The sequence below is a fragment of the Somniosus microcephalus genome, unplaced genomic scaffold, assembly GCF_052327205.1.
Source record: "Somniosus microcephalus isolate GS21.2 unplaced genomic scaffold, FLI_Smic_1.0 scaffold38, whole genome shotgun sequence".
Taxonomy (NCBI): Eukaryota; Metazoa; Chordata; class Chondrichthyes; order Squaliformes; family Somniosidae; genus Somniosus; species Somniosus microcephalus.
This window is the reverse complement of record NW_028225225.1, coordinates 1035847-1107935: the sequence shown is the minus strand read 5'-3', so window position 1 is coordinate 1107935 and position 72089 is coordinate 1035847. Positions and strand designations below refer to the sequence as shown.

Here is a 72089-nt window from a genome sequence, read left to right as displayed (position 1 = left end):
ATTCAAGAAAGAGTTGGATATATTTCTTAAGGCTAAAGGGATCAAGGGATATGGGGAGAAGGCAGGGACAGGGTACTGAATTTGGATGATCAGCCATGATCTCATTGAATGGCGGAGCAGGCTCGAAGGGTCAAATGGCCTACTCCTGCTCCTATCTTCTATGTTTCTGTGTTTCTATGATTTGGACAGGTTGGGTGATTGGGCAGATGCATGGCAGCTGCAGTATAATGTGGATAAATGCGAGGTTATCCACTTTGGTGGCAAAAACAGGAAGACAGGTTATTATCTGAACGGCAATAGATTGGGAGATGGGGAAGTGCAACGAGACCTGGGTGTCCTTGTGCACCAGTCACTGAAGGTAAGCATGCAGGTGCAGCAGACGGTTAAGGCGGCAAATAGTATGGCACCTCTGACAGAGCAGCTCTCCCTCAGTACTGCCCTGGAGTGTCAGCCTAGATTACGTGCTCAAGTCTCCAGAGTGGGACTCAAACCCACGACCTTCTGACTCCAGAGGTGAGAGTGTCACCCACTGAGCCGAGGCTGACCCCTCTTAAACTCCAGCCTAGTTACTGGGGTTATTATCAGCATCTTCAAACGGCCCCCCCCCCGCCCCCCAACCCCGTAATTGCCATTATTAACACAGAATAGTCCTTCATGTGATTAACAGCTGAATGGGACCAGTGCGCTCAGGTGTGAACTCGCTGGTGTCTCAGCAGGTGAGATGAACTGGTGAATCCCTTTTCACACACTGAGCAGGAGAACGGCCTCTCCCCAGTGTGAGTGAACTGGTGATTCCGAAGATTGGATGAGTGCGTGTGGTAAACCACTTTTATCGTTCACTATCGTTACACTATGGTTATCACTGTTTACACCGTTGTGTCACTACACAAGGTCACCTCTTATCACGCTGTTATACCTGGGCTGACCACAGCTGACTCCTCCCATGGCTCCGCCTGCTTGCCCAGGTATAAAGGTGGTCGACTGGCTGGTATTCCTCCTTGTTGGACCCGATCGCCCACGAGGGTGGGCTCTGTTATTTAGCCAATAAAAACCTATAGTTACTATCTTAACTCGTCGCTTTTCATTGGATGAATTGATAGGTATATCAGTGCGTAAACCTCTTCCCACAGTGAGAGCAGCTGAATGGCCTCTCCCCGGTGTGGATGCATCGATGCTTCTTCAGGTCCTTGGAGCATTTGAAACTCTTGTCGCAGTCGGAACATTTAAACGGCCTCTCGTCAGTGTGAACCAGCTGGTGTTCCTGCAGATAGGCGAGATGAGTGTATCCTTTCCCACACTCGGAGCAGGTGAACGGCCTCTCGTCAGTGTGAACCAGCTGGTATTCCTGCAGATAGGTGAGACGAGTGAATCTTTTCCCGCACTCGGAGCAGGAGAATGGCTTCTCATCAGTGTGACCCAGCTGGTGTTCCCGCAGAGTGGAGGGACAAGCAAATCCTTTCCCGCACTCGGAGCAGGTGAACGGCATCTCGTCAGTGTGAACCAGCTGGTGTATCAGCAGGGCGGAGGAGAGAGTGAATCCCTTCCCACACACGGAGCAGGTGAATGGCCTCTCCCTGGTGTGAACTCGCTGGTGCAGTATCAGGTCGCTGGATCTTCTGAAGCCCTTCTCGCAGTCGGAGCACTGAAAAGGTCTCTCATCGGTGTGAATACTCTCATGTATCAACAGGTTGCAAGACTGGTTAAACCTCTTCTCACAGTGAGAGCAGGCGAACAGCTTATCCCCAGTGTCAACTCGCCGGTGTCTCAGCAGGGCGGATTGTTGAGTGAATCCCTTCCCGCACTCGGAGAAGGTGAACGGCCTCTCCCCGGTGTGAACTCGCTGGTGTGTCTGCAGATGGAATGAATGACTGAATCCCTTCCCACACACGGAGCAGGTGAACGGCCTCTCCCCGGTGTGTACTCGCTGGTGTGCCCGCAGGGAGCCTGAAATAGTGAATCCCTGCTGTAATGTATATACCTTTAAGGGGGGAACTACTTTTTACAGCTCATGTATACTGTAGTACCGGCAGTGACCACACCTGTATATAGCACTGAGTAGTAATCTGTACAGTCAGTTGCAGTGTGAGCCACATTGAGTAAACACCTGTTGTACCGTTCTCCGCAGTCTGTGTCTTATTATACACGGACGCAACATTGGCGACGAGGCAGGTTCGAACCTACCTGCAACTCTGCATCACCTCCCGGGGATTCGTTCCTGGAGATCAGTGGATTGGAGGTCAAGGCCAGAGGCTCGGGCGTCGACCACGGGCAACCGCCCAGTCATCCAGCAGAGACTCGAGAATTGCGGGGGAGGCTGTCGAGAGCCAGGCTTGGCTTTCCAGTCGAGGTGGTCCAGCGAAATGGGCTGGCAACAGGTAGTGCGCAGACCCTTCCCAGGCAGCGGCAGGCTAGAGCCCGACCGAGTGGCACAGCAAAGGGCCGAGCAGCGTTGACGGGGGAGAGAGAGAGAGGGCAGAGCGCACAGGGCACAGCCGGTGTTCAGGGGCCGAGCAGCATCGGAGAGAGGGAGAGAGATGCGCAGAAACCCGCGAGGCACCGCCATTGCCACGAGGACCGCCGAGAGCGGCGTTGGTTGCAGCGGGGGAGGAAGGAAAGCGCGGGAGATGCCATTTTAAGCCATTGGGAAACGCCATTTTAAACCACACCCAAAATGCCGAAGAGTGGCAGTATCACCGCATTTGACAATGAAGTCGAAGACTGGACTACATATGTCGAACGAATAGAGGTGTACTGCAAGACAAATGAGGTGTCAGATGACAAGAGAACGTCAGTATTGCTAAATTTAATGGGTGCAAAGACGTATGGTTTATTACAAAATCTAATAACCACAACGAAGCCAATGGAAAAGAGTTTTGAAGACATAGTAACGATACTAAAGGAACATTTAAACCCCACACCGCTGCTGATAGCAGAAAGATTCAAGTTTCACAAACGGAACCAGCATAAGGATGAAAGCAATGCTGATTATTTAACAGAACTGCGCAAACTATCGAAACACTGCCAGTTTGGAGTGGGCCTGGCAGATACCTTAAGGGACAAGTTTGTGTGTGGGCTTCAAAGTGAAGGAACCCAGAAACGGCTTTTATCTGAAAAGGACCTTACGCTGGAAAAGGCTTTCAGCATTGCGGTATCATATGAAGCAGCAGCACGGGGCGCTGCAGAGATACAACAGAGACTGCAAAAATATGGCACAAATGAAATGTCATATGGAACAGAGAAGTGCTATCGCTGCGGCAGAACAACACACGACCAGAATGATTGCTGGTTCAAAGACAAAGTGTGCAGACAGTGTGGAAAAGTAGGACACATAGCACGAGTCTGCAGGTCGGGAAAGAAAACCAGCAATAAGAAACCTACCAAAGGAAAGTACAAGAAGGTACATAAGATGACGGAGAATAGTTCAGATGAACAAAAGAGTGATAATGACTCCGAAAGCAGGGAACTGAGTTGTCTGAAACTACATAATGTGATCACAATGGAGGATCACCGAACTATTTGGGTCGCTCTCAAGTTAGCAGGAGTCCAGGTAAAGATGGAATTGGACACAGCATCAGCCCTAACAGTCATAAACTGATGGGACTATGAGTGGCTATTCTCACACATACCCTTGAGAGACACAAAAATTATTTTGAAGACGTACACGGGGCAAAAAGTCTACCCCAAAGGAAAAATAAGGGTGACCGTTATATATAACGGTAAGGAAGCACCAAAACTAGACATGTATGTATTGCAAGATGGAGGACCACCATTACTGGGACGTGAATGGATCCGGAAAATACAACTGGATTGGCATTCCATACAGGCACTGACTGTGGCTGACAAAAAGGATGATGACGTCACACCTGGGCGACTGTCAAAGATCCTAACTGACGCGAAAGAAGTGTTCCAGCAAGGACTCGGAACACTAAAAGGCATGACAGCGATGATTAAAATTGAAGAAAACGCAAGCCCAAAATTTTTTAAGGCCAGACCGGTACCCTATGCAATCCGCCCAGCCGTCGAAGCAGAGCTGGAGAGTCTGGAATGTTCAGGTGTACTGTCCAAGGTAGACTGGAGCGAGTGGGCTACACCCATCGTCCCAGTGATGAAAAAGTCATTCAGCAGCACGCCTGGGGAACCAAGGAAGGTTCGCATCTGTGGGGACTTTAAGGTAACAGTGAACCCGGTCCTTCACACCGTACAATATCCACTTCCACAGATTGAAGATATTTTCGCCTCGCTATCTGGAGGGAAACGCTTCACTAAGATTGATCTGGCCCAGGCGTATCTGCAAATGGAGGTAGAAGAAACATCAAAAAAATACCTCACAATCAACACCCATAAAGGTCTCTACCAATACCAGCGGCTGGTATTCGGGGTAGCATCAGCTCCGGCTATTTGGCAAAGGGCAATGGAACAAGTCCTGCAAGGGATCCCAGGGACCCAGTGTTATTTGGACGACATCCTGGTCACGGGCGAAAATGACAGTGATCACCTTGCCAACCTGGAGCAGGTGCTCACTAGACTGCAGGAATATGGGCTCCGTGTTAACCACCCCAAATGCGAGTTTTTTAGAAAACAGATCTCGTATTGTGGCCATGTTATCGATAAAGAGGGGTTACATAAGTCCCCAGAGAAGATTGAGGCAGTAGTCAAGGCTCCAGCACCGGAAAATGTGTCACAACTGAGGCCGTTCCTTGGGCTGGTAAACTACTACCATAAGTTCTTGCCAAATTTGTCTACAGTACTACACCCACTGAACACCCTACTGCAAACTGGGGTGCCACGGAAGTGGAGTGACGAATGTAGACGAGCTTTCCAGAAGAGCAAAACACTAATAACATCGAAAGAGGTTACAACCCAGCATTACCAATTCGGTTGGCATGTGATGCGTCACCCTACGGCATTGGAGCGGTGCTGTCGCACAAATTCTTGGACGGCTCAGAGAGGCCAATAGCCTTTGCATCACGATCACTAACCTCAGCCGAGCGTAACTACGCCCAGATTAACAGGGAGGCCCTCAGCCTAGTGTGGGGAGTGAAAAAGTTCAATCACTATCTGCACAGGCAGAAATTCACCTTGCTGACTGATCACCAGCCTCTTGTCTCCATTTTTAATCCGAAGAAGGGCGTTCCGGTGATGACTGCGCAACGACTACAGAGATGGTCACTTTTTCTGGGGGCGCACCACTATGAGATTGAATATAAGGGCACGAAACAGCATGGAAATGCTGATGGGCTATCACACCTGCCACTGCCTACTGCGGAGGAAGCACCAGCAGTGGATCCTGTCGAAATATTCCATTCGACTATAGTTGAATACCTACCGGTAACTAACGCTTGTATCGAAAAGGAAACCCGAAATGACCCGACACTGTCTCGGGTATATGATTTGACGGTGAAGGGATGGCCAGCACATGGCAACTCACTGTTGCCAGCATTCTCGACAAGGAGAGAACAGTCAGTGTGCCGGGGGGACCTTGATGTGTGGATCCCGAGTGGTAATTCCACCCAAGTTAAGGGATAGAGTGCTCAATGAGCTTCATGAGGGTCATCTGGGAGGGGTAAAAATGAAAAGCCTAGCCAGGGCTTATGTGAGTTGGCCGGGAATCGATAAACAAATCGAGGACCTGACCAAGAGCTGCTCAGGATGCCAGAAAGTCCAAAATGCACCACCACAGGCCCCTCTACACCCATGGGAGTGGCCCTCATCTCCATGGCAACGGGTGCATATTGATTTTGCTGGTCCATTCATGGACTCAATGTTTTTAATAGCCGTGGATGCGCACTCGAAATGGCCTGAGGTCATCAAAATGTCCTCCACCACCACGGAGAAAACTATTGCAGTCCTACGGACCATTTTTGCCAGGAATGGCTTGCCAGAACAGATTTGCTCCGACAACGGACCACAGTTTGTGTCCGAAGAGTTCCGGAGGTTCTTGAAAAAGAATGGGGTAAGGCATTACACATCCGCCCCGTATCATCCAGCCACAAATGAATTGGCTGAGAGGTTCGTACAAACCATTAAGAAGGCAATAAAGGCTATGTGCAATGACAACATTCCGCTGCAGCACAAGGTGGACAATTTCCTGTTCGCCTACCGGAATGCAACACATGCAGTCACCAACCAGGCCCCAGCCATGATGTTCTTTAACCGAAGGTTAAGGTCGCGCCTGGATTTGCTCAGACCAAACGTACGAAGAGATGTTGAGAGTAAGCAATTCCAGCACATCCATGAGAAGCCAACAAGGAGCTTCAATGTAGGGCAACCAGTCTTGGCCCGCGACTACCGAACAGAAAAATGGCAGGCAGGAACGATATGCACACGGCAGGGCCCACTAATGTACACAGTGGACGTTGGGGAGAGCATCGTGAGACGCCATGCTGACCAGATCCTAGAGTCACAGGAATAAGTCAACCCCATGCCTCGCCCATACGTACCTGGTGATGAACCCGACGTACAGGCCGCATCTACCCCAGAAACAGTAGCATCGGGAGCTGATGAACCAACCGATGACAGGGTGCCAGAATCGCCTCCGCACCAAGAGCAAGACACTCGGGAAAGGCGCTATCCAGAAAGGATCAGGAAGCCTCCCCAAAGACTGAATATATAAATAGACTATTTTCAGCTAATGTTGCATGTTAAAAGTGTTAATTGTAATTAGTTTGTAATGTATATACCTTTAAGGGGTGAACTACTTTTTACAGCTCATGTATACTGTAGTACCGGCAGTGACCACACCTGTATATAGCACTGAGTAGTAATCTGTACAGTCAGTTGCAGTGTGAGCCACATTGAGTAAACACCTGTTGTACCGTTCTCCACAGTCTGTGTCTTATTATACACAGACGCAACACCTGCCCACACACGGAGCAGGTGAACGGCCATTTCACAGAGTGACTGCGTTGATGAGTCTCCAGCTCGGAGAGGCAACTGAATCCCTTCCCGCATTCCCGACATTTGCACGGATTCTCCTTGCTTTGGTTACACTTGTGCCTCCCTAGGCTGCACCTTTGGTTGAATCCACATCCACACACAAGACACGTGTGTAGTTTGTCCGCACTCTGATTGCTGCTTTCCGCTTCCATATGTCGATGATATTCAGGTCCTGATGAATCGAGTGACTCTGTCAGATCTTCGTGCGAAGTTTGCGTTAAGCTGCCCATCTGCAATTCCTCCCCTTGCAAGAGACAGTAAAAGAGGTTTATATAGGTAATTAATGTAAATACAGGAGAGAAAATAAAGAAAGACTGGCCTTTATACAGCGCCTTTCATGACCAATGGTTTTACAGCCAATGAAGTACTTTTTGAAGTGTAGTCGCTGTTGCAATGTGGGAAACACTTCAGCCAATTGGCATCATAAATAATGGCCAGGACACCAGGGATAACTCTCCTGCCCTTCTTCGAAACAATGGGATCTTTTATGTCCACCTGAACGTCTCTTCCGAAAGACGGCCCTCCGACAGTGCGGCACTCCCTCAGTACTGCCCCTCCAACAGTGCAGCGCTCCATCAGTACTGCCCCTCCGACAGTGCGGCACTCCCTCAGTACTGCCCCTCCGACAGTGCGGCGCTCCCCGAGTACTGTCCCTCCGACAGTGCGGCGCTCCCTCATTACTGCCCCTCAGACAGTGCGGTGCTCCCTCAGTACTGCCCCTCCGACAGTGCGGAGCTCCCCGAGTACTGTCCCTCCGACACTGCGGAGCTCCCTCAGTACTGTCCCTCTGACAGTGCGGCGCTCCCTCAGTACTGTCCCTCCGACAGTGCAGCACTCACTCAGTACCGTCCCTCCGACAGTGCAGCGCTCCCTCAGTACTGCCCCTCCGACAGTGCGGCACACCCTCAGTACTGCCCCTCCGACAGTGCGGCACACCCTCAGTACCGCCCCTCCGACAGTGCGGCGCTCCCTCAGTACCGCCCCTCCGACAGTGCTGCGCTCCCTCAGAACTGCTCCTCCGACAGTGCAGGGCTCCCTCAGTCCTGCCCCTCCGACAGTGCGGTGCTTCCTCAGTACTGCCCCTCCGACAGTGCGGCGCTCCCTCAGTAATGCCCCTCCAACAGTGGGGTGCTCCCTCAGTACCGCCCCTCCGACAACGCGGCGCTCCCTCAGTAATGCCCCTCCGACAGTGGGGTGCTCCCTCAGTACCGCCCCTCCGACAACGCGGCGCTCCCTCAGTACCGCCCCTCCGACAACGCGGCGCTCCCTCAGTACCGCCCCTCCGACAGTGCGGCGCTCCCTCAGTACTGCCCCTCCACCAGGGTACCGCCCCTCTGACAGGGCACCGCCCCTCCGACAGTGCCCCGGAGCGTCAGCCTAGGTTTATGTGCTCGAGTCCCTGGAGTGGGGACATTGAACCCACAACTTTCTGACTGAGAGACGAGGGTGCTCCCAACTGAGCCACTGGCTGGCTCTCAAGGACTTTCACATCCTTGCTAAAGTGCGGTGGCTGGGGGAATTGTCACTGTCCCTTTAATCAGAAGAACACATGGGAGGGGGAGGGAGTCCCTTTAAATATGGAGGGGGTGAGTGTCCCTTTAATTGTGGAGGGGTGGGTGGCCCTTTAAATGTAGAGAGGCGGGGCCGCGCATGCTCATTCGGCCCCTCACTACAACACCAGGCTGCCAGTGCGCCTGCGCGGGGCCTCCGGGGAGCAGCCGGAAGGCCGGGCCCGGGGAAGAGGCGGAATCAGCGGCCGGGGTAAAGTCAGGTGTTGGGGAATCGATTTAAATCGAGGTGAGGGGGGAGCGGAGAGCGAGATTATAAAGTAAAATACGAGAAAAACCAAACCTGAGAGTCGGGCGGGCGGGATCTCCGCAGACGCCGAACGGAGCGGATTGAGCCGCAGCAATGTGATTCTGACTGACGGGAGCGCTGACCAATAGGAAGAGGGCTGAGGTGGGAGGACTGAACTGGGCGGCCTGGTCCGCCAACCAATGGTGGCGCGGCTAGGGGGCGGGACCTTCCTCCCCGGCGCTGAGGCTTGGCCCGATTGTGACGTCATCAGAGGAAGAAGCCCAATCAGGTGGGTGGAGGCCCGACCCGGGCCTGTGACTGACGGGAGCTCTGACCAATAGGACGAGGGCTGAGGTGGGAGGACTGAACTGGGCGGCCTGGTCCTCCAACCAATGGCGGCGCGGCAAGGGGGCGGGGCCTCCTCTCCAGCTCAGGTGCGCTGGGGCCGATTGTGACGCGCTGTCCCCAGGTGAGAGCAGCTCAGTCAGCACAGAGCTGGGGCTGGAATCTGGGAGAGGGGCTGCAGGCAGCGGGCCTGGCAAAGGGGCACAAGCTTCACAATACAAGCTTCTTTCAAATGCACAATTGTTTCCTACACACAGCCTTGGTCACTCTGCAAAAAAAACTGTTTAACAATTCATCATAACTCCCCTGCTTTAGGAGAGGGGTAGAGTGCAAAAGCAAGGAAGTTATGATGAAACTGTGTAAAAGACTGGAGTCAGCTGTGGCTCAGTGGATAGCAGAGTCATAAGGTTGTGGGTTCAAGATAGACTTGCATTTATAAGAACATAAGAAATAGGAGCAGGAGTCGGCTATTCGAGCCTGCTCATCTCATCTCCATACATACATACATGTATAAATGACCTGGATATTGCAATGCAGTGTAGAATTTCTAAATTTGCCGATGACACCAAACTTGGGAGTGTGGCAAACAGTGATGCACTTCCTCACAGCTTGTAGAAAATATCAGGGCATAAGGGAGAATTTCTACCCAAAATTCTACCCAAAATTCACAAAAATATGCCTGGAATTCAGAAACTTGAATGACGACCAAAAACTCCCATACCTACTAGGGGAAGAGAGAAATTGTGTAACCTTAGCGGCACACGATGTTACAGCTTGCCATAAACAGAGGGACAACCACTAAATATAACAAAAGAGTATATACAAATTATATGAATGTATATTTATACACTCAGGGATATATCTGTTTATACACTGTATGGATAGATCTGTGTTTATGTGTTCAACCATGAATGTTTTTCGATGCTTTGGCAACATAAGATGTACCTTGTCATGCCAATAAAGCGATTTGAATTGAATTGAATTGAATTGATACCAATCGGCTGCAACAGGACATGGAAAGGCTAGCAGAATGGGCAGACAGTGAGGGTGATACCAATCGACTGTAACAGGACATGGAAAGGCGAGCAGAATGGGCAGACAGTGAGGGTGATACCAATCGACTACAACAGGACATGGAAAGGCTAGCAGAATGGGCAGACAGTGAGGGTGATACCAATCGACTGTAACAGGACATGGAAAGGCGAGCAGAATGGGCAGACAGGTGGCAGAGGGAGTTTAATACAGAGAAACATAGAAGATAGGAGCAGGAGTCGGCCATTCGGCCCCTCGAGCCTGCTCCACCATTCAATGAGATCATGGCTGATCATCCAAATTCAGTACCCTGTCCCTACTTTCTCCCCATATCCCTTGATCCCTTTAGCCTTAAGAAATATATCCAACTCTTCCTTGAATATATTTAATGAATTGGCCTCCACCGCCCTCTGTGGCAGAGAATTCCACAGGTTCACCACTCTCTGGGTGAAGAAATTCCTCCTCATCTCTGTCCTAAATGGCTTACCCCTTATCCTTAGACTGTGACCCCTGGTTCTGGACTCCCCGACCATCGGGAACATCCTTCCTGCATCTAGTCTGTCTAGTCCTGTTAGAATTTTGTAAGTTTCAATGAGATCCCCTCTCATTCTTCTAAACTCCAGCGAGTATAAGCCCAATCGATCCAATCGAAGTGTGTGGTGATGCATTTTGGCAGAAGGAACAGGGACAGGCAATATACACTTAATGGCACAGTTTTAAACAGTGTGCAGGGACAGAGGGATCTGGGAGTTGATGTGCATCGGTCACATACGAATTAGGAGCAGGAGTCGGCCACTCGGCCCCTCGAGCCTGCTCCACCATTCAATAAGATCATGGCTGATCTGATTCCTCCACATTCCCACCTACCCCCGATAACCTTTCACCCCCTTGCTTATCAAGAATCTATCTACCTCTGCCTTAAAAATATTCAAAGACTCTGCTTCCACCGCCCTCTGAGGAAGAGAGTTCGAAATACTCACAACCTTCTGTGAGAAAAAAATTCTCCTCATCTCGGTCTTAAATGGGCGACCCCTTATTTTTAAACAGTGACCCCTAGTTCTAGATTCTCCCACAAGAGGAAACATCCTCTCCACATCCACCCTGTCCAGACCCCGCAGGATCTTATATGTTTCAATCAAGTCACCTCTTCCTCTTCTAAACTCCAGCGGATACAAGCCTAGCCTGTCCAACCTTTCCTCATAAGACAACCCACCCATTCCAGGTATTAGTCTAGTAAACCTTCTCTGAACTGCTTCCAACGCATTTACATCCTTCCTTAAATAAGGAGACCAATACTGTACATAGTGCTCCAGATGTGGTCTCACCAATGCCCTGTATAACTGAAGCATAACCTCCCTACTTTTGTATTCAATTCTCCTCGCAATAAACAATAACATTCTATTAGCTTATATCAGATTAAATGTTGCCTGAGTGTTTCCATCATTTTCTGTTATTACAAGTTTATCATTGCCTCTTTGCTCTGTGCACTGGGCCCTATTTATAAATCCAAGCTTTATAATACAAGCTTCTTTGAAATGCAAAATTGTTTCCTACAGACAGCCTTGGTCACTCTGCAAAAAAACTGTTTAACAATTCATCATAACTCCCTTGCTTTTGGAGAGGCGTAGAGTGCAAAAGCAAGGAAGTTATATTGAAACTGTGCAAAAGACTGCAGTCAGCTGTGGCTCAGTGGATAGCAGAGTCAGAAGGTTGTGGGTTCAAGTCCCCTCCAGGGAATTGAGCACATAAAGCAAGGTTGACACTCCAGTGCAGTACTGAGGGAGCGCCGCACTGTCGGAGGGGCAGTACTGAGGGAGCGCCGCACTGTCGGAAGGGCAGTGCTGAGGGAGCGCCACACTGTCGGCGGGGCAGTACTGAGGGATTGCCGCACTGTCGGAGGGGCAGTGCTGAGGGAGCGCCGAATTGTCGGAGGGGCAGTGCTCAGTGAGTGCTGCATGGTCAGAGGGGCAGTACTGAGGGAGCGCTGCCCTGTTGGATGGGCAGTACTGAGGGAACGCCGCACTGTCGGAGGGGCAGTACTGAAGGAGTGCTGCACTGTCCGAGGAGCGGTGCTTAGGGGGCACGGCCCTCTCGGAGGGGCAGTACTGCGGGAGTGCACTGTCGGGGGGGCAGTAATGAAGGAGCGCTGCAGTGTCGGAGGTACCGTCCTACGGATGAGACGTTAAACCGAGGCCCCCGTCTGCCCCCTCAGGTGGACGTAAAAGATCCCGTGGTGCTATTTTGAAGAAGTTATCCCCGGTGTTTTGAGCCCAATATTTATCCCTCAATCAACATGACGAAAAAACATTACCTGGCAATTATCACATTGCTGTTTGTGGGAGCTTGCTGTGCGCAAATTGGCTGCTGCGTTTCCCCCATTACAACAGTGACTACGCTTCAAAAGTTCTTCATTGGCTGTAAAGCACTTTGTGACATCCGGTGGTCATGAAAGGCGGTTAAGAAGGGAAATGGTATGCTGGCCTTCATTACAAGAGGATTTGAGTACAGGAGTAAAGAAGTCTTACTCCAGTTATGTCTTCTTCTTAGGCAGTCCCTCGGAACCGAGGATGACTTGCTTACACATTAAAAATTAGTTCTCAGGTGACTGATGAGCCCACACAGGTGGGGCAGACGGTGGTTGAAGGGGCGGGTGGGTGGGGTGCTTGGGTTGACGTACGCTCTTTGCGCTTGGCTTCCGCTTACTCCTGGCGAAGAGACTCAAGGCGTTCGGCATCTTCCCGGATGCTTCTCCGCCACTTTCTGCGGTCTTGGGCCAGGGATTCCCAGGTGTCAGTGGGGATGTTACACTTTTTCAAGGAGGCTTTGAGGGTGTCCTTGAAGCGTTTCCTCTGCCCACCTGGGGCTCTCTTGCCGTGCCGGAGCTTCGAGTAGAGCGCTTGTTTTGGGAGTCTCATATCGGGCATGCGGACAATGTGACCCATCCATTGGAGCTGATTGAGCGTGGTCAAAGCTTCGATGCTGGGGATGTTGGCCTGAGCGAGAACACTGACATTGGTGCGTCTATCCTGCCAATGAATTTGCAGGATCTTGCGGAGGCAGCGTTGGTGGTACCTCTCCAGTGCACCTCAAATCACTGGAGACGTACCACAAATGCTGCCTCCAATTATATAGGGCCTTGGTGAGACCACACCTGGAGTACTGTGTACAATTTTGGTCTCCTTACCTAAGGAAGGATATACTTGCCATAGAGGGAGTGCAACAAAGGTTCACGAGATTGATTCCTGGGATGGCGGGACTGTCGTATGAGAAGAGATTGAGTAAACTAGACCTGTATTCTCTTGAATTCAGAAGAATGAGAGGGGATCTCATTGAAGCATACAAAATTATTACAGGGCTTGATAGGGTGGATGCTGGGAGAATGTTTCCCTTGGCTGGAGAGTCTAGAACCAGGGGCCACAGCCTCAGGATAAAGGGTCGGCCATTCAGGACTGAGATGAGAAGAAATTTCTTCACACAGAGGGTGGTGAATCTTTGGAATTCTCTACCCCAGAGGGCTGTGGAGGCTCAGTCATTGGGTATATTCAAAACAGAAGTCGATAGATTTCTGACTAGTAAGGGCATCAAGGGATATGGCGATAGGGCCGGTGAATGGAGTTGAGGCAGAAGATCAGCCATGATCTCATTGAATGGCAGAGCAGGCTCGAGGGGCCGAATGGCCGACTCCTGCTCCTATTTCTTATGTTCCTTTAAATATAAGTCTTTCTTTCTTATTGTGTCCAATTCTGGCCACCGCACTTTAGGAAGGATGTGAAGGTCTTAGAGAGGCTGCAGAAAAGATTTACCAGAATGGTTCCAGGAACAAGGAACTTCAGTTATGTGGAGAGACTGGAGAAGCTGTGATTGGCAGGTATATGGAGTGAGGCTGCAGACCAGCCATGATCTCATTGAATGGCGGAGCAGGCTTGAGGGACTGAATGGCCTCCTCCTGCACTGTATAGAACCATAGAAACATCGAAGATAGGAGCAGGAGTCGGCCATTCGGCCCCTCGAGCCTGCTCCGCCATTCAATGAGATCATGGCTGATCATCCAAATTCAGTACCCTGTCCCTGCTTTCACCCCATATCCCTTGATCCCTTTAGCCTTAAGAAATATATCCAAATCCTTCTTGAATATATTTAATGAATTGGCCTCTACTGCCTTCTGTGGTAGAGAATTCCACAGGTTCACCACTCTCTGGGTGAAGAAATTCCTCCTCATCTCTGTCTTAAAAGGCTTACCCCTTATCCTTAGACTGTGACCCCTGGTTCTGGACTCCCCAACCATTGGGAGCATCCTTTCTGCATCTAGTCTGTCCAGTCCTGTCAGAATTTTATAAATTTCAATGAGATCCCCTCTCATTCTTCTAAACTCCAGTGAGTATAAGCCCAATCGTCCCAATCACTCTTCATACGTCATTCCTGCCATCCCAGGTATCAGCCTGGTGAATCTTTGCTGAACTCCTTCCATGGCAAGAACATCATTCCTCAGATAAGGCGACCAAAACTGCACACAATACTCAAGATGTGGTCTCACCAAGGCCCTGTACAATTGCAGCAAGACATCCTTGTTCCTGTACTCAAACCCTCTCACTACGAAGGCCAACATACCATTTGCCTTCTTAACCGCCTGCTGCACCTGCATGCTTACCTTCAGCGACTGGTGCACAAGAACACCCAGGTCTCTTTGCACTTCCCCTTCTCCCAATCCATTGCCATTCAAAAATTAATCTGCCTTCCTGTTTTTGACACCAAAGTGGATAACCTCGCATTTATCCACGTTATATTGCATCTGCTATGCTTTTGCCCAATCACCCAACCTGTCCAAATCATCCTGGAGTTTCTCGGCATCCTCCTCACAGCACACACGCCCACCCAGCTTTGTGTCATCTGCAAATTTGGAGATATTACATCTAGTTCCCTTGTCCAGATCATTAATATATATTGTGAATAGCTGGGGTCCAAGGACTGATCCCTGCGGTACCCACTAGTCACGGCCTGCCACTCGGAAAAAGACCCGTTTATTCCAACTCTTTCCTTTCTGTCTGCCAACCAGTTCTCTATCCAAGTCAATACCTTGCCCCCAATCCCATGTGCCTTAACATTACACGCTAATCTCTTATGCGGGACCTTATCAAAAGCCTTCTGAAAGTTCAAATACACCACATCCACTGGTTCTCCCTTAGCTATTTTACCAGTTCCATCCTTAAAAAATCCAGTAGATTAGTCAAGCACGATTTACCTTTTGTAAATCAATTCAATTGAATTTTCAATTCAATTCAATTTTATATTTGTCATATATGCAGCAGACGTGTGGACTGCACAATGAAATGTGGATTTTTACGAGTCCTCCCAACATTGGAATAAATCCAGGTTGACTTTGTCCGATCCAGTCACTGTTTTCCAAGTGCTCTGCTATTACATCTTTTATAATGGACTCTAGCATTTTCCCCACTACCGATGTCAGGCTTACCGGTCTGTAATTCCCCGTTTTCTCTCTACCACCTTTTTTGAATAGTGGGGTAACATTAGCTACCCTCCAATCCATGGGAACTGTTCCACATTCCATCGAATGTTGGAAGATGATCAGGAATGCATCTACTATTTCTATCTTTCTTATTGTGTCCAATTCTGGGCACCGCACTTTAGGAAGGATGTGAAGGCCTTAGAGAGGTTGCAGAAAAGATTTACCAGAATGGTACCAGGAATGTGGGACTTCAGTTATGTGGAGAGACTGGAGAAGCTGGGGTTGTTCTCCATAGAGCAGAGAAGGTTAAGGGGAGATTTGATGGAGGGGTTCAAAATCGTGAGCGGGGTCTGGACAGAGTAGAATGAGGGAAACTGTTCCCATTGGCGAAAGGCTCGAGAACCAGAGGGCACAGATTTAAGGTGATTGTCAGAAGGTCCAAAGGCTCCTCACAGCTTACTGTCCCACCTAGCTTTGTATCATCAGCAAACTTGGATACATTACACTCGGTCCCTTCATCTAGGTCATTAATATAGATTGTAAATAGCTGAGGCCCCAACACTGATCCACGCGGCACCACACTAGATACAGCCTGCCAACCTGAAAAAGATCTGTTTATCCCTGCTCTCTGTTTTCAGTCCCTTAACCAATCCTCTATCCATGCTACTATATTACCCCCAACCCCATGAGCCCTAATCTTGTGTAATAACCTTTTATGTGGCACCTTATCGAATGCCTTTTGGAAATCCAAATATACTACATCCACTGGTTCCGCTCTATCTACCCTGCTAGTTACATCCTCAAAAAACTCTAATAAATTTGTCAAACACGATTTCCTTTTCATAAAACCATGTTGACTCTGCCTAATCATGTTATGATTTTCTAAGTGACTTGATACCACTTCCTTAACAATGGATTCCAGCAATTTCCCGATGACTGATGTAGCTTTCAAAAGCTCTTATAATAATGTGTCCGTGACTACACAAACCACTCTGGGTACAGGTATATTGTGTATCAGTAAAACAGTCCGTGACTACACAAACCACTCTGGGTACAGGTATATTGTGTATCAGTAAAACAGTCCGTGACTACACAAACCACTCTGGGTCCAGGTATATTGTGTATCAGTAAAACAGTCTGTGACTACACAAACCTCTCTGGGTCCAGGTATATTGTGTATCAGTAAAACAGTCCGTGACTACACAAACCACTCTGGGTCCAGGTATATTGTGTATCAGTAAAACAGTCCGTGACTACACAAACCACTCTGGGTCCAGGTATATTGTGTATCAGTAAAACAGTCCGTGACTACACAAACCACTCTGGGTACAGGTATATTGTGTATCAGTAAAACAGTCCGTGACTACACAAACCACTCTGGGTCCAGGTATATTGTGTATCAGTAAAACAGTCCGTGACTACACAAACCACTCTGGGTCCAGGTATATTGTGTATCAGTAAAACAGTCCGTGACTACACAAACCACTCTGGGTACAGGTATATTGTGTATCAGTAAAACAGGTTTATTAAGCATTAAACATCCGGTACAAAGTAGTACTTAACAAGAAGATAGTCACGGTCTGTTCGTTCAAACCCCGGCATTCCTTCCGAGTGAGCGCGGCGCAAGTCTCCTGATGTATCTTGCTGTGTTCCGTTGATCTATGTGCGCTTCCTTAGGATCTTGCTGTGTTCTGTTGACCGAAGCTCCTATCAATCTCTGGTTACACGGTGCGCTGCTTTCGATGTTCAAAACCTGTATCTTTATTCCCTTTTCCCTCTCGTTTTGCCTACGTGGCAGTAATAAACCCTCTAACACCTGGTAAAAAGTCTTGCTTCCCTCGTTACCCATCTTATGACCTTGTTTGATCCTTCTGACTTTTTCTCTCTGCATAACAAAGTACCCTTATCTCAGATCTTCACTTTTCACAGAACACTTCCTAGAATGTTGATGGCACAGTCGGTCCATCCGATAGCTGGACCAATGAAGGACGTCTCCAACTCTTATCTATCTCTCTAGTTTTTATCTCTTTAAGCATAATATTGCTGAATTCCTCGTCTCCATAAACTTAGCACAACATTCCATTACTTCAGTAATTTTAAACAGGTTTTTAGTCAGGTTGGCATAATCCCATCCTGCTTTGCTCTCAGCCATTCTCCATTTTATACAGGCTTTTAGCATCTTAACATACAATTTCACATATTATAGTTATATTAGAATGGTTATCGAATCTTAATAATGTTTACTAAATCCTACAGGTACTCCCTATCCCACATATCCCTACCTTGAGGGCGAGGCATTTGCCGACCCCTCAAAACTAAAATCTTACATATGGATTATTTTTCTTCTGTTTGTGTAACTCTAACATGTTCTGGGCTGTGATCATATTTAAATGTGATTGGGCATTGGACTTTAGGTGTTTCAGGTAGCAGGTGTAGAATAGTAAGTACATCATTACTACAAGTTGGGATATGACCAGTACATGGGAAATTATCCTAATCCAATGAGGAATTTCCATGTTTGTCCCTATGTTGTCTTATTAGTCCTAACAGTTTTTGACTCCCTACCTTGTGACATTTGTGTTTAACTGGGTAGATCTTAAACAAACTTCTGATCTTACATAGTTCAAAGTTTTACTACATGGGTTACATATCTCAAATACAAAATCATTTCAAGTTGGAGAACAACCAGAGCGTGTGAAATAATACGAGCCTAAGGGCATGCTGATGTATTAAGCCCAATATCCCACCAGTGTGTGTTGTCCCTTATGCTTTCAATTTCAATATCTATTCTCCAGTTGTCTTGCTCCAAAACATAAAAACTGCTTTAGGGAGGAGTTCAGTCGTATCATGAGCTCACTGAAACCCTCAAACAATAGGGGAATGTCGGGTCTGAATTGTGCCACATAACTGTGCAGCTCGTACTTAAAAACGTGTTGGTTGATGGGACAGGTCCTGTTAGACCCGTAAAGCATGGTAGTTGTGGTGGTAGTGACACAGGAGGCACCACCAAAATCACCTCATACTGGATTCGGACTGGTTTTTCCCCACGCTCTGTTACCGACAAAACACAATTATTACAGTCACAGTTAAATTCAGTCTTACAATCATTTCAAGCGACATTACAGTTTCACATCTACTTCCTGATCTTCCAAGTGGAGATCCTTTCTCCCTTCCATTTTTCAAAATAGCGGCCACAGGATCTTTTACACCCACCTGAGAGGGCAGACGGGGCAGCGGTTTAACGTCGCATCCAAAAGATGGGACCTCTGACAGAGCAGCTCTCCCTCAGTACTGCCATGGAGTGTCAGCCTAGATTACGTGCTCAAGTCTCCAGAGTGGGACTCAAACCCACGACCTTCTGACTCTAGAGGTGAGAGTGTCACCCACTGAGCCGAGGCTGACCCCTCTTAAACTCCAGCCTAGTTACTGGGGTTATCAGCATCTTCAAACCACCCCCCGCCCCCGTAATTGCCATTATTAACACAGAACAGTCCTTCATGTGATTAACAGCAGAATGGGACCAGTGCGCTCAGGTGTGAACTCGCTGGTGTCTCAGCAGGTGAGATGGACTGGTGAATCCCTTTTCACACACTGAGCAGGGGAACGGCCTCTTCCCAGTGTGGGTGAACTGGTGTCTCAGCAGGTCAGATGAACTGGTGAATCGCTTTTCACACACTGAGCGGAACGGCCTCTCTCCAGTGTGAGTGAACTGGTGTTTCCGAAGACCAGATGAGCGCATAAACCTCTTCCCGCAGTGAGAGCAGCTGAATGGCCTCTCCCCGGTGTGGTTGCCTCGATGCATCTTCAGGTCCTTTGAGCATTTGAAACTCTTGTCGCAGTCGGAACATTTAAATGGCCTCTCATCAGTATGAACCAACTGGTGTACCCGCAGATAGGTGAGACGAGTGAATCCTTTCCCGCACTCGGAGCAGGAGAACGGCCTCTCATCAGTGTGAACTCGCTGGTGTTCCCGCAGAGTGGAGGGACAATTGAATCCTTTCCCGCACTCGGAGCAGGTGAACGGCCTCTCGTCAGTGTGAACCAGCTGGTGCATCAGCAGGGCGAAAGAGAAACTGAATCCCTTCCCACACACGGAGCAGGTGAATGGCCTCTCCCCGGTGTGAACTTGCTGGTGCCGTATCAGGTCGCTGGATCTCCTGAAGCCCTTCTCGCAGTCAGAGCACTGAAAAGGGCTCTCATCGGTGTGAACACGCTCGTGTATCAACAGGTTGCAAGACTGGTTAAACCTCTTCTCACAGTGAGAGCAGGCGAACGGCTTCTCCCCGGTGTGAACTCGCCGGTGTCTCAGCAGGGCGGATTGTTGAGTGAATCCCTTCCCACACACTGAGCAGGTGAACGGCCTCTCCCCGGTGTGAACTCGCTGGTGTGTCAGCATGTTACATAACTGAGTGAATCACTTCCCGCAGTCGGAGCAGGTGAACGGCCTCTCCCCGGTGTGAACTCGCTGGTGTGCCAGCATGTTGCATAACTGAGTGAATCCCTTCCCCCAGTCGGAGCAGGTGAACGGCCTCTCCCCGGTGTGAACTCGCTGGTGTGCACACAGGGTGCTTGAATGAGTGAATCCCTTCCCACACACGGAGCAGGTGAACGGCCATTTCACAGAGTGACTGTGTTGATGAGTCTCCAGCTCGGAATGGCAACTGAATCCCTTCCCGCATTCCTGACATTGGCACAGACTCTCCTTGCTTTGGTTACACTTGTGCCTCCCCAGGCTGCACCTTCGGTTGAATCCTCGTCCACACACAAGACACGTGTGCAGTTTGTCCGCACTCTGATTGCTGCTTTCCGCTTCCATATGTCGATGATATTCAGGTCCTGATGAATCGAGTGACTCTGTCAGATCTTCGTGTGAAGTTTGCGTTAAGCTGCCCGTCTGCAATTCCTCCCCTTGCAAGAGACAGTAAAAGAGGTTTATATAAGTAATTAATGTAAATACAGGAGAGAAAATAAAGAAAGACTGGCCTTTATACAGCGTCTTTCACGACCAACGGTTTTGCAGCCAGTGAAGTACTTTTTGAAGTGTAGTCGCTGTTGTAATGTGGGAAACACTGCAGCCAATTTCCATGATAAATAATGGCCAGGACACCGGGGATAACTCTCCTGCCCTTCTGCGAAATAATGGGATCTTTTATGTCCACCTGAACGTCTCTTCCGAAAGACGGCCCTCCAACAGTGCGGCGCTCCCTCAGTACTGCCCCTCTGACAGTACGGCGCTACCTCAGTACTGCCCCTCCGACAGTGCAGCACTCCCTCAGTACTGACCCTCCGACAGTGCGGCACTCCCTCAGTACAGCCCCTCCGACAGTGCAGCGCTCCCTCAGTACTGACCCTCCGACAGTGTGGTGCTCCCTTAGTACTGCCCCTCCGACAGTGCGGCGCTCCCTCAGTACTGTCCCTCCGGCAGTGCAGCGCTCCCTCAGTACTGCTCCTCCGACAGTGCTGCGCTCCCTCAGTACTGCTCCTCCAACAGTGCAGCGCTCCCTCAGTACTGCCCCTCTGACAGTGCGGTGCTTCCTCAGTACTGCCCCTCGGACAGTGCGGCACTCCCTCATTACTGCCTCTCCGACAGTGGGGCGCTCCCTCAGTACCGCCCCTCCGACAGTGCGGCGCTCCCTCAGTACCGCCCCTCCGACAGTGCAGCACTCCCTCAGTACTGCCCCTCCGACAGTGCGGTGCTCCTTCAGTACTGACCCTCCCACAGTGTGGCGCTCCCTCAGTACTGCCCCTCCGACAGGGCACCGCCCCTCCAACAGTGCGGCAGTCCTTCGGCACTGCCCCAGACCATCAGCCTAGGTTTATGTGCTCAAGTCCCTGGAGTGGGGACTTTGAACCCACAACTTTCTGACTGAGAGACGAGGGTGCTCCCAACTGAGCCACTGGCTGGCTCTCAAGCTCTTTCACATACTTGCTAAAGTGCGGTGGCTGGGGGAATTGTCACAGTCCCTTTAATCAGAAGAACACACGAGAGGGGGGAGGGAGTCCCTTTTAATGTGGAGGGGGTGGGTGTCCCTATAAATGTGGAGGGGGCGGGTGTCCCTTTAAATGTGGAGGGAGTGGTTGTCCCTTTAAATGTGGAGGGGGTCGGTGTCCCTTTAAATGTGGAGGGGGTGGGTGTCCCTTTAAATGTGGAGGGGGTTGGAGTCCCTTGAAATGTGGAGGGGGTGGGTGTCCCTTTAAATGTGGAGGGGGTGGGTGTCCCTTTAAATGTGGAGAGGCGGGGCCGCGCATACTCATTCGGCCCCCTCACCACAACACCAGGCTGTCAGTGCGCCTGCGCGGGGCCTCTGGGGAATAAGCGGAAGGCCGGGCCCGGGGAAGAGGCGGAATCAGCGGCCAGGGTAAAGTGTTGGGGAATCGATTTAAAACGAGGGGAGGGGGGAGCGGAGAGCGAGGTTATAAAGTAAAATACGAGGAAAACCAAACCTGAGAGTCGGGCGCGCGGGACCTTCGCGGACGCCGAACGGAGCGGATTGATCCGCGCGGGGTGGCAGAGTGGACTGGAGCAATGTGATTCTGACTGACGGGAGCGCTGACCAATAGGAAGAGGGCCGAGCTGGGAGGACTGAACTGGGCGGCCTGGTCCTCCAACCAATGGCGGCGCGGCAAGGGGGCGGGGCCTCCTCTCCAGCTCCGGTGCGCTGGGGCCGATTGTGACGCGCTGTCCCCAGGTGAGAGCAGCTCAGTCAACACAGAGCTGGGGCTGGAATCTGGGAGAGGGGCCGCAGGCAGCGGGCCTGGCAAAGGGGCACAAGCTTCACAATACAAGCTGCTTTCAAATGCACAATTGTTTCCTCCAGACAGCCTTGGTCACTCTGCAAAAAACACTGTTTAACAATTCATCATAACTCCCCTGCTTTAGGAGAGGCATAGAGTGCAAAAGCAAGGAAGTTATGATGAAACTGTAAAAGACTGGAGTCAGCTGTGACTCAGTGGATAGCAGAGTCAGAAGGTTGTGGGTTCAAATCCCGCTCCAGGGACTTGAGCATATAAAGCGAGGCTGACACTCCAGTGCGGTACTGAGGGAGCGCCGCACTGTCGGAGGGTCAGTACTGAGGGAGCGCCGCACTGTCGGAGGGGCAGCGCTGAGGGAGCACCGCACTGTTGGAATGTCAGTACTGAGGGAGTGCCGCACTGTCGGAGGGTCAGTACTGAGGAAGCACCGCACTGTCGGAGGGGCAGTACTGAGGGAGCGCCGCACTGTCGGAGGGTCAGTACTGAGGGAGTGCCGCACTGTTGGAGTGGCAGCGCTGAGGGAGCGCCGCACTGTTGGAGGGGCAGCACTGAGGGAGCGCTACACTGTCGGAGGAGCAGTACTGAGGGAGCGCCGCACTGTCGGAGGGGCAGTACTGAGGGAGCGCCGCAATGTCGGAGGGTCAGTACTGAGGGAGTGCCGCACTGTCGGAGGGTCAGTACTGATGGAGCGCCGCACTGTCATAGGGTCAGTTCTGAGGGACCGCCACACTGGCGGAAGGGCAGTGCTCAGGGAGCACCGCACTGTTGGAGGGGTAGTGCTCAGGGAGCGCTGCTCCATCGAAGTGGCAGTACTGAGGGAGCGCCGCACTGTCCGAGCAAGCAATGCTGTGGGAGAGCTGCATTGTCAGTGGGGCAGTAATGAAGGAGCGCTGCAGTGTCGGTGCGGTCTTACGGATGAGACATTAAACCGAGGCCCCCGTCTGCCCCCTCAGGTGGTGCTATTTCGAAGAAGTTATCCCCGGTGTTTTGAGCCCAATATTTATCCCTCCATCAACATGACGAAAACACAGATTATCTGGTCATTATCACATTGCTGTTTGTGGGAGCTTGCTGTGCGCAAATTGGCTGCCGCGTTTCCCACATTACAACAGTGACTGCACTTTAAAAGTACTTCATTCGCTGTAAAGCGCTTTGGGACGTCCGGTGGTCATGAATGGCGGTTAAGAAGGCAAATGGTATGCTGGCCTTCATTACAAGAGGATTTGAGTACAGGAGTAAAGAAGTCTTACTCCAATTATATCTTCTTTCTTCTTAGGCAGTCCCTCGAAACCGAGGATGACTTGCTTCCACATTATAAATGAGTTCTCAGGTGACTGATGAGTCCAATGCGGGTCCTAGTCTCTGTCACAGGTGGGGCAGATGTTGGTTGAAGGGGCGGGTGGGTGGGGTGCTTGGGTTGACGTGCGCTCCTTGTGCTTGGCTTCCCCTTGCTCCCGGTGGAGAGACTCGAGGTGTTCGGTGCCTTCCCGGATGTGTCTTCTCCACTCTGTGCGGTCTTGGGCCAGGGATTCCCAGGTGTCAGTGGGGATGTTGCACCTTTTCAAGGAGGCTTTGAGGGTGCCCTTGAAGCATTTCCTCTGCCCACCTGGGGCTCTCTTGCCTTGCCGGAGCTCCGAGTTGAGCGCTTGTTTTGGGTGTCTTGTGTTGGGCATGTGGACAATGTGACCCGTCCATCGGAGCTGATCGAGTGTGGTCAAAGCTTCGATGCTGGGGATGTTGGCCTGAGCGAGAACACTGACGTTGGTGTGTCTATCCTGCCAATGAATGTGCAGGATCTTGTGGAGGCAGCATTGGTGGTACCTCTCCAGTGCACCTCAAATCACTGGAGAGGTACCACCAACACTGCCTCCAATTATATAGGGCCTTGGTGAGACCACACCTGGAGTACTGTGTACAATTTTGGTCTCCTTACCTAAGGAAGGATATACTTGCCATAGAGGGAGTGCAACAAAGGTTCACGAGATTGATTCCTGGGATGGCGGGACTGTCGTATGAGAAGAGATTGAGTAAACTAGACCTGTATTCTCTTGATTTCAGAAGAATGAGAGGGGACCTCATTGAAGCATACAAAATTATTACAGGGCTTGATAGGGTGGATGCTGGGAGAATGTTTCCCTTGGCTGGGGAGTCTAGAACCAGGGGCCACAGCCTCAGGATAAAGGGGAGGCCATTCAGGACTGAGATGAGAAGAAATTTCTTCACACAGAGGGTGGTGAATCTTTGGAATTCTCTACCCCAGAGGGCTGTGGAGGCTCAGTCATTGAGTATATTCAAAACAGAAGTCGATAGATTTCTGACTAGTAAGGGCATCAAGGGATATGGCGATAGGGCCGGTGAATGGAGTTGAGGCAGAAGATCAGCCCTGATCTCATTGAATGGTGGAGCAGGCTCGAAGGGCCGAATGGCCGACTCCTGCTCCTATTTCTTATGTTCGTATAAATGCAAGTCTTTCTTTCTTTCTTATTGTGTCCAATTCTGGCCACCGCACTTTAGGAAGAATGTGAAGGCCTTAGAGAGGCTGCAGAAAAGATTCACCAGAATGGTTCCAGGGATGAGGGGCTTCAGTTATGTGGAGAGACTGGAGAAGCTGGGGTTGCTCTCCTTAGAGCAGAGAAGGTTAAGGGGAGATTGACCAGAATGGTACCAGGGATGAGGGACTTCAGTTATGTGAAGAGACTGGAGAAGCTGGGGTTGTTCTCCTTAGAGCAGAGAAGATTAAGAGGAGATTTGATGGAGGTGTTCAAAATCGTGAGGGGGTCTGGACAGAGTAGATAGAGGGAAACTGTTCCCATTGGCGGAAGGCTCGGGAACCAGAGGACACAGATTTAATGTGATTGGCAGAAGGTCCAAAGGGGACGTCAGAAAAAACTTTTTTATGTAGCGAGTGGTTAGGATCTGGAATGCACTGCCTGAAAGGGTGGTGGAGGTAGTTTCAGTTGTGGCTTTCAAAAGGGAATTGGAGAAGTACCTGAAGGAAAAATATTTGCAGGGCCACGGGGAAAGGGCGGGGAGAGTGGGACTAGCTGAAGTGCTCTTGCAGAGAGCCAGCACGGGCTCGACGGGCCGAATGGCCTTCTGTGCTGTAACCATTCTGTGATTCTAATGGGACAAATAAAGAAACAAAAGAGGAGTTTAGAAGAGGTGTAAATGGGAAATGGCAGAATCATCATCAACAACTGCCATGTGGAAAAAACAGGAGCAGAGGTTATGGCCTGAAATTGTTGAACTCGACGTTGAGTCCAGAAAGCTGTAAAGTGCCTGATCGAAAGATGAGGTGCTGTTCCTCGAGCTTACATTGAGCTTCGTTGGAACAGTGTAAGAGGCCGAGGACAGAGAGGTCAGAGTGGGAGTGGAGTGGGGAAGTAAAGGGACAGGCGACCAGAAGCTCGGGGGTCATGCTTGCGGACTGAACGGAGGTGTTCCACAAAGCGGTCGCCCATCTGCGTTTGGTCTCGCCAATGTAGAGGAGACCGCATCGTGAGCAGCGAATACAGTGTATAAATTGCAAGAAGTACAAGTAAATCGCTGTTTCACCCGGAAGGAGTGTTTGGGGCCCTGGACAGTGGGAAGGGAGGAGGTAAAAGGGCAGGTGTTGCCTCAGTCAGCACAGGGCTGGGGCTGGAATCTGGGAGAGGGGCCGCAGTCAGCACAGAGCTGGGGCTGGAATCTGGGAGAGGGGCCTCAGTCAGCACAGGGCTGGGGCTGGAATCTGGGAGAGGGGCCACAGTCAGCACAGAGCTGGGGCTGGAATCTGGGAGAGGGGCTGCAGTCAGCACAGGGCTGGGGCTGGAATCTGGGAGAGGGGCCGCAGTCAGCACAGGGCTGGGGCTGGAATCTGGGAGAGGGGCCACAGTCAGCACAGAGCTGGGGCTGGAATCTGGGAGAGGGGCTGCAGTCAGCGGGCCTTTCAGAGGGACAGGAGCTTTACAAGCCTTTATTACAAGAGGATTTGAGTATAAGAGTAAAGATGTCTTACTGCAATTATATAGGGCCTTGGTGAGACCACACCTGGAGTATTGTGTACAGTTTTGGTCTCCTTACCTAAGGAAGGATATACTTGGAGGGAGTGCAACGGAGGTTCACCAGACTGATTCCTGGGATGGGGGGGATTGTCCTATGGGGAGAGATTGAGTAGACTAGGCTTATATTCTCTAGAGTTTAGAAGAATGAGAGGTGATCTCATTGAAACACACAAAATTCTTACAGGGCTTGACAGGGTAGACGCAGGGAGGATGTTTCCCTGGCTGGGGAGTCTAGAACCAGGGGTCACAGTCTCAGAATAAGCGGTCAGCCATTTAGGACTGAGATGAGGAGGAATTTCTTCACTCAGAGGGTGGTGAACCTGTGGAATTCTCCGCCCCAGAGGGCTGTGGAGGCTCAGTCATTGAGTATAATCAAGGCTGAGATCGATAGGGAATTAAGGGATCTGGGGATAGTGCAGGAAAGTGGAGATGAGGTAGCTGATCAGCCATGATCTTATTGAATGGCGGAGCAGGCTCGAGGGGCCAAATGGCCGAATCCTGCTCCTATTTCTTATTTACTTAAAAAGAAGTTTATTTAAATGCAAAATTCCCTTGGTCATCTGCAAAAAAAAAATGTTTAATAAGGGCCCAGAATTTAGACTCTCTCTTGCTGGAGATAGACTTCAGGCACAACATGCCAATTCCCACTTCTGTGTCCTTGTGCACTGTTGTGTATGTAACCTGTTCCACCTTAAGAGAGCTTAAGCCTGTTCCACCTTAAGAGATGTACTACTTTCTCAGGCTGCTGTAGACGTAATACCGGGGGTGAACACACCGGTATATAAACACTGTGCAGTAATCTTGTATTCAGTATAGTCCCTACCTCCAACCAGTAAAGACCTGTTTTTATTGTTACTCATTAGTCTGTGTCTTAATTAACTAAATAATTCACAGATTTAACACTGGCGACGAGTCAGGTTCTTACCCTGCGGCAGTTATTCCACGGCGGTTGAAGAGAGGTTTCAAACCACACCACCCCACTGGAAGCGACAAGCATTAGGACCCTGAAGCCTCCATCAGCTTGTGAACCGGAGTAGAAGACAGGGCTGGGGAAGACAGGTACAGGGCGATAGCGATCGGCAGATAAGGGCCGGGCCGCTTTGAAGTGAGGGGCGCAGCCGGGCCATCGATCGCAACCACCGATAAGGGCCGCACTCGGGCTGAAAGGGCAGCGGCTGCAGAAATTGAAGGCGCGAGAGCCGCGGTGCACAGCGCGGTCCATCGATCGCGATCGGGAGATAAGGGCTTTGGAGTGCGAGGCGCAGCCGGGCCATCGATCGCAAGCACTGATAAGGGCCGGGCCGCTTTCAAGTGCGAGGCGCAGCCGGGCCATCGATCGCATCCGCTGATAAGGGCCGCACTCGGGCGATCGCGGCGAAGATAAGGGCCGCACTCGGGGGCTGAAGGGAGACGGCGTCGGGGGACGGGTGACGACCGCCAAGCGCGGGAAAACCGCCATTTTGTGGGCGGAGGACGACGGCAAGAGCGGGAAGCCGCCATCTTTGATAACAAGTAAAGAAAAGAAAATCTGAGAAATTGCAAATCTACAATGCCTAAACACGGGAATATTAGCACCTTTGATAGTGACCTCGAAGATTGGGCCATATATGTTGAAAGAGTAAAAAATTATTGTAAGGCCAATAAAATACGTGACCAAGATAAAGCTCTAACATTATTAAATTTAATGGGTGCGAAGACATACGGGCAATTGAAACACCTGTTATCACCAGATGAACCGGCGGATAAGACGTTCGATGAGATTGTTACTGTCCTGAAAGATCATCTAAACCCCACGCCGCTGATGCTAGCGGAACGATTTAAATTTTATGACAGAAGGCAGCTACAGCATGAAAGCAATGCTGAATATTTGCTGGAATTACGTAAATTAGCGAAATATTGCCAGTTTGGAACGGGACTGACAGATGCACTACGAGACAAATTTGTGTGTGGTTTATTTAAACAGGATACACAAAAGCGACTGCTCGAGGAGAATGAGCTGACGCTTGAGAAGGCGGTCACTATGGCAGCAGCACACGAAGCCGCAGCGAGAGGCACGGCAGTAATGCAGCTACGGTTACCGGAGCTCAGTGCACACAAATTGGGTGTGAGTTCTGGCAAATGTTATCATTGTGGAAAGACAACGCATGATCAGAACCAGTGTTGGTTTAAAAACCAAGAATGTAGAACTTGTGGTAGGCTTGGACATATAGCGAGAGTATGCAGGTCAGGGAAGAAGACCAGCAACAAGAAGTCACCGCAAGGAAAATACGCAAAAGTACACAAGGTGGCCGAACAGGAGTCCGATTCAGACGCTAGCAGTAATGAACTGGCTGGCTTAAGCAGTATTGAACTGGCTAGCTTAAGGGTACTCGACGTTGGTAAGGGTGCAGACCTCCAGACAATTTGGGTTACTCTTCAGATAGAAGGAGTCCAAGTAAAAATGGAATTGGACACTGGATCGGCATTGTCGGTCATGAATAAGAAAGATTACAGAAGGTTATTCCAACATATTCCCCTACAGGATACGGAGATTATATTGACAACCTACACGGGGCAGAAAGTGTACCCCATCGGGACAATAAAGGTTGCAGTGGCCAACAAGGGCGAAGGAAGTCAAATAATGGACTTATATGTGCTACCGGAGGGAGGTCCACCACTACTAGGCCGGGAGTGGTTTAGAAACATAAATATGGACTGGCATTCGCTAAAAGCCATAAAGAGTGAGAACTCGGTGCAGATAATCAGCCCAGACTCTAGAACTGATGATGGTAAGACCAACCCATGTGCAAAAGACAAAGTTTCAGCACAGAATTCCACTGAGCAACAACAACATAGTTTAACAGAGAATTCTGAGTCTGTCAAGTCTACTGATATGCACATTTTTGAGGCACACTGGGCTCGAACTCAACTCCATTTCAAACTACAACAGCAATTAGAACAAATGATTCGCCGTTTTGAGCAAGAGATGAATGAAATAAAAAAGTTCTTTGTTACAGAGTGGGAGAATCTGGAAAGGCAACAGAAGCAACTGATGGAGAAAATGGAGCAGGAGCACACCAACCATCTGCGCGAGGAGGCCGAACGAATCAAAGCTGATTCAGGTTCTGAAGGTGCGTGCCATAATCTGGTGTCACAAGAGTTAACGGTCAGCCAACTCCTTCATATGCTGAGGGACAAGACTCTGAAATGGGAAAAACTTGAACACGAGCTGCGATCTTCAAAGGAAAAGGGTTCGGAGCTCTCAAAAGTCATTGAGATGGCTGATGTGACGACACAGACTGAAACGACTGCAACAGAGCAGCCATTGGATGCCAAAAGTACGCTGACTCACGTCAATGTAGAACAACAGACCGCTGAAACAGCTGCTCCGGTAGAGGGATTGCATAGTCCGATCAATCAATCTCCAAAGGAAGTTGAAGTATTAAAATCACAAATGAGGTCACTAGTAAACGACTTGCTGAAAGCCCAGAAAAAGCTGGATGCAGAGGTACACATGAAGAAGTCTCTTCAGGAAAGATGTCTGGATTTGGAACAAGAGCTGGCTAATGTCCAGCTGGGTATGGAGGAAATAGACGACCCTCTCACTGGTCTAGCTCAGGACGACACCGAATATTACCATGACCTGGTGGACGACATCGAATATTACGATGTCCTGTCCTGCCCAGCTTGTAACTTCGACTCCCAAAGTGCAGAAATCATGGAGGAGCACCAAAAGTCTACGGAACATCGGGAGAAGCTGGCTCTACGACGGAAACAGGAGGAAGAGAAGGAGGAACTGCGCATGCAGCTGGCAGCTGTGGCAGCTGACAATGGAGCCCAGAGAGTCTCCAAGAAGCAGAAAAGGAAAAGTAAAAACAGAAGATGACCCATCTGAACCATTATCACCTCTACCAGATCACACACGTGGTCCCTCCGAACGGAGCCAAATCAGTTCGGAAGTTCAAGCTGTTAAATCCATGAAAGGACTATTGAATGAGTAACGTGAACCGACTACACCACAGAGATTGAATCTGTGAACTGTTTTCCGCAGAGACTGAATCTGTGATATGTTACGTTAAACATGAAGTTATATATGTATATATGTTATTACGTTATGTTAAATGGGGGGATGCCTATAAAGCTAAGAAGGGAGGAGTGTTGTGTATGTAACCTGTTCCACCTTAAGAGAGCTTAAGCCTGTTCCACCTTAAGAGATGTACTACTTTCTCAGGCTGCTGTAGACGTAATACCGGGGGTGAACACACCGGTATATAAGCACTGTGCAGTAATCTTGTATTCAGTATAGTCCCTACCTCCAACCAGTAAAGACCTGTTTTTATTGTTACTCATTAGTCTGTGTCTTAATTAACTAAATAATTCACAGACTTAACACGCACCAGTCGCTGAAGGTAAGCATCCTGGTGCAGCAGGCGGTTAAGAAGGCAAATAGTATGTTGGCCTTCGTAGCGAGAGGATTCGAGTACAGGAACAAGGATGTCTTGTTGCAGTTGTACAGGGCCTTGGTGAGACCACACCTTGAGTATTGTGTGCAGTTTTGGTCGCCTTATCTGAGGAAGGATGTTCTTGCCATGGAGGGAGTGCAGCGAAGGTTCACCAGACTGATACCTGGGATGGCAGGAATGACATATGAAGAGAGATTGGGTCGATTGGGCTTGTACTCGCTGGAGTTTAGAAGAATGAGAGGGGATCTCATTGAAACGTATAAAATTTAAACAGGATTAGACAGACTAGATGCAGGAAGGATGTTCCCGATGGCTGGGGAGTCCAGAACCAGGGGTCACAGTCTAAGGATAAGGGGTAAGCCATTTAGGACAGAGATGAGGAGGAATTTCTTCACCCAGAGAGTGGTGAACCTGTGGAATTCTCTACCACAGAAGGCAGTAGAGGCCAATTTATTAAATATATTCAGCAATGAGTTAGATATATTTCTTAAGGCTAAAGGGATCAAGGGATATGGGGAGAAGGCAGGGACAGGGTACTGAATTTGGATGATCAGCCATGATCTCATTAAATGGTGGAGCAGGCTCAAGGGGCTGAATGGCCTACTCCTGCTCCTATCTTCTATGTTTCTATGTTTCTTGGAGGACACATTGATCCTGGACAATGAAAGCTTTGACTCATGATTAACTCTGAAAAGGACATTGACATTGAACTGTGAGGCCTTGAACAATGATTGGTTTCAGTGGGAAAAATTAACATCTGGACAATGCTCTGAGTTTACCTGAAGCAATGGGGGTCACGATGGACTTCCTGGCTTCAATGGAAGAGACACAAGTCAATCAGCCAGCCGCCCCTCAATAGTAATAGAAATCACATTGAATATGCGTTACATAAAGCGGGAGAGGAAATAAGGAGTTATCTTCGATCTCACAACTCTGTACACCTCCGGTGATTGAATTACAGGTTGACGAGGTGTGAATATCGGACAGTTCAGCAAACCAACAACCGAAACTGGTTGGGGGAGACCCAGCATAGGGCCAGGTGACTAAAAGAACTATAAGAAGGAACCACACCTCAGCTCTCGCTCTTTTCGCTCTGAAGCTCTCTCGGAAGCTCTCTCTCTCGGAAGCTAGTTCTAACTACAGCAACTGCCAGGTGTAAGGAGGGGAAGACGCTCATCTCCAGCCCCAGCCTGCAATCGACGTCGGCCACGACCAGCCGGACGGGTGATTGTAAGTATCAGTTGACTCTACAAGGGGTTTGCACTGTGTAGGCCGCTGCAGTCAGATAACGGAGGACAGGGACAGGTCATCTCCGATCCAGGCCTACAATCCACAATGGTAACGACTGGTCATATGGGTGATTTTAAGTTTCAGCCCAATCTCAACAGGTTTTTGTCTCTGTTTTCTTGGTTTTAATAAACTAACAGCTTGGGTTGAACCTAAATCTTTGTGTCGTCTACAATTTTGTTGCTGTAAAACCCAGAGTCAAAGAACCCTTGTAAGGACAAGGGAACCAAACACCATACATTGATACTGAAGAAGGAAGCTGTAGACTGCAGGAAGATATCAATAAATTGGTCAGGTGGGCAGAACAGTGGCAAATGGAATTCAATCCGGAGAAGTGTGAGGTAATGCATTTGGAGAGGGCTAACAAGGAAAGTGAATACACATTAAATGGGAGGACACTGAGTAGTGTAGAGGAACAAAGGGTCCTTGGAGTGCATGTCCACAGATCCCTGAAGGTAGCAGGCCAGGTAGATAAGGTGGTTAAGAAGGCATACGGAATGCTTGCCTTTATTAGCCGTGGCATAGAATACAAGAGCAGGGGGGTTATGCTTCAACTGTATAAAACACTAGTTAGGCCTCAGCTAGAGAACAGCGTGCAGTTCTGGTCACCACATTACAGGAAGGATGTGATTGCACTAGAGAGGGTACAGAGAAGATTTACAAGGATGTTGCCGGGAGTAGAGAATCTTAGCTCTGAGGAAAGACGGGATAGGCTGGGTTTGTTTTCCTTGGAACAGAGGAGGCTGAGGTGAGACGTTATTGAGATGTATAAATGTATGAGGGGCATAGATAAAGTGGATAGGAAGGACCTATTTCCCTTAGCAGAGGGGTCAAGAACCAGGGGGCACAGATTTAAAGTAATTGGTGGAAGGTTTAGAGGGGATTTGAGGGGAAATGTCTTCACCCAGAGGGTTGTGGGGGTCTGGAACTCACTGCCTGAAAGGGTGGTAGAGGCAGGAACCCGAACCACATTTAAAAAGTACTTGGATGTGCACTTGGGATGCAGGAACCTGCAGGGCCACGGACAAAGAGCTGGGAAGTGGGAATAGGCTGGATAGCTCTTAGTTGGCCGGCGCGGACACGATGGGCCGAAATGGCCTCCTTCCATGCTGTAGGTTTCTATGATTCTATGAAACGGCCCTCAACAAAAGTCACGAATTTCATCCTCCGCGCTGTAACCGGTGGACTATCTCTCTTCATCCTTCTCGACCTGTCTGCGAGCTTCACCACGGTTGATCACACCATCCTCCTCCAACGCCTCTCCTCCATTGTTCAGCCCAGTGGGACTTGTTGGTGTGATTACAGGATAGTCGCTGAGCCAGACCCCCGAAACAAGCTCGTGGAACAGGAAACATTGAGACGTCTGATTGATAGACTTTATTTCACAAATCAATGGTAAAAGGGAGCTGTTGACAGTGGCAGAAGGTGGGTGGTGGTGTTCCACAAGGATCAGTGCTGGGTCCACTGTTGTTCACAAGTTATATTAACGATTTAGACTTTGGAATCAAAAACACCATTTCTAAATTTGCGGATGACACCAATTTTGGGGAAAAGTCAACGCTAATGAGGACTGCAACAAATTACAGGAGGACATTAATAAACTTGCAGAATGGGTAAATAATTGGCAAATTAAGTTCAGCACAGATAAACATGAGGTATTACATTTTGGTAGGAAGAATGGGGAGGTCACTTATCACTTGGAGGGTGCGAGCCTAGGTGGGGTAGAGGAACAAAGGGATCTCGGAGTACAAATACACAAATCACTAAAAGTTGCAACACAGGTTAGCAAGGCCATAAAAAAAGCAAACCAAACACTAGGGTTTATTTTTCGAGGGATAGAATTGAAAAGTAGTGAAGTTATGCTAAACCTGTATCGAACCTTGGTTAGACCACACTTAGAGTACTGCGTACAGTTCTGGTCACCATATTATAAAAAGGATATAGAGGCACTGGAGAGGGTGCAGAGAATATTTTCAAGGATGATACCAGAAATGCGAGGGTATACATATCAGGAAAGGATGAACAGGCTGGGTCTCTTTTCTCTTGAAAATAGAAGGCTGTGGGGTGACCTAATAGAGGTGGATAATGAGAGAATGTTCCCACTTGTGGGGAAGAGTATAACTAGAGGCCATCAATATAAGATAGTCACCAAGAAATCCAATAGGGAATTCAGAAGGAACTTCTTTACCCAGAAGAGTGGTGAGAATGTGGAACTCACTACCACAGGGAGTGGTTGAAGCGAATAGTACAGATGAATTTAAGGGGATTACAACAGAAAATGCTGGAAATACTCAGCAGGCCAGGCAGCATCCGTGGAGAGAGAAACAGAGTTAACGTTTCAGGTCTGGGACCCTTCATCAGTTCTGTTGTTATTTCAGATTTCCCGCATCCACAGTATTTTGTTATTGAATTTAAGGGAGACTGGACAAGCATATGAGGGAGAATGGAATAGAGGGTTATGCTGATAGATTTAGATGAGGAATGACGGGAGGAGGCTCGAGTGGAGCTTGGACTGGTTGGGCCGAATGGCCTGTTTCTGTGCCGTATGTCCTATGTAATCCAATGTAACATAGTAAAAACGTCCCAATCAGTTCACAGGTGCACCATCAGACCAAATTTAACACTGACTCATATAAGGAGATATTAGGACAGGTGACCAAAAGCTTGGTGAAAGAGGTAGGGGGTTGGGAACCTGTGCAGGGAGACAGAGGAAAGGGAAGCAAGGATAGAAACAAAAGACAGGAAGGAGAAAAGCAAAAGTGGAAGTCAGAGAAATCAAGGGTGTAAATCAAACAGGGCCACAGTAAATAATAATTCTAAAAGGACTAAGAGTGTTAAAAAATCAAGCCTGAAGATTTTGTGTCTTAATGCGACGAGCATTCGTAATAAGGTGGATGAATTAACTGCGCAAATAGATGTAAATGGATATGATATAAATGGGATTACGGATACATGGCTCCAGGATGACCAAGTCTGGGAATTCAACATCCAGGGGTATTGAATATTCAGGAAGGACAGGAAAAAAGGAAAAGGAGGTAGGGTAGCTGTTAAGTCTGTGTGTTCTAGTTGTATTTAAGATTAATTACTGACACAGACTACAAGAATAACGTTTCAACAGGTCTTTACTAGTTGGAGGTCAGGGCTATACTAACAGCAATATCACTACACAGTACTTATCCAGAAAGCCTTCGATAAGGTTCCACACAAAAGATTATCATGCAAAATTAAGGCTCATGGGATTGGGGGCAAAGTATTAACGTGGATAGAGAACTGGCTGGCGGATAGAAAACAGAGAGTTGGAATAAACGGCTCGTTTTCGGAGTGGCAGGCAGTGACCAGCGGGGTGCCGCAAGGATCTGTCCTGGGACCCCAGCTGTTCACAATATATATAAATGATCTGGATCAGGGAATTGGATGCAATATTTTCAAATTCGCTGACGACACTAAACTAGGAGGAGGGGTGGGCTCTGATGAGGATGTCAGGAGGCTACAGTGCGATTTGGACAGGTTGGGGGAATGAGCGGATACGTGGCAGATGCACTATAATGTGGATAAATGCGAGGTTATCCACTTTGGGGGTAAAAACAGGAGGGTAGATTATTATCTAAATGGCAATAGATTGGGAGATGGGGAAGTGCAGAGGGACCTGGGTGTTCTTGTGCACCAGTCACTGAAGGAGAGCATGCAGGTGCAACAGGCGATTAAGAAGGCAAATGGTATGTTGGCCTTCATATCAAGGGGGTTCGAGTATAGGAATAGGGATACCTTACTACAGCTGTACAAGGTGCTGGTGAGACCGCATCTGGAGTATTGTGTACAGTTTTGGTCGCCCCATCTGCGGAAGGATGTTCTTGCCATGGAAAGAGTGCAACGGCGATTCACCAGGCTGATACCTGGAATGGCGGGAATGACCTACGAAGAGAGATTAAATAGTTTGGGCTTGTACTCACTGGAGTTTAGAAGATTGAGAGGAGATCTCATCGAAACATATAAAATTATGGCAGGCCTGGACAGGCTGAATTCAGAGAGAATGTTTCCAATGGCCGGGGAGCACAGAACCAGGGGCCACAGTCTAAAAATAGCGGGCAAATCATTTAAAACAGAGATGAGGAAGAATTTCTTCACTCAAAGAGTGGTGAGCCTGTGGAATTCCCTGCCACAGAGGGCTGTGAAGGCTAATTCAATAAATATTTTCAAGAGAGAATTGGATATATTTCTGAAGGCTAAGGGGATTAAGGGTTACGGAGAAAAGGCGGGGACGGGGTACTGAACTGGTAAGATCAGCTATGATCTCAGACGAAGATCAGCCATGATCTCATTGAATGGCGGAGCAGGCTCGAAGGGCCGAATGGCCTACTCCTGTTCCTATCTCTATGTTTCTATGTTTCTATATACCGGTGGTCACCACCGGTATTACGTATACAGCAGCCAGAGAAAGTAGTGCATCTCTTAAGGTGGAACAGGCTTAAGTTCTCTTAAGGTGGAACAGGTTACATACACCACAATCCTCCCTTTTTAGCTTAACAGTCATATCCCCATTTAACATAACATAATAACATATATATACATATATAACTTCAGGTATAAACAGTTCAAAGGTTCAGTCTCTCAGGAGGCCTTCTGATTCGGGTTGGATAATGCCTTTCAGTGGTCTCTGATTCTTGTTGCTGAGGTGACTCCTCTAGTTGGTTTCCTATGTATTGGACATCATCATCAGGTACATTCCCTGCTGAGGTAGATGCTTCAGGTTCATTAACGTCTTCCACAGTTGTCTCTGTCGCAACCATGGTTTCGACCCTTGCTCTCGATTCTACCAGTTGATCCGCATGACGCCTTATCACATTGTTACCAATATCTACTGTGTACATCAGAGGTCCTTGTCTGGCCCGAATTGTTCCGGACTGCCATTTTTCATTTCCATAGTCCCTTGCCAACACTGGTTGTCCTACGTCGAAACTTCGAGTGGTCTTGTTATTAATATGCCGGAACTGTTTGTTTTCCACTTCCCTCCACACATTTGGTTTTAACAAGTCCAACCTGGACTGCAACCTCCTGTTATAAAACATCATGGCAGGACTTTGGTTAGTTACTGCATGAGCGGCGTTTTGATATGCCATTAGGAAATTGTCCACCTTGTGTTGTAGCGGAATCTGATCATCGTTCATAACCTTTATTGCCTTTTTGAATGTTTGGACAAATCTCTCAGCCAACCCGTTTGTCGCCGGATGATATGGGGCAGAGGTATAATGTTTCACCCCATTCTTCTTTAAGAATTTTTGGAATTCTTCCGACACGAACAATGGTCTGTTGTCCGAACATATCTGTTCTGGCAATCCGTTCCTTGCGAATATTGTTCTTAACACCGCAATTGTCTTTTCTGAAGTAGTGGTATTCATCTTGATCACTTCTGGCCATTTGGAATGTGCGTCCACCGCAATTAGGAACATGGAGTCCATGAATGGACCAGCAAAGTCAATATGTACGCGTTGCCATGGGGCTGAAGGCCATTCCCATGGGTGTAGCGGTGCAATCGGAGGTGCATTTTGCACTTTTTGGCACCCAGCGCAGCTTTTCGTCAACTCCTCTATCTGTTGGTCAATACCCGGCCACCATACATAAGCCCTAGCAAGACTTTTCATCTTAACTCCCCCCAGATGACCTTCATGCAGTTCCTTTAGAACTCTTTCCCTTAACTTGGGAGGAATAATCACTCTTGTCCCGTACATCAAAGTACCATGGCAGACGGACAGCTGGTCTCGCCTTGCCGAGAATGCCGGTAACAGAGGATCACCATGTGTTGGCTATCCCTTCACTGTCACCTCGTAGACTCGGGACAGTGTCGGGTCATTCCTGGTTTCTCTTTCAATACTTGCATTGGTGACTGGTAAACACTCAATGATGGTCGAATGAAATAACTCAACAGGGTCAACTTTCGTCGTCTCTTCTTCTTCAGGTAGTGGCAGGCACGACAGCCCATCAGCATTGCCATGCTGCTTTGTACCTTTGAATTCTATTTGATATTGATGTGCCCCTAGGAAAAGGGACCATCTCTGGAGTCTCTGTGCTGTCATCACCGAAACACCCTTCTTAGGGTTAAAAATGGATACCAACGGCTGATGGTCTGTCAGAAGTGTGAATTTTTGGCCCTGCAGGTAATGATTAAACTTCTTCACTCCCCATACAAGGCTGAGAGCCTCCCTATCGATCTGCGCATAGTTGCGCTCAGCGGAGGTCAATGATCTGGATGCAAACGCGACTGGCCTTTCCGTGCCATTTGGCAACTTGTGTGAGAGTACTGCCCCAATACCATATGGAGAAGCATCACAAGCCAACTGAATAGGCAGTGTCGGGTTGAAGTGAGCCAACACTTCCTCTGAGGTGATCAATTCTTTGCTTTTGCGAAATGCCTTCTTACAGTTTTCGCTCCATTCCCATGGTACCCCCTTCTGTAAAAGAGCGTTCAGCGGGTGCAGTACCGTGGATAGATTCGGTAGAAACTTATGGTAATAGTTAATCAATCCTAGAAACGACCTCAACTGAGAGACATTATCCGGAGCGGGAGCCTTTACAACTGCCTCTATCTTGTCAGGAGACTTATGAAGCCCCTCCCGGTCAATGACATGACCACAGTATGAGATCCGCTTCTGAAAGAACTCACATTTCTGCCGATTAACTCGAAGTCCATACTCTTTCAGTCTGTTGAGCACCAGTTCCAAGTTTGCGAGGTGTTCTTCATCACCATCTCCTGTAATCAGAATATCGTCCAGGTAACATTGTGTGCCTGGAATTCCCTGTAATACCTGCTCCATGGCCCTCTGCCAAATTGCTGGAGCCGATGCCACTCCAAAAACCAGCCTATTATACCGGTACAAACCTCTATGCGTGTTGATCGTGAGGTACTGGCGTGACTCTTCAACCTCCATCTGCAAGTACGCCTGCGCCAGGTCTATCTTGGTGAAGTGTTTCCCGCCAGACAACGAAGCAAAAATATCCTCAATCCACGGAAGCGGATACTGCACCGTGTGAAGCACCGGATTAACGGTGATCTTGAAGTCTCCACAGATGCGAACCTTCCCTGGTTCTCCTGGCTTGTTGCTCGAAGGACGTTTCATAATGGGAACAATGGGCGTAGCCCACTCCAATCTACCTTAGACAGTACACCTGAACATTCTAGCGCTTCCAGTTCCGCTTCTACAGCAGGTTGTATTGCATAGGGTACCGGTCTGGCTTTGAAAAATTTTGGGTGTGCATGTTCATCAATCTTGATGTTTGCCGTAATTCCTCTCAGTGTTCCCAGTCCCTGCTGGAACACCTCTTTAGCATCATCCAATATTCTGGACAATTGTTTAGGTTTGACATCTGTTTCCCCGGAATCTACCATTAGTGCCTTTAAGGAGTGCCAGTCCATATTCATTTTCCTAATCCACTCCCGCCCCAGTAGTGGTGGACCTCCTTCAGGTAGCACATATAAGTGCATTACTTGGCTTTCTTTGCCCTTGTGGACCACTTTTACCTCTATCTTTCCGATGGGGTACACTCTTTGCCCCGTGTGTGTTTTCAATATAATCTCCGTATCCCGTAGGGGAATATGTTGGAATAACCTTTTGTAATCTTTCTTATTCATGACCGTCAATGCCGATCCAGTGTCCAATTCCATCTTTACTTGGACTCCTGCTATCTGAAGAGTGACCCAAATTGTCTGGAGATCTGCATCCTTACCAACGTGTACTCTTAAGCTACCCAGTTCATTACTGCTGGCGTCTGAATCTGACTTCTGTTCGTTCGAACTGTTCTTTGTCACCTTGTGTACCTTTATGTATTTTCCTTGCGGTGACTTTTTGTTGCTGGTCTTCTTTCCTGACCGGCATACTTTAGCTATGTGGCCAAGCCTGCCACACGTTCTGCATTCTTGGTTTTTAAACCAACACTGGTTCTGATCGTGCGTTGTCTTTCCACAACGATAACATTTTACAGTACTCAAAACCAATTGATTTGTACTGAGTTCCGGTGACCGTAGCTGCATTACTGCCGTGCCTCTCGCTGCGGCTTCGTGTGATGCTGCCATAGTGACCGCTTTCTCAAGCGTCAGCTCATTCTCCTCGAGCAGTCGCTTTTGTGTATCTTCTTTTAATAATCCACACACAAATTTATCTCTTAGCGCATCTGTTAGTCCCGTTCCAAACTGACAGTACTTTGCTAGCTTACGCAATTCCATTAAATATTCAGCATTGCTTTCATCTTTCAGCTGCTTTCTGCTGTAAAATTTAAATCGTTCCGCTAGCATCAGCGGCGTGGGGTTTAGATGATTTCTCAGGACAGTAACAATCTCCTCGAACGTCTTCTCCGCCGGTTCATCTGGTGATAAAAGGTGTTTCAATTGCCCGTATGTCTTCGCACCCATTAAGTTTAATAAAGTTAGTGCTTTCTCATCATTTGGGATTTTATTTGCTTTACAATAATTTTGTATGCGTTCTACATACGTGGCCCAATCTTCGATGTCGCTATCAAAGGTATTAATGTTCCCATGTTTAGGCATCGTTGCAATTTTTTTTTAGTGATTTCCCTTTTTCCAAGATGGCGGCTTCCCGCTCTTGTCTTCGTCCTCCGCCTACAAAATGGCGGTTTCCCGCGCTTGGCGGTCTTTCCCGCGCTCGCCTTCTTCACCCGCTGGCTGCAATGGCGTTTGGCGTGCCGCTCCTGCTCCCCTTTCCCAGCGGTTAGTAACTCCCCCGAAGCTTTCACCGCGGCTCCCTCGGCCATTCGCGCTTCCCCGATGTCATGCCTCGCAGCCCTTCTTGCAGCCCGGTTATTAGCACCGGCTGCGTTCGCCTTCACCGCGGCTCTCGCACCTTCAGTCACCCCAGACGCTGCGCCTTTTTGGCCCGAATGCGGCCCGGCCCTTATCACCAGCCGCGAGCGATGTCCCCGCGTTGCGCCTTTTGGCCCGAATGCGGCCCGGCCCTTATCTCCGGTCGCGATCGATCTCACCGCCCTTATTCCTCCGTCTTCCCTCCCCGTCTGTACAGCCAACGCAGCCAACTTTCTGCTCGCGTCGCTGACCGGCTTACCCACCACCGAGGTAGAAGGAAGATAGCTGACTGCCGCTGATGAAGGCTTCGAGTTCAGGATATCTTCTGCACTCCGGGTTCTCGATGCCTGCCGCGCGACGTGTCTTCCAGCAGGGTGATGAGGGTGGATGCCTCTCTTCGACGCCCGTTCTGTGGACGAAGCCGCCGTGGATATAAACTGCCGCAGGGTAAGAATCGGACTCGTCGCCACTGTTAAGTCTGTGTGTTCTAGTTGTATTTAAGATTAATTACTGACACAGACTACAAGAATAACGTTTCAACAGGTCTTTACTAGTTGGAGGTCAGGGCTATACTAACAGCAATATCACTACACAGTACTTATATACCGGTGGTCACCACCGGTATTACGTATACAGCAGCCAGAGAAAGTAGTACATCTCTTAAGGTGGAACAGGCTTAAGTTCTCTTAAGGTGGAACAGGTTACATACACCACAATCACCCTCTGCCTTCTGGAACTAAGCCAGTTTTGGATCCAATGTGCCAAGGCACCCTGGATCCCATGGGCTCTTACCTTCTTGACCAGTCTTCTATGCGGGACTTTATCGAAAGCCTAACTGAAATCCATGTATATCACATCCACTGCAGTACCCTCATCCACACACCTAGTCATCCCCTCGAAAAAATCAATCAAATTAGTCAGACATGATCTTCCCTTGACAAAGCCATGCTGACTATCCCTGATTAATCCCTGCCTCTCCAAGTGGAGACTCATTCTGTCCCTCAGAATTTTTTCCAATAATTTCCCTACCACTGATGTTAGGCTCACTGGCCTGTAATTCCCTGGTTTATCCCTGTGGTAAACCACTGTATTGTATATTGCCACCTCTGGGTGGCGCTGTGTATGGAGGCATGCCTCAGCTGACTCCACCCACCACTGTGTGGGTTTCGTTCAGACTTGTTCAGTCACTCACGAAGAAGCATGGTCTCTTCTTAGCTAATAAAAGCCTTATTCATCTCTTCTTTCGACTCATCATCTCTTCTTCGACTCATCACCTTTTATGAAGTAATTGATAAGCGTATCAATTTTATTAGCTAAAAGTTAAATGGCGACACCTGAGGAGCAACAACAGCAACGGATACAGCAGACATTGCTGAGAGCCCTCAGACCACCACGCCTGGACCTCGACCCTCAAGATGTGGGTGCATCAGCCAAGTTTGAACACTGGCTGAGCTGCTTTGAATCCTTCCTCGCAATCTCACAGGTTACAGAGGAGGATCACAAACTGAAAATTTTGACCGCCCAGGTGAGCCATCAAGTATATATGCTAATCCGGGACTCTAATACGTACGTGGCGGCCCTCGAGCTACTAAAAGGGCAATATACGCGCCCAGTGAACACAATTTACGCCCGACACCTCTTGGGATCCCGCAGGCAGCAACCGGGAGAATCGGTAGGGGCATTTGCACGGGCGCTACTGGCACTCTGCAGAGACTGCGATTGTAAAGCGGTAACGGCTGTGGAGCACGCGCAGGGACTCGCCTGTGATGCCTTCGTCAGGGGCCTCCAGTCAGACCACACCCGGCAGAGACTGCTAGAAAGCAAGGAACCCGACCTGAAGACGGCCATTGCCCTTGCGCTCTCGTTAGAGGAGGCCCACCGAAACCTCGAGGCATACCCCCGTAACGGCGCCGAGACATGGCAATCGAAACCATGGGACACGGGACCGCCGCCCCCGGCACCAACCGCTGCAGCGACCCAACCGAGACAGCAGCCTCCGGTAAGAACTGCTTCGATGCCCAGTAACCAGGCCCAAAAATGCTATTTCTGTGGCCAGTTAAAACATCCCAGAGCGCACTGCCCAGCTAAGACAGCTACCTGCTCGGGCTGCGGGAAGAAAGGCCATTACGCTAACGCCTGCAAGGGGAAGCCAGCCAGCAGCGCAGCGTGCGGGCCGTGGGAGCAGCCATCTTATCCGCCATTTTGTGTACCCCCGGCCGCATGGCATCCGCCGCCATCGTATCCAACGCACTCAACCGCCATTTCGTCACCGGAACCGACCACCGTCTCGGCGGATGACTATAGTGACTCACTAAGCCACATACTGGCCTCCGTGACGCTGGATCAAGGCCACCCTCACCATCTATCCAGCTCCATGATGGATATCGCGGTAAACGGCCGCGCCACCAGTTGCCTGATCGACAGCGGGAGCACAGAGAGTTTCGTCCACCCCGACACGGTACGTAGCCACTCCCTCACGATTCTGCCAACGCACCATCGCATTTCTATGGCGTCCAAGTCCCAGTCAATGGACATCAGCGGCTACTGTGTGGTGACCCTGTCAGTAGGGGGCACTGAATATCAAAAATTTAAACTGCTAGTCCTGCCCCGTCTTTGCGCTGCCGTCCTGCTAGGGTTGGATTTTCAGTGCCACCTTAAGAGTGTCACACTAGCATACGGTGGACCCCTCCCCCCACTCACAGTCTGCAACCAACAACTTTTAAATCGCCCGCTGCAAACCACCTGCAGCCTTTCCACATTAAAAGTCCCCCCCCCTCCCCTGTTCGCTAACCTCACCCGCGACTGTAAACCCATCGCTACCAAAAGCAGGCGGTACAGTGCCGGGGACAGAGCTTTTATCAGCTCTGAGGTGGAGCGGCTCTTGAAGGAGGGCATTATCGAAGGTAGCACTAGCCCCTGGCGAGCCCAGGTTGTAGTCGTTAAAACCACTGCAAAACGCCGCATGGTAATCGACTACAGCCAAACCATAAACCGGTACACCCAGCTGGACGCGTACCCCCTCCCTCGCATATCTGATATGGTCAATCAGATTGCGCAATACAAAGTATTCTCCACCATCGACCTTAAGTCAGCGTACCACCAGCTGCCCATCCGCCATGAGGACCGCCAGTATACTGCCTTCGAGGCAAACGGCCGCCTCTACCACTTCCTTAGGGTCCCCTTCGGCGTCACCAACGGGGTTTCGGTCTTCCAAAGGGAGATGGACCGAATGGTTGACCAGAACGCGCTGCGGGCAACCTTCCCCTATTTGGATAACGTCACCATCTGCGGCCACGACCAGCAGGACCACGACGTTAATCTAGCAAATTTCCTCCGTACGGCCCAACGGCTGAACCTAACGTACAATAAGGAAAAATGTATGTTTCACACCAAGCGCCTGGCCATCCTCGGCTGCGTGGTGGAGAACGGAGTCATCGGGCCCGACCCCGACAGAATGCACCCCCTAATGGAGCTACCCCTTCCCCACTGCCAAAAAGCACTGAAGAGATGCCTGGGGTTTTTCTCCTACTACGCCCAGTGGGTGCCCCTCTATGCAGACAAAGCCAGGCCCCTCATCAAAGCCACCTCCTTCCCCCTGACACCAGAGGCGTGTGCAGCCTTCACTCTTATCAAGAACGATATCGCGAAGGCCGCAATGCACGCGGTGGATGAGTCCATCCCCTTCCAAGTGGAGAGCGATGCCTCCGACTTCGCCCTAGCCGCGACCCTTAACCAGGCGGGCAGACCCGTGGCCTTTTTCTCAAGGACCCTCCAGGGCCCCGAGACGAGACACTCCTCCGTCGAAAAGGAGGCCCAGGCTATTGTAGAAGCGGTGCGTCACTGGAGGCATTACCTGGCCGGGAAACGATTTACCCTGCTCACTGACCAGCGTTCAGTAGCTTTTATGTTTAATAATAAGCAGAGGGGTAAAATCAAGAACGACAAGATCTTGAGGTGGAGAATCGAACTCTCCACCTACAATTATGATATCTTGTATCGGCCAGGGAAACTCAATGAGCCCCCAGATGCCCTATCACGTGGTACATGCGCCAACGCGCAGAGTGATAGGCTGCAGTCCCTCCACAATGACCTCTGCCACCCGGGGGTCACCAGGTTTTTCCATTTTATCAAATCCCGTAACCTGCCCTACTCCATCGAGGAGGTCAGGACCATGACCAAGAGCTGCCAAATCTGCGCCGAGTGCAAACCGCACTTCTATAGGCCGGACAGAGCAAGCCTGATCAAGGCCACCCGCCCCTTCGAACGCCTGAGCGTCGATTTTAAAGGGCCCCTCCCCTCCGCTGACCGCAATGTGTACTTCCTCAACATAGTTGATGAGTACTCCCGTTTCCCCTTTGCCATCCCTTGCCCAGACATGACCAGTACCACGGTCATCAAGTGTCTGAATGACATCTTCGCTCTGTTCGGGTTCCCCAGCTATATACATAGCGACAGGGGCTCATCGTTCATGAGCGACGAACTTCGGCAGTACCTGCTAACAAGAGGTATCGCCACGAGCAGGACCACCAGTTACAACCCCCGGGGGAACGGCCAGGTGGAAAGGGAGAACGCGACGGTTTGGAAGGCAGTCCTCTTAGCACTAAAATCTAAGGGCCTTCCGACCTCCCGCTGGCAGGAGGTCCTCCCTGCAGCGCTTCACTCCATTCGGTCACTGCTTTGTACTGCCACTAATGCGACCCCTCATGAGAAAATGTTCGTTTTCCCCCGGAAGTCTACATCGGGAACCTCGCTACCGGCATGGTTGACTTCTCCTGGGCCCGTCCTACTGCGGAGGCACGTGAGGACGCATAAAACGGACCCCCTGGTCGAGCGGGTGCACCTCCTACACGCCAACCCCCAGTATGCCTGGGTGACATACCCAGACGGGCGGGAGGACACGGTCTCCATACGAGATCTCGCACCCTTGGGTACCCCTGAATTACCACCGTTATCCCCCTTACCACCGTTATCCCCCTTACCACTGTTATCCCCCACCACCCCTCCCAACCCAACCCCTGCAGACGGCATGCCAAAGCCCCAGGAATCTTCGCCAACCACCCAGACACCAGACCCGACGTCGGATGCTGCAACACCACCGCCGCCACCACGACGATCAGGACGTCAGACAAGGCCTCCTGATAGACTTAACTTGTAGTACCCTTCACCCCGCCGGACTTCACATTAAACAAGGGGTGAATGTGGTAAACCACTGTATTGTATATTGCCACCTCTGGGTGGCGCTGTGTATGGAGGCATGCCTCAGCTGACTCCACCCACCACTGTGTGGGTTTCGTTCAGACTTGTTCAGTCACTCACGAAGAAGCATGGTCTCTTCTTAGCTAATAAAAGCCTTATTCATCTCTTCTTTCGACTCATCATCTCTTCTTCGACTCATCACCTTTTATGAAGTAATTGATAAGCGTATCAATCCCTACTACCCTTCTTGAATAATGGTACTACGTTAGCTGTTCTCCAGTCCTCTGGCACCTCCCCTGTGGCCAGAGGGGTTCTGAAAATGTGTGTCAGAGCCCCTGCAATCTCCTCCTTTGCCTCCCACAGCAGCCTGGGATACATCTCATCCGGGCCTGGAAATGTATCCACTTTTAAGCCTGCTAAAACCGCTAGTACCCCCTCCCTCATGATGCTAATATGTTCAAGTATATCACAGTCCCCCTGCCTGATTTCTATGTCTGCATCATCCTTCTCCACAGTGAACACAGATGCAAAAAATTCATTTAAAACCCCACCTACATCTTCTGGCTCCACACACAGATTGCCACTTTGGTTCCTAATGGGCCCTACTCTTTCCCTAGTTATCCTCTTGCCCTTAATATACTTATAAAACACCTTAGGATTTTCCTTTATTTTGCTCGCCAGTGTTATTTCATGGCCCCTCCTCGCTTTCCTATTTTCTTTAAGTATCCCCCTGCACTTTTTATACTCCTCTAGGGCTTCCTCTGTCCTTAGTCCTTTGTATCTGCCAAAAGCCCCCCTTTTTTTCCCTAATCCATTCTCGTATATCCCTTGACATCCAAGGTTCCCTGGGCTTGTTGGTCCCACCCTTGACCTTTACGGGAACATGTTGCCATTGTACTCTCTCAATTTCCTTTCTGAAAGACTCCCATTGCCCCGATGTGGATTTTCCTACAAGTAGCTGATCCCAGTCCACTTTGGCCAGATCCTGCCTTATCATATTAAAATCGGCCTTCCCCCAATTTAGAACCTTTATTTCCGGTCCATCTCTGTCCTTTTCCATGACTACCTTAAATCTCACCAAATTATGGTCACTGTCACCAAAATGCTCTCCTACTAACACTTCTACCACTTGCCCGGCCACATTCCCTAGAATTAGGTCCAGTACCGCCCCCTCTTGTAGGACTTTCTACATGCTGGCTCAAAAAGCTCTCCTGGATGCACTTTAAGAATTCTGCACCCTCTAAGCCTTTCACACTCTGACTATCTCAGTTAATATTGGGGAAGTTGAAATCCCCCACTATTATTACCCTATTATTTGCACACTTCTCTGAGATTTGCCTACATATCTGTTCCTCTATCTCCCCCTGACTGTTTGGGGGCCTATAGTACACTCCCAGCAAAGTGCTTGCCCCCTTTTTGTTTTTAAGTTCTACCCATATGGCCTCATTAGAGGAACCTGTTAATATATCATCCCTCCTTACAGCAGTAATTGACTCTTTAATTAATATTGCGACACCCCCTCCTCTTTTACCTCCCCCCCTCTGTCTCGCCTGAAGATTCTATACCCCGGAATATTGAGCTGCCAGTCTTGCCCCTCCCTCAACCATGTCTCCGTGATAGCAACAATATCATACTCCCATGTGTTCATCAACACCTTCAGTTCATCCACCTTATTCGCAAGACTCCTTGTATTATGTCCGTGAATGATTGAGACACGGACAGCAGGAGTTGAACAAAACAAGTATTTACTGGTGGAAGTCAATAGTGAAACTGAAAACAACAGAGGCTCACTAGCGCCTTTTATACAGGGGTGGTCACTGCCGGTACTGCAGTCTGAGACCAGTTATTCTCTTAAAGCTACATACACAACAATTCCTCCCCTTTATAGATAAACAGTACATAGCATTCATTTAACAACTAAATGATAACTAATTACAATCACAATTACGGTTGCTAGATACATTCACAGAATCACACAGATTAAGTTTAAGCAATTATAAGTTCAGTCTTTGAGGAGGCTTCCTGATTCTGTCTGGATAATGCCTCTTTGGGGTATCAGGTTCTTCTGGCAATGTTGAGTCGGGATCAATGTCGTCGTTTGGTTCATCTGCTTCCAATATCACCGGTTCTGTGGTAGCTGCAATTGGTACGTCGATTTCATTGCCAGGTGTATCAGATCGTGGTGTGGAGTTGACGTTTTCCAGTGACTCTAGAATCTGGTCAGCATGGCGTCTTACAATGCTCTCTCCAACATCCACGGTATACATGAGAGGTCCTTGCCGTGTACAAATCGTTCCTGGCTGCCATTTCTCAGTGCGGTAGTCCCGGGCCAAAACTGGTTGACCTATCTTAAAACTCCTGGTCGGCCTTTCATTCATATTCTGAAACTGCCTGTTCTCCACATCTCTTCGGACGTTTGGCTTAACCAAATCCAAGCGGCATCGTAGTCTTCGATTGAAGAACATCATGGCTGGAGTTTGGTTGGTAACCGCATGTGTCGCATTCCGGTAGGCAAACAAGAAGTTGTCCACCTTGTGTTGTAGGGGTATATCTTCATTACACATTGCCTTGATAGCTTTCTTGAATGTTTGGACAAACCTCTCGGCCAATCCATTAGTGGCTGGATGATATGGGGCAGATGTGTAATGCTTAACACCATTGTTCTTTAAGAACCTCCGGAACTCTTCAGACACAAACTGTGGTCCATTGTCAGAGCAAATCTGTTCAGGCAGCCCATTCCTGGCGAATATGGTTCGTAAAACTGTGATAGTTTTTTCCATGGTGGTTGAGGACATTTTTATTACCTCTGGCCACTTTGAATGTGCATCCACCGCAATTAAAAACATCGAGTCCATGAAGGGACCAGCAAAATCAATGTGCACCCTTTGCCATGGAGATGAGGGCCACTCCCATGGATGCAGAGGAGCTTGTGGTGGGGCATTTTGGACCTTCTGGCATCCTGCACAGCTCTTGGTCATCTCTTCGATTTCTCTATCGATTCCCGGCCACCACACAAACGCTCTGGCTAAGTTCTTCATTTTTACCCCACCCAGATGACCCTCATGAAGCTCATTGAGCACTCTATCCATCAACTTAGGTGGAATTACTACTCTGGATCCACACATCAAGGTTCCTCTGCACACTGACAGCTGTTCTCTTCTCGGCGAGAATGCTGGCAGCAGTGGTTCGCCATGTGCTGGCCATCCCTTCACCGTTAAATCATAGACCCATGATAGTGTCGGGTCATTCCGTGTTTCCTTTTCTATGTTGGCATTCGTCACAGGGAGACATTCGACTATGGTCGAGTGGAATAACTCCATTGGATCCACTGCAAGGTCTTCTTCTTCCACCGTCGGCAACGGTAGGCGTGACAATCTATCAGCATTCCCATGTTGTTTAGTTCCTTTGTACTCGATGTCATATTGGTGTGCCCCTAGGAAAAGAGACCACCTCTGCAGCCGTTGTGCTGTCATTATCGGTACGCCCTTCTGAGGGTTGAAAATGGAGACAAGAGGTTGATGATCGGTTAGTAGAGTAAATTTTTGACCGTGCAGGTAGTGATTGAACTTCACCCCCCACACTAGGCTGAGGGCCTCTCTGTCAATCTGGGCGTAGTTACGCTCGGCAGAAGTTAACGAGCGTCACGCAAAAGCTATCGGCCTCTCTAAACCATCAAGGAATTTATGTGACAGAACCGCCCCAATGCCGTAGGGAGACGCATCACATGCCAGTCTGATCGGCAGTGCTGGGTTGTAGTGAGCCAATACTTCCCTTGAAGTGATTAAGTCCTTACTCTTCTGAAAGGCCCGCTTACAATCATCGCTCCATTTCCATGCTACCCCCGTTCGTAGCAGGGCGTTCAGTGGGTGCAGAATTGCCGATAAATTCGGCAAAAACTTATGGTAGTAATTCACCAATCCGAGGAATGACCTCAGTTGCGACACATTTTCAGGTGCTGGGGCCTTAACAACTGCTTCAATTTTGTCAGGGGACTTATGTAACCCCTCTTCATCAATCACGTGGCCACAATACGATATCTGTTTCTTAAAAAACTCGCACTTGGGGCGGTTGGCTCGTAGCCCATGTTCCCGTAGTCTAGTGAGCACCTGTTCTAGGTTGTTAAGGTGTCCACTGTCATCTTCACCTGTCACAAGGATGTCATCCAAGTAACACTGAGTCCCCGGAATCCCTTGCAGGACTTGTTCCATCGCTCTTTGCCATATCGCCGGAGCCGATGCTACTCCGAATACCAATTGATGATACTGGTAAAGACCTTTGTGAGTGTTTATCGTGAGATACTTCCTAGAGGACTCTTCAACTTCCATCTGCAAATATGCTTGTGCTAGGTCAATTTTTGTAAAACGCTTCCCTCCAGACAGTGAGGCGAAGATGTCTTCTATCCTTGGAAGAGGATATTGTACTGTGTGAAGGACTGGGTTCACCGTCACCTTGAAATCCCCACAGATGCGAATCTTCCTTGGCTCCCCGGACTTATTGCTTAACGTTTTCTTAATGACAGGAACGATGGGTGTCGCCCACTCGCTCCAGTCGACCTTAGACAACACACCTGCCTTCTCCAGATTCTCCAGCTCTGCCTCGACGGCTGGGCGAATTGCATATGGTACCGGTCTTGCTTTGAAAAACTGGGGAACTGCATTCTCTTCTATTTTTATCGAGGCGGTTACGCCTTTAAGCGTGCCCAGTTCTTGTTGAAATACCTCTTTGGCGTTAGCTAAGATTGTTGACAATCGTCCAGGAGTGACGTCTTCATCTTTTTTACCGTCCACCATCATTGCATGAATGGAGTGCCAATCTAAGTTTATCTTCCTGATCCATTCACGTCCCAATTACGGTGGTCCACCATTTGGCCAGTATGTAGAGATACAATTTCCGTATTTTCTTGCCGTTGTATTCGACAGGCACCCTTATTTTTCCTCTGGGGTATACTTTTTGCCCCGTATACGTCGTCAAGACGATGGATGTCTCTCTCAGGGGTATGTGTGAGAATAGCCGCTCGTAGTCTCGTCGATTCATGACGGTTAGCGCTGATCCTGTATCCAATTCCATTTTAACTTGGGACCCTGCTATCGTGAGGGTGACCTAAATGGTTCGGTGATCCTCTTTTGCGATTACATTGTGAAGTTTGAGACAGCTTAGTTTCCTGTTCCCGGATTCACTATCGCTCATCTGGTCTTCGGAACTACTGTCCGTCATCTTTTGTACTTTCTTGTACGGTCCCTTAGTAGCCTTTTTGTTGTCGCTGGTCTTCTTCCCAGACCTGCAAACTCATGCAATGTGTCCCATCTTTCCGCATTGCCTGCATATTTTGTCTTTGGACCAGCAGTCCTTCTGGTCATGGTTAGTTCTGCCGCAGCGATAACATTTGCAAATCCCCGTGTCATTTCGTGGGTGCCGTATTCCTGTGGCTTTTGTTGGATTTCTGCAGCTCCCCTGGCTGCTGCTTCATACGATACTGCCACGCTGAAAGCCTTATCTAGCGTCAGCTCTTTCTCTGATAGTAACTTCTTCTGTGTTCCTTCACTCAGGAGTCCACAGACAAATTTGTCCCGTAGGGTATCTGCCAGTCCTTCTCCGAACTGGCAGTGCTTTGATAGCTTGCGTAGTTCCGTAAGGTACTCAGCATTGCTCTCATCTTTATGTTGAGTTCTCCTGTGGAATTTAAATCTTTCTGCTATCAACAGCGGTGCAGGGTTTAGGTGTTCCTGTAGGACAGCAACAATTTCGTTAAAACTCTTTGCCTTCGGTTTGGCTGGAGTAATCAGGTCCTGCAATAGGCCGTACGTTCTAGCGCCCATTAAGTTTAGCAATACCAATGCCTTTTTCTCATCAGCTATTTCGTTTGCCTCGAAATATACCTCGAGTCTTTCCACATACGTGGTCCAGTCCTCTATTGTATTATCAAAAGCAGTGATACAGCCAGTCTTCGGCATCTTGCAAATCTAAAATGGCGCCTCCCGCGCTTTGCCTTCTTCCCCGCTGTTGCTAGCGCTGCTTTCCGCGGTTCCTTGCGCATTTAATATTTCTTTTTTTTATTATTTTCCCGTTGTGGAACAACCCTGTGGGACTCTTGCCTCCCTCTTCTCGGGTCGATATGCAGCCCGGCTTCGCAGCACCGGCTGCGCCTTGTGTGCTCCACCCTTTCTCTTCCCGACAACGCTGCTCGGCCCCGTTGCAAGCCACCCGCTCGAGTTCGCGACCGCCGCAGCCCAGGAAGGATCAGTGTACTACCTGCCACCAGCCCGATTAGCTGAAGCACCGTCGACAGGAACCAGGCCCCGCTTCCGACAGCTTCTCCAACAATCTTCAACTCCGCTAACACGGGGCGGATCCCCACGGTCGACGCCCGTTTCTACTGCCTCTTACTTTCTTTTCTTTCTGGCCTCGACCTCTGCTCACTTCGCTGTAGGAATGGATCCCAGGAGGTGGTGCAGACTGTAGGTAGGTTCGTATCTGCTCGTCGCCAGTATTATGTCCGTGAATGATTGAGACACGGACAGCAGGAGTTGAACAAAACAAGTCTTTACTGGTGGAAGTCAATAGTGAAACTGAAAACAACAGAGGCTCACTAGCGCCTTTTATACAGGGGTGGTCACTGCCGGTACTGCAGTCTGAGACCAGTTATTCTCTTAAAGCTACATACATAACACCTTGCATTAAAATAAATGCCATCCAGCCTTGCCCTACTCCCTTGTGCCGTTACATATTTGCTCTGCCTTCCAAGCCGACTTGTTTTTTCCTCTATATTTGGCAGTACATCACCCCCTATTATAGCTCCACTCTGTATCCCATCCCCCTGCCAAGTTAGTTTAAACCCCCCCCCCCCCCAACAGTGCTAGCAAACCTCCCCGCAAGGATATTTGTCCCGTTCTGGTTCAGATGCAACCCGTCCGACTTGTACAAGTCTCACCTTCCCCTGAAGCAGACCCAGTGATCCAGGAAACTAAAGCCCTCCCTCCTGCACCAACTCTTTAGCCACGCATTCATCTGCTCTATCCTCCTATTCCTATACTCACTAGCACGTGGCACCGGGAGTAATCCAGAGATTACAACCTTTGAGGTCCTGCTCTTTAATCTGCTACCTAGCTCCCTAAATTCTTGCTGCAGGACCTCATCCCTCTTCCTACCCATGTCGTTGGTCCCAATGTGAACCACGACCTCTGACTGTTCACCCTCCCCCTTCAGAATGCCCTGCAGCCGTTCAGTGACATCCTTGACCCTGGCACCAGGGAGGCAACAAACCATCCTGGAGTCACGTCTACGGCCACAGAAACGCCTATCTGTTCCCCTTACGATAGAATCCCCTACCACTATTGCTCTCCCACTCTTTTTCCTCCCTTCCTGAGCAGCAGAAGCACCCCCGGTGCCAGGAAGTTGGCTGCTGCTGCCTTCCCCTGGTAAGTCAGCCCCCTCAACAGTATCCAAATCGGTATACCTGTTTGAGAGGGGAATGGCCACAGGGGTCCCCTGCACTACCTGCCTGCTTCTGCTGCTCTGCCTGATGGTCACCCATTTCCCTTCTGCCTGTGCAGCCCTTACCTGCGGTGTGACCACCTCATCAAACGTGTTATCCATGACCTTCTCAGCATCGCGAATGCTCCAAAACTCATCCATCCGCAGCTCCAGCGCCTCAATGCGGTCTGCTAGTAGCTGCAGCTGGACACATTTCCGGCACACATGGTCGTCAGGGACACCAGCAGCGTCCCTGAATTCCCACATAGCGCAGGTGGAGCATAACACAGGGCTGGGCTGTCCTGACATGACTTACCCTTTAATTATTTTAAATTAATTCAATACCTCCAATTAAAGATATACTCTAGTGCGCTTGTATGGCAGAAGTCCCCGCTACACCACAGAGACCCTAGAAAAAATAAACCGCAGAATTGAAGTTACCTTACAGCTAAATGATATATTTAAGGGCCCTGGTTTATAAACAGTCCCCGCTACACCAGAGACTTTAGAAACTATAAACCACAGAGTTAAGGTTTAAAAAGAGAAATACTCTTCTGGTGAGGGGGCCGAATGAGCATGCGTGGCCCTGCCCCTCCACATTTAAAGGGACACCCACCCCCTCCACATTTAAAGGGACACCCACCCCCCTCCACATTGAAAGGGACACCCACCCCCCTCCACATTGAAAGGGACACCCACCCCCTCCAGATTGAAAGGGACTCCCTCCCCCCTCTCGTGTGTTCTTCTGATTAAAGGGACGGTGAGAATTTCCTCGGCCACCGCACTTTAGCAAGGATGTGAAAGGCCTTGTGAGCCTCTCTCTTCTCTTAGGCAGTCCCTCGGAACCGAGGATGACTTGCTTCCACATTAAAAGTGAGTTCGCAGGTGACTGATGAGTCCAATGCGGGACCTACAGTCTCTGTCACAGGTGGGGCAGACAGTGGTTGAAGGGGCGGGTGGGTGGGGTGCTTGGGTTGACGTGCGCTCCTTGCGCTGCCTGTGCTTGGCTTCCGCTTGCTCCCGGCGAAGAGACTCGAGGTGTTCGGTGCCTTCCCGGATGCTTCTCCTCCACTTTGTGCAGTCTTGGGCCAGGGATTCCCAGGTGTCGGTGGGTATGTTACACTTTTTCAAGGAGGCTTTGAGGGTGTCCTTGAAGTGTTTCCTCTGCCCACCTGGGGCTCTCTTGCCGTGCCGGAGCTCTGAGTAGAGCGCTTGTTTTGGGAGTCTCATATCGGGCATGCGGACAATGTGACCCGTCCATCGGAGCCGATTGAGCGTGGTTAGAGCTTCAATGCTGGGGATGTTGGCCTGAGCAAGAACACTGACGTTGGTGCGTCTATCCTGCCAATGGATTTGCAGGATCTTGCGGAGGCTGCGTTGGTGGTACCTCTCCAGTGCTTTGAGGTACCTGCTGTACATGGTCCATGTCTCTGAGGCATACAGCAGGGCGGGTATCACTGCTGCGCTGTAGACCATGAGCTTAGAGCCGGGTTTGAGGTCCTGGTCTTCAAACACTCTCTTCCTCAGGCGACCGAAGGCAGCACTGGCACACTGAAGGCGGTGTTGGACTTCGTCGTCGACATCTGCCCTTGTTGACAGTAGGCTCCCGAGGTATGGAAAGTGGTCCACCTTGTCCAAGGCCTTGTCGTGGATTTTGATAATCGGGGGGGGCAGCACTGTGGCGGGGGCAGGTTGGTAGAGGACCTTTGTCTTACGGATATTTAGTGTAAGGCCCATGCTCTCGTATGCTTCGGTGAAGGTGTTGACGATGGTTTGGAGTTCGACCTCCGAGTGAGCGCAGACGCAAGCATCGTCTGCATACTGTAATTCGACGACAGAGGAGGGGACGATCTTGGCTCTGGACTGGAGGCGACGGAGGTTGAACAGTTTCCGTTTGTTCTGTAAATTAGCTCCACTCCAGTGGGGAGCTTACTGAGGGTGAGATGGAGCACTGCAGCAAGGAAGATTGAGAAGAGCGTTGGTGTGATGACACAGCCTTGCTTGACCCCAGTTCGTACGTGAATTGGGTCTGTGGTGGAACTGTTGGTCAGGATCACGGCTTGCATGTCGTCGTGAAGCAGGCGGAGGACAGTGACAAACTTTTGAGGGCAGCCGAATTTGAGGAGGACACTCCATAATCCCTCACAGTTGAGTGTCGAAGGCCTTTGTGAGATCAAAGAAGGCCATGTACAGCGGTTGGTGCTGTTCCCTGCATTTCTCTTGTAATTGACGTGCGGTGAAGATCATGTCCATTGTGCCCCTTAGTGGGCGGAATCCGCATTGCGACTCTGGGAGGAGCTCTTCGGCCACTGGGAGAAGGCAATTGAGGAGGATTCTTGCGATGACTTTCCCTGTGGCAGATAGCAGGGAAACACCTCTGTAATTACTGCAATCAGACTTGTCACCCTACTTGAAGATGGTCACAATTACGGCGTCTCTGAGATCCCCTGGCATGCTCTCCTCCTTCCAGATAAGAGAAATGTGTTAATGAATTCGCACCAGTATTGCTTCTCCGCCATGCTTTAGTGCCTCGGTGGGGATTCCATCTGCTCCTGAGGCCCTGTTGTTCTTCGGTTGTCGGATGGCCTTTTCAACCTCATGCCGAGCTGGGGTTGTGATGAGATGGTGGCGGGTAGCATGCTGTGAGATGGAGTTGAGGACACTCGTGTCGAAGACAGAGTCATGGTTAAGGAGATCTTCGAAGTGCTCCTTCCAGCGGGCACTGACTGCTTCCCTATCCTTGATGAGTACCTCTCCATTCTTGGCCCGCAGTGGGGTAGGGCCTTGGGTGCTTGGGCCGTAGATGGTCTTGACTGCGCTAAAGAATCCACGCACGTCGTGGTTGTCGGCTAGCTGCTGGATCTCCTGCGCTTTCTCCACCCACCATCTTCTTTAGGTCAGGAGTTTTTTGTTGGACCTCGGCCGTCAGGCTTCTGTACAGCTGCTTTCTTGCTCTCGAGTTCTGTTGCTGTTTCCAGCTCAGAAATGCCTTGTGCTTGCAGCCAGTTGGGAGCACCCTGAGTCAGAAAGTTGTGGGTTCAAAGTCCCCACTCCAGTGACTCGAGCACATAAATCTAGGCTGACGCTCCGGGGCAGTGCCGAAGGAGCACCGCACTGTCGGAGGGGCGGTGCTTAGGGGGCGTGGCCCTGTCGGAGGGGCGGTACTGAGGGAGGGCCGCACTATCGGAGGGGCAGTACTGAGGGAGCGCCGCACTGTCGGAGGGGCAGTACTGAGTGAGCGCTGCACTGTCGGAGGGGCAGTACTGAGGGAGCGCCGCACTGTCGGAGGGGCAGTACTGAGGGAGCGCCGCACTGTCGGAGGGGTAGTACTGAGGGAGAGCCGCACTGTCGGAAGGGCAGTACTGAGGGAGTGCTGTACTGTCGGAGGTGCAGTACTGAGGGAGTGCTGTACTGTCGGAGGGGCAGTAATGAGGGAGTGCTGTACTATCGGAGGGGCAGTACTGAGGGAATGCACCACTGTCGGAGGGAGCAGTACTGAGGGAGTGCTGCACTGTCGGAGGACCGTCTTTCGGATGAGACGTTCAGGTGGACATAAAAGATCCCCCTATTTCGAAGAAGGGCAGGAGAGTTATCCCCGGTGTCCTGGCCATTATTTATCATGCCAATTGGCTGCAGTGTTTCCCACATTACAACAGCGACTACACTTCAAAAAGTACTTCATTGGCTGTAAAACCGTTGGTCGTGAAAAGCGCTGTATAAAGGCCAGTCTTTCTTTACTTTCTCTCCTGTATTTACATTAATTACTTATATAAACCTCTTTTACCATCTCTTGCAAGGGGAGGAATTGCAGACGGGCAGCTTAACGCAAACTTCGCACGAAGATCTGACAGAGTCACTCGATTCATCAGGACCTGAATATCATCGACATATGGAAGCGGAAAGCAGCAATCAGAATGCGGGCAAACTGCACACGTGTCTTGTGTGTGGACGTGGATTCAACCAAAGGTGCAGCCTGGGGAGGCACAAGTGTAACCAAAGCAAGGAGAATCCGTGCAAATGTCGGGAATGCGGGATAGGATTCAGTTGCCTCTCCGAGCTGGAGACTCATCAACGCAGTCACTCCATGCAATGGCCGTTCACCTGCTCCGAGTGCGGGAAAGGATTCACTCATCCCTCCTCTCTGCAGGAACACCAGCTGGTTCACACTGATGAGAGGCCGTTTAAATGTTCCGACTGCGACAAGAGTTTCAAATGCTCCAAGGGCCTGAAGAAGCATCGACGCATCCACACCGGGGAGAAGCCGTTCGCCTGCTCTCACTGTTTGAAGAGGTTTAACGAATCTTGCAACCTGTTGATACACGAGTGTGTTCACACCGGGGAGAGACCTTTTCAGTGCTCCGACTGCGAGAAGCGCTTCAGAAGATCCAGCCAACTGATACAGCACCAGCGAGTTCACACCGGCGAGAAGCCGTTCGCCTGTTCTCACTGTGAGAAGAGGTTTAACCAGTCTTGCCACCTGTTGATACACGAGCGAGTTCACACCGGGGAGAGGCCATTCACCTGCTCCGTGTATGGGAAGGGATTCACTCTCTCCTCCACCCTACTGATACACCAGCTGGTTCACACCGGGGAGAGGCCGTTCTCCTGCTCCGAGTGCGGGAAAGGATTCACTCATTCCTCCTCTCTGCGGGAACACCAGCTGGTTCACACTGACGAGAGGCCGTTTAAATGTTCCGACTGCGACAAGAGTTTCAAATGCTCCAAGGGCCTGAAGAAGCATCGACGCATCCACACCAGGGAGAGGCCGTTCAGCTGCTCTCACTGCGGGAAGAGGTTTACGCACTCATCCAATCTTCGGAAACACCAGTTCACCCACACTGGGAAGAGGCCGTTCGCCTGCTCCGTGTGTGGGAAGGGATTCACTCATTCAGGCTCCCTGCGGGCACACCAGCGAGTTCACACCGGGGAGAGGTCGTTCACCTGCTCCGAGTGCGGGAAGGGATTCAGTCGTTCATCCAACATGCTGACACACCAGCAAGTTCACACCGGGGAGAGGCCATTCACCTGCTCCGTGTGTGGGAAAGGATTCACTCGTCCCTCCTCTCTGCGGGAGCACCAGCTGGTTCACACTGACGAGAGGCCGTTCACCTGCTCCGAGTGCGGGAAAGGATTCACTCGTCCCTCCTCTCTGCGGAAACACCAGCTGGTTCACACTGACGAGGGGCCGCTCACCTGCTCCGAGTGCGGGAAAGGATTCACTCGTCTCTCCTCTCTGCGGGAACACCAGCTGGTTCACACTGACGAGAGGCCGTTCTCGTGCTCCGAGTGCGGGAAAGGATTCACTCGTCCCTCATCTCTGCGGCTGCACCAGCGAGTTCACACTGATGAGAGGCCGTTCTCCTGCTCAGAGTGCGGGAAAGGATTCACACGTTCCGACTCTCTGCAGGAACACCAGCTGGTTCACACTGATGAAAGGCCGTTTAAATGTTCCGACTGCGACAAGAGTTTCAAATGCTCCAAGGACCTGAAGAAGCATCGACGCATCCACACCGGGAAGAGGCCGTTCAGCTGCTCAATGTGTGAAAAGCGATTCACCAGTTCATCTCACCTGCTGAGACACCAGCGAGTTCACACCTGAGCGCACTGGTCCCATTCTGCTGTTAATCACATGAAGGACTGTTCTGTGTTAATAATGGCAATTACGGGGTTGGGAGGGTGGGGGGCGGTTTGAAGATGCTGATAATAATCCCAGTAACTAGGCTGGAGTTTAAGAGGGGTCAGCCTCGGCTCAGTGGGTGACACTCTCACCTCTCGAGTCAGAAGGTCGTGGGTTTGAGTCCCACTCTGGAGACTTGAGCACGTAATCTAGGCTGACACTCCAGATAGTACTGAGGGAGAGCTGCTCCATCAGAGGTGCCATCTTTCGGATGCGACGTTAAACCAAGGCCCCATCTGCCATCTCGGGGGCGTAAAAGATCCCGTGGCCATCATTTTGAAAAACGGAAGCGAGAAAGGATCTTGACTCGGAAGATCAGGAAGTAGAATAAGGAGCGAAGGAATAACAAGGGGCAGAAAACACTGGTAGGAATAGTATATAGGCCCCCTAACCGAAGCTAAACCGTTAGACAGAATATTAATCAAGAAATAGCAGGAGCTTGCAACAAAAATAATGCAATAATCTTTGGGGACTAATCTTCATTTAGAATGGACAAATCAAATTGGCAAAGGCAGTCTGGAGGATGAGTTCATGGGATGCATTTGGGACAGTTTCCTAGAACAATATGTCATGGACCCAACCAGGGAACAGGCTATTTTAGATCATGTGTTGTGTAATGAGACAGGGTTAATTAGCAATCTCACAGTAAAGGATCCTCTGGGGCAGAGTGATCATAATATGATAGAATTTTACGTTAATTTTGAGAGTGACTTGCCTCAGTCCAAAACTAGAGTCTTAAACTTAAAGGAAGCCTATTGCATAGGTATGAGGGGCGAGTTGGCTAAGGGAGATTGGAAAAATAGATTAAAAGGTATAGCGGTAGATAAGCAGTGGCTAGCGTTAAAAGAAATATTTCATAATTCTCAACAAAAATACATTCCATTGAGAAACAAAAACTCCACGGGAAAAGGGATCCAACCGTGGCTAACTAAAGAAGTTAAGGATAGCATTAGATTGAAAGAAGAAGTTTATAATGTTGCAAAGAATAATATTAAGCCTGAGGATTGGGAGAGTTTCAGAAACCAGTAAAGGTTGACCAAAAAATTGATTAAAAGGGAAAAAATAGAATGAGAGAAAAATAGCAAGAAATATAAAAGCAGATTGTAAGAGTTTCTACAAGTATGTAAAAAGGAAAAGAGTAGCAAAAGTAAACGTTGGTCCCGTAGAGGCTGAGGCAGGAGAAATTATTATGGGGAATAAGAAAATAGCAGAAAAGTTAAAAAGAAATGTCTTCACAGTAGAAGACACAAAAAGCACAGCAACAATGGTGGGGAACCAAGGGTGTAATGAGGGTGAGGAACTTAACATCATTAATAGAAGTAGAGAAAAGGTACGAGGAAAACTAATGGGACTAAAAGCCGACAAATCCCCTGGAGCTGACGGCCAACATCCTAGGGTTGTAAAAGAGGTGGCTGAAGAGATAGTGGATGCATTGGTTTTGATCTTCCAAAATTCCCTAGATTGTAGAACGGTCCCAACGGATTGGAAGGTCGCAAATGTAACACCGCTATTGAAGGAAGGTGGGAGAGGAAAAACAGGGAACTACAGGCGAGTTAGCGTGACATCAGTGTAGGATAGGGTGTAGCTGGAGGATTTAGTAAACGTTATTAAGATTCGATAACCATTCTAATATAACTATAATATGTGAAATTGTATGTTAAGATCCTAAAAGCCTGTATAAAATGGAGAATGGCTGAGAGCAAAGCAGGATGGGATTATGCCAACCTGACCAAAAACCTCTGTTTAAAATTACTGAAGTAATGGAATGTTGTGCTAAGTTTATGGAGACGAGGAATTCAGCAATATTATGTTTAAAGAGATAAAAACTAGAGAGATAGATAAGAGTTGGAGACGTCCTTCATTGGTCCAGCTATCGGATGGACCGACTGTTTTGTCAACATGCTAGGAAGTGTTCTGTGAAAAGTGAAGATCTGTGATAAGGGTACTTTGTTATGCATGGAGAAAAAGTCAGAAGGATCAAACAAGGTCATAAGATGGGTAACGAGGGAGCAAGACTTTTTACCAGGTGTTACAGGGTTAATTACTGCCACGTAGGCAAAACGAGAGGGAAAAGGGGTATAAAGATACAGGTTTTGAACATCGAAAGCAGCGCACCGTGTAACCAGAGATTGATAGGAGCTTCAGTCAACAGAACATAGCAAGATCCCAAGGAAGCGCGCATGGGTCAACAGAACACAGCAAGATACATCAGGAGACTTGCGCCGCGCTCACTCGGAAGGAACGCCGGGGTTTGAACGAACAGACTGTGACTATCTTCTTGTTAAGTACTACTTCTTTGCACCGGATGTTTAATGCTTAATAAACCTGTTTTACTGATACACAATCTACCTGTACCCAGAGTGGTTTGTGTAGTCACAGACTGTTTTACTGATACACAATATACCTGGACCCAGAGAGGTTTGTGTAGTCACGGACTGTTTTACTGATACACAATATACCTGGACCCAGAGAGGTTTGTGTAGTCACGGACTGTTTTACTGATACACAATATACCTGGACCCAGAGTGGTTTGTGTAGTCACGGACTGTTTTACTGATACACAATATACCTGTACCCAGAGTGGTTTGTGTAGTCACGGACTGTTTTACTGATACACAATATACCTGTACCCAGAGTGGTTTGTGTAGTCACGGACTGTTTGACTGATACACAATATACCTGGACCCAGAGTGGTTTGTGTAGTCACGGACTGTTTTACTGATACACAATATACCTGTACCCAGAGTGGTTTGTGTAGTCACGGACTGTTTTACTGATACACAATATACCTGGACCCAGAGTGGTTTGTGTCGTCACGGACTGTTTTACTGACACACAATATACCTGGACCCAGAGTGGTTTGTGTAGTCACGGACTGTTTTACTGACACACAATATACCTGGACCCAGAGTGGTTTGTGTAGTCACGGACTGTTTTACTGATACACAATATACCTGGACCCAGAGTGGTTTGTGTAGTCACGGACTGTTTTACTGATACACAATATACCTGGACCCAGAGTGGTTTGTGTAGTCATGGACTGTTTTACTGATACACAATATACCTGTACCCAGAGTGGTTTGTGTAGTCACGGACTGTTTTACTGATACACAATATACCTGTACCCAGAGTGGTTTGTGTCGTCACGGACTGTTTTACTGACACACAATATACCTGGACCCAGAGTGGTTTGTGTAGTCACGGACTGTTTTACTGACACACAATATACCTGGACCCAGAGTGGTTTGTGTAGTCACGGACTGTTTTACTGATACACAATATACCTGGACCCAGAGTGGTTTGTGTAGTCACGGACTGTTTTACTGATACACAATATACCTGGACCCAGAGTGGTTTGTGTAGTCATGGACTGTTTTACTGATACACAATATACCTGGACCCAGAGTGGTTTGTGTAGTCACGGACTGTTTTACTGATACACAATATACCTGTACCCAGAGTGGTTTGTGTAGTCACGGACTGTTTTACTGATACACAATATACCTGTACCCAGAGTGGTTTGTGTAGTCACGGACTGTTTTACTGATACACAATATACCTGTACCCAGAGTGGTTTGTGTAGTCACGGACTGTTTTACTGATACACAGTATACCTGGACCCAGAGTGGTTTGTGTAGTCACGGACTGTTTTACTGATACACAATATACCTGGACCCAGAGTGGTTTGTGTAGTCACGGACTGTTTTACTGATACACAATATACCTGTACCCAGAGTGGTTTGTGTAGTCATGGACTGTTTTACTGATACACAATATACCTGGACCCAGAGTGGTTTGTGTAGTCACGGACTGTTTTACTGATACACAATATACCTGGACCCAGAGCGGTTTGTGTAGTCACGGACTGTTTTACTGATACACAATATACCTGTACCCAGAGTGGTTTGTGTAGTCATGGACTGTTTTACTGATACACAATATACCTGGACCCAGAGTGGTTTGTGTAGTCACGGACTGTTTTACTGATGCACAATATACCTGTACCCAGAGTGGTTTGTGTAGTCACGGACTGTTTTACTGATGCACAATATACCTGGACCCAGAGTGGTTTGTGTAGTCACGGACTGTTTTACTGATACACAATATACCTGTACCCAGAGTGGTTTGTGTAGTCACGGACTGTTTTACTGATACACAATATACCTGGACCCAGAGTGGTTTGTGTAGTCACGGACTGTTTTACTGATACACAATATACCTGTACCCAGAGTGGTTTGTGTAGTCACGGACACATTATTATAAGAGCTTTTGAAAGCTACATCAGTCATCGGGAAAATGCTGGAATCCATTGTTAAGGAAGTGGTATCAAGTCACTTAGAAAATCATAACATGATTAGGCAGAGTCAACATGGTTTTATGAAAAGGAAATCGTGTTTGACAAATTAGAGTCTTTTGAGGATGTAACTAGCAGGGTAGATAGAGGGGAACCAGTGGATGTAGTATATTTGGATTTCCAAAAGGCATTCGATAAGGTGCCACATAAAAGGTTATTGCACAAGATTAGGGCTCATGGGGTTGGGGGTAATATAGTAACATGGATAGAGGATTGGTTAATGGACTGAAAACAGAGAGCAGGGATAAACAGATCTTTTTCAGGTTGGCAGGCGGTATCTAGTGGGGTGCCGCGTGGATCAGTGTTGGGGCCTCAGCTATTTACAATCTATATTAATGACCTGGATGAAGGGACCGAGTGTAATGTATCCAAGTTTGCTGATGATACAAAGCTAGGTGGGACAGTAAGCTGTGAGGAGCCTTTGGACCTTCTGCCAATCACCTTAAATCTGTGTCCTCTGGTTCTCGAGCCTTCCACCAATGGGAACAGTTTCCCTCTACTCTGTCCAGACCCCCTCCCGATTTTGAACACCTCCATCAAATCTCCTCTCAACCTTCTCTGCTCCGAGGAGAATAACTCCAGCTTCTCCAGTCTCTCCACATAACTGAAGTCCCTCATTCCTGGTACCATTCTGGTAAATCTTTTCTGCAGCCTCTCCAAGGCCTTCACATTCTTCCTAAAGTGCGGTGCCCAGAATTGGACACAATAAGAAAGAAAGAAAGACTTGCACTTAAAAGAACATAAGTAATAGGAGCAGGAGTCGGCCATTCGGCCCCTCGAGCCTGCTCCACCATTCAATGAGATCATGGCTGATCTTCTGCCTCAACTCCATTCACCGGCCCTATCGCCATATCCCTTGATGCCCTTACTAGTCAGAAATATATAGACCTCTGTTTTGAATATCTGGGGTAGAGAATTCCAAAGATTCACCACCCTCTGTGAAGAAATTTCTTCTCATCTCAGTCCTGAATGGCCTACCCTTTATCCTGAGGCTGTGGCCCCTGGTTCTACACTCCCCAGCCAAGGGAAACATTCCCCCAGCATCCACCCCATCAAGCCCTGTAATAATTGTGTATGCTTCAATGAGATCCCCTCTCATTCTTCTGAATTCAAGAGAATACAGGCCTAGTTTACACAATCTCTTCTCATACGACAGTCCCGCCATCCCAGGAATCAATCTCGTGAACCTTCGTTGCACTCCCTCTATGGCAAGTATATCCTTCCTTAGGTAAGGAGACCAAAATTGTACACAGTACTCCAGGTGTGGTCTCACCAAGGCCCTATATAATTGGAGACAGCGTTGGTGGTACCTCTCCAGTGATTTGAGGTGCACTGGAGAGGTACCACCAACGCTGCCTCCGCAAGATCCTGCAAATTCATTGGCAGGGTAGACGCACCAACGTCCGTGTTCGCGCTCAGGCTCAGGCTAACATAGAAACATAGAAGATAGGAGCAGGAGTAGGCCATTCGGCCCCTCGAGCCTGCTCCGCCATTCAATGAGATCATGGCTGATCATTCAAATTCAGTACCCTGTCCCTGCCTTCTCCCCATATCCCTTGATCCCTTTAGCCTTAAGAAATATATCCAACTCTTTCTTGAATATATTTAATGAACTAGCCTCCACCGCCCTCTGTGGCAGAGAATTCCAGAGGTTCACCACTCTCTGGGTGAAGAAATTCCTCCTCATTTCAGTCCTAAATGTCCTACCCCTTATCCTTAGACTGTGACCCCTGGTTCTGGACTCCCCGACCATCAGGAACATCCTTCCAACATCTAGTCTGTCCAGGCCTGACAGAATTTTATAGGTTTCGATGAGATCCCCTCTCAATCTTCTAAATTCCAGTGAGTATAAGCCCAATCAACACAATCTCTCCTCATACGTCATTCCTGCCATCCCAGGTATCAGCCTAGTGAATCTTCGCTGCACTCCCTCCATGGCAAGAACATCCTTCCTCAGATAAAGCGACCAAAACTGCACACAATACTCAAGGTGCGGTCTCACCAAGGCCCTGTACAACTGCAGCAAGACATCCTTGTTCCTGTACTCAAACCCTCTCGCTACGAAGGCCAACATACCATTTGCCTTCTTAACCGCCTGCTGCACCTGCATGCTTACCTTCAGCGATTGGTGCACAATAACACCCAGGTCTCTTTGCACTTCCCCTTCTCCCAATCTATTGCCATTCAGATAATAATCTGCCTTCCTGTTGTTGCCACCAAAGCGGATAACCTCACATTTATCCACATTATAGTGCATTTGCCATGTTTCTGCCCAATCACCCAACCTGTCCAAATCGTACTGGAGTTTCATGACATCCTCCTCGCAGCATACCCTCCCACCCAGCTTTGTGTCGTCTGCAAATTTGGAGATATTATATCCAATTCCCTCGTCCAGATCATTAATATATATTGTGAACAGCTGGGGTCCAAGGACCGATCCCTGCAGTACCCCACTAGTCACTGCCTGCCACTCGGAAAAAGACCCGTTTATTCCAACTCTTCGCTTTCTGTCCGCCAACCAGTTCTCTATCCAAGTCACTACCTTGCCCCCAATCCCATGTGCCTTAATTTTGCATGCTAATCTCTTATGCGCGACCTTATCGAAATCCATCTGAAAGTCCAAATACACCACATTCACTGGTTCTCCCTTATCTATTTTACCAGTTACATCCTCAAAAAATTCCAGTAGATTAGTCAAGCATGATTTACCTTTTGTAAATCCATGTTGACTTTGTCCGATCCTGTCACTGCTTTCCAAGTGCTCTGCTATTACATCTTTTATAATGGACTCTAGCATCGAAGCTTTGACCACGCTCGATCAGCTCCGATGGACGGGTCACATTGTCCGCATGCCCGATACGAGACTCCCAAAACAAGCGCTCTACTCGGAGCTCCGGCACGGCAAGAGAGCCCCAGGTGGGCAGAGGAAATGCTTCAAGGACACCCTCAAAGCCTCCTTGAAAAGGTGCAACATCCCCTCTGACACCTGGGAATCCCTGGCCCAAGACCGCATCTGGGAAGGCGCCGAACACCTCGAGTCTCTTCGCCGGGAGCAATCAGAAGCCAAGCGCAGGCAGCGCAAGGAGCGTACGTCAACCCAAGCACCCCACCCACCTGCCCCTTCAACCACCGTCTGCCCCACCTGTGTGGACTCATCAGTCACCTGAGAACTCATTTTTAATGTGTAAGCAAGTCATCCTCGGTTCCGAGGGACTGCCTAAGAAGATATTATTGGAGTAAGACTTCTTTACTCCTGTACTCAAATCCTCTTGTAATGAAGGCCAGCATACCATTTGCCTTGTTAACCGCCTTTCATGATCACCGGATGCCCCAAAGCGCTTTACACCAATGAAGTACTTTTTGAAGTGTAGTTTCTGTTGTAATGTGGGAAACGCGGCAACCAATTTGTGCACAGCAAGCTCCCACAAACAGCAATGTGATAATGACCAGATAATCTGCGTCTTCATCATGTTGATTGAGGGATAAATATTGGGCTCTAAACACCGGTGATAACTTCTTCGAAATAGCACCACGGGATCTTTTACATCCACCTGAGGGGGCAGACGGGGGCCTCGGTTTAACGTCTCATCCGTAGGACGGCATCTCCGACAGTGCAGCGCTCCGTCATTACTGCCCCTCTGACAGTGCGGCCCTCCCTCAGCACTGCCCCTCCGACAGTTCAGTGCTCCCTCAGTACTGCCCCTCTGACAGTGCGGCGCTCCCTCAGTACTGCCCCTCCAACAGTGCGGTGCTCCCTCAGTACTGCCCCTCCAACAGTGCGGTGCTCCCTCAGCACTGCCCCTCCGACAGAGCGGCGCTCTCTCAGTACTGCCCCTCCGACAGTGCGGCACTCCCTCAGCACTGCCCCTCCGACAGAGCGGCACTCCCTCAGTACTGTTCCCCCGACAGTGCGGCGCTCCCTCAGCAACGCACTGGAGTGTCAGCCTTGCTTTATGTGCTCAAGTCCCTGGAGCGGGATTTGAACCCACAACCTTCTGACTCTGCTATCCACTGAGCCACAGCTGACTCCAGTCTTTTACACAGTTTCATCATAACTTCCTTGCTTTTTGCACTCTGCGCCTCTCCTAAAGCAGGGGAGTTATGATGAATTGTTAAACAGTTTTTTTTGCAGAGTGACCCAGGCTGTGTGTAGGAAACAATTGTGCATTTGAAAGCAGCTTGTATTGTGAAGCTTGTGCCCCTTTGCCAGGCCCGCTGCCTGCGGCCCCTCTCCCAGATTCCAGCCCCAGCTCTGTGCTGACTGAGCTGCTCTCACCTGGGGACAGCGCGTCACAATCGGCCCCAGCGCACCTGAGCTGGAGAGGAGGCCCCGCCCCCTTGCCGCGCCACCATTGGTTGGAGGACCAGGCCGCCCAGTTCAGTCCTCCCACCTCCGCCCTCGTCCTATTGGTCAGCGTTCCCGTCAGTCAGAATCACATTGTTCCGGCTCACTCCGCGCACCTCAATCCGCTCCGTTCGGTGTCCGCGGAGGTCCCGCCCGCCCGCCTCTCAGGTTTGGGTTTTCTCGTATTTTACTTTATAATCTCGCTCTCCGCTCCCCCCTCACCTCGATTTAAATCGATTCCCCAACAGATGACTTTACCCCGGCCGCTGATTCCGTCTGCTCCCCGGAGGCCCCGCGCAGGCGCACTGGCAGCCTCACACCGTTGAGAAGCTTTTCAAAAATGTTTTTTTCCGAAACAAATTGAAAACACTCATTAATTCCCCAACCTCCTCCCCTCTAAAGTGCGATAATTATTATTCTTGTTTTTCCTCATTTGTGTGCGGTGTCTTTTTTTTACCTTGCGGTGGCGTGCGCCGATCCAACCGACCCCTGGGAGTTGCGTGCTGGCGTTAGCGCGTAATCGGAGGGGGTGTGATTGACGCGAGGCGCCCGCCAATCAGGAGCACGGAAAACGCTGGGAGGACCGGGCGGGCTGACGGTCCTCCAACCAATGGCGGCGCGGGAGGGAGGAGGCGGGACCTCGGTGGGCTGCAGGCCGCTTTCCTGCTTTCATTGTCTGCAGGAGCTGTTAAAGGGAAGGGGAGGAGGGGGTGGAAAAAAACCCAGCTTGTGAGTGTTTATTCCTTTACATTACCTTTTTATTGCAAGGCTATTCATCAACTGCATTCAGTTAAAAATAAGTGAACCTTTTCTCTCTTTGACTTTTATCCAGAACAAAGAGCCCTGGTGCTGTGAACATTTTGGTGGGCAGCCACTTTTAAAGGGACAAAGACCAGCATTCTTCCTCCTCTCTCTCTCTCTCGTGAGTATTTGTGGTGGGTGAGAGGGTAGGGGGGGTGAGTCAAAGGGGACTGCGGCCCCTTTTCAACAAAAACTGCTTGGCCATTTAAAGGGGAATGGTGGCATAGTGGTTAGCACTGTTGCCTCACAGCGCCAGAGACCCGGGTTCGAATCCGGCCTCGGGCGACTGTCTGTGTGGAGATTGCACATTCTCCCCGTGTTTGCGTGGGTTTTCTCCGGGTGCTCCGGTTTCCTCCCACAGTCCAAAGATGTGCGGGTTAGGTTGATTGGCTATGATAAATTGACCCTTAGTGTTAGGGGGATTAAATACGTGGGGTTACAGGGATAGGGTGCGATATGTGTTGGTGTAGGGGTTACGGGGATCGGGTGGGATATGTGTCGGTGCAGGCTCGATGGGCCGAAATGGCCTCTATCTGCACTGTGGAGTTTCTGTGAGTCTGTGGGTGCCCCCCAGGTATTTAAAGGGGCAGTGCCTCTTTCTTTCTGTATCATGTAAGAGCAGGGAGGTTCTGCTTGAACTGTACAAAACACCAGTTAGGCCACCGGCTAGAGTGCTGCGTGCAGTTCTGCTCGCCCCATTGCAGGAAAGATGTGACTGCTCGAGACGGGAGATTTATGAGGTTCTTGCCAGGACTAGAGAATTTCAGCTACAAGGAAAGATTGAATACATAGAAACATAGAAGATAATCTACATCCGAGGGTACTCGAGGAAGTGGCCCTAGAAATAGTAGATGCATTGCTGGTCATCTTCCAAAATTCGATAGACTCTGGAACAGCACCCATGGATTGGCGGGTAGCTAATGTTACCCCACTGTTCAAAAAAGGTGGTAGAGAGAAAACGGGGAATTACAGACCGGTAAGCCTGACATCGGTAGTGGGGAAAATGCTAGAGGCCATTATAAAAGACGTAATAGCAGAGCACTTGGAAAACAGTGACCGGATCAGACAAAGTCAACATGGATTTACAAAAGGTAAATCATGCTTGACTAATCTACTGGAATTTTTTGAGGATGTAACTGGTAAAATAGATAAGGGAGAACCAGTGGATGTGGTGTATTTGGACTTTCAAAAGGCTTTCGATAAGGTCCCGCATAAGAGATAGAAACATAGACGATAGGAGCAGGAGTAGGTCATTTGGCGCCTCGAGCCTGCTCTGCCATTCAATGCGATCATGGCTGATCATCCAAGTTCAGTACCCAGTCCCTGCTTTCTCCCCATACCCCTTGATCTCTTTAGCCTTAAGAAATATATCCAACTCCTTCTTGAATATATTTAATGAATTGGCCTACACTGTCTTCTGTGGTAGAGAATTCCACAGGTTCACCACTCTCTGGGTGAAGAAATTCCTCCTCATTTCTGTCCTAAGAGGCCTACCCCTTATCCTTAGACTGTGACCCCTGGTTCTGGATTCCCCGACCATCAGGAACATCCTCCCTGCATCTAGTGTGTCCAGCCCTGCCAGAATTTTATAAGTTTCAATCAGATTCCCTCTCATTCTTCTAAACTCCAGCGAGTACAAGCCCAATCGACCCAATCTCTCCTCATACGTCATTCCTGCCATCCCAGGTATCAGCCTGGTGAATCTTGGCTGGACTCCTTCCATGGCAAGAACATCCTTCCTCAGATAAGGCGACCAAAACTACACACCATACTCAAGATGTGGTCTCACCAAGGCCCTGCACAACTGCAGCAAGACATCCTTGTTCCTGTACTCAAACCCTGTCGCTATGAAGGCCAACATACCATTTGCCTTCTTAACAGCCTGCTGCAGCTGCATGCTTACCTTCAGCGACTGGTGCACAAGGACACCCAGGTCTCGTTGCACTTCCCCTTCTCCCAATCCATTGCCATTCAGATAATCTGCCTTCCTGTTTTTGACACCAAAGTGAATAACCTCGCATTTATCCACATTATATTGCATCTGCCATGCTTCTGCCCAATCATCCAACCTGTCCAAATCATCCTGTAGTTTCTCGGCATCCTCCTCACAGCACACACGCCCACCCAGCTTTGTGTCGTCTGCAAATTTGGAGATATTACATCCAGTTCCCTTGTCTAGATCATGAATATATATTGTGAATAGCTGGGGTCCAAGGACCGATCCCTGCGGTACCCCACTAGTCACTGCCTGCCACTCGGAAAAAGACCCGTTTATTCCAACTATTTGCTTTCTATCTGCCAACTAGTTCTCTATCCAAGTCAATACCTTGCCCCCCAATCCCGTGTGCCTTAACTTTACACGCTAATCTCTTATGTGGGACCTTATCGAAAGCCTTCTGAAAGTCCAAATACACCACATCCACTGGTTCGCCCTTATCTATTTTACTAGTTACATCCTCAAAAAATTCCAGTAGATTAGTCAAGCACGATTTACCTTTTGTAAATCCATGTTGAATTTGTCCGATCCTGTCACTGTTTTCCAAGTGCTCTGCTATTACATCTTTTATAATGGACTCTAGCATTTCCCCACTACCGCTGTCAGGCTTACCGGTCTGTAATTCCCCGTTTTCTCTCTACCACCTTTTTTTGAATAATGGGGTAACATTAGCTACCCTCTAATCCATGGGTACTGTTCCAGATTCCATTGAAAACCCAGCAGCTTCTCCTCCATCTCCACTCCAGCTCAAACTGCTGCAACAAAAAGACCTACACAGGCGGCCAGGGGCCGACTTCCGTCACCTGCAATAAAACTCTTCCCGACAGCCGCTGACTAATGGCGGCCGCAGCACCCACAATTCCCCACGCCCCAGAAACTGCTCTATCCAACGCGCTGATTTCCCCGCTGAGAGTGCGCATGCTCCCCGGGGCCGCGGGCCATTCTGGGAGCCTGGCTCCTGTCCTTTGTCCCGAGTCGGACTCGGTGGAGCCAGCTGAAGAAACCGGGAAGCGGCGGCTCGGATGGGGGAGGCGCTGCACGCTGGGTTTCCTGGTGCCGGGGCCCTGGCCGCACGTCCGCCGGGCCCGGCCGCTCTGATTCTGATTGAGGTTTTTGATGAGGTAACAGAGAGGGTTGATGAGGGCAATGCGGTTAACGTGGTGTACATGGATTTCCAAAAGGCGTTCGACAGCGTGTAACGTTAAGGCACATGGGATTGGGGCAAGGTATTGACTTGGATAGAGAACTGGTTGGCAGACAGAAAGCCAAGAGTTGGAATAAACGGGTCTTTTTCTGAGTGGCAGGCAGTGACTAGTGGGGTACGGCAGGGATCGGTCCATGG

At 49.4% G+C, this 72089-nt stretch overlaps 1 protein-coding gene and 1 pseudogene across 1 annotated transcript; one reads left to right on the top strand and one right to left on the bottom strand.

Moving 5' to 3' along the window:
* Window positions 1–19126: 19126 nt before the first annotated feature.
* LOC147083849 (uncharacterized) lies at window positions 19127–20476 on the bottom strand (annotated as a pseudogene).
* An 11135-nt stretch (window positions 20477–31611) lies between these two features.
* Window positions 31612–59215, top strand: LOC147083848 (uncharacterized). Its single transcript, XM_085980110.1, has 2 exons — window positions 31612–31644; window positions 57863–59215. Exons 1-2 carry the CDS (start codon window positions 31612–31614, stop codon window positions 59171–59173), a joined length of 1344 nt encoding a protein of 447 aa, XP_085836236.1. The 3' UTR covers window positions 59174–59215.
* Window positions 59216–72089: the final 12874 nt, after the last annotated feature.

Excerpts from the sequence above, each read along its gene's own strand:
- LOC147083848 (XM_085980110.1), top strand. The coding sequence starts at position 31,612 with ATGGACTTCCTGGCTTCAATGGAAGAGACACAA. Across the intron at positions 31,645-57,862 it reads CTTCAATGGAAGAGACACAA|AGGTTTAACGAATCTTGCAA; the intron begins GTCAATCAGCCA and ends CACTGTTTGAAG.